Genomic DNA, 64,896 nt, shown 5'->3' on the forward strand with positions numbered 1-64,896 from the left:
CTGCTTCCACGAGGAGGCTTAGTGGGTGGCAATCCTCCCTCTACAGGTAGACAAAGGGACTCAGAAATAGGGAGCAGGGCAAGGGCTGATTCAGGCTTGAGAACAGAGAGAAGGCAGACCTGGGCGTTTCAGAATCAATCGCTCAGTGAAGATGGAAGGAGACAAAGGAGAGACAGAGGCCTGAGAGGGGGCAGGGCAGACTAAGATGACAGCCTGGCAGTGTTAAGTCAGGGACTTGGACGAGTCTATATAAGCTACTAATCATTTAACCATGCTTTATAGAGCAGTGGGCACAACAGCACATGCGGTTAGATACAACTGTTCTGAGGATGCTGAAAGAAAATAGGACTTGACGTAGTAAGAAGGAAAGAGAAGATGAAATGGGTAAACCACGATCTTATAGCCAGGGATCTGGTGGAGTGATGGTGAAGAGATTAGGAACTCACAGGTTAAAAACACAATGTGCCTCAACAGAAGTCAATCTGTGGTCCAGGTCTCTCTTTTATATCAACTTCCAAGTACTACAGCCAGAGTCCCAGGAGGGTTCCAGCCTCTCTGACACCCTGAAGCCAAGCCTTTCCTCTGGCCCTGAGCTCCTCAGGCTAGCTCTGGGTCCAGTCTGCACACCTGGGCCCACACCCTCTTCTTGTTGGGAGGTGGGGGAGGCCCTCAGCCCTCAGGTCCAGTGGGGGGAGCAGCAGGAGCAGGGGGGCCGGGATCCTCCAACTGCACGTCATGTAGGTGCACCGTGGGCGTGGTGGGGTCCTTGCCCACGCCTTGGTTTGGGTCAGCCTGGTCAGGGTGGTGCCTGCGCACGTGCTTGACCACCTGAAATTTCTGCTTGGCCTTGTAGCTGCAGAGGCGGCAGAAGAAAGGGTGGCGGTCGGTGTGGGTGAGGGCGTGATGGCGCAGGCCGGCGGCCCAGCGGAAAGCACGGTGGCACACGTTGCACACGTAGGGCTTGGCCTCGCTGTGCTTGCGGAGGTGGGTGCGCAGCAGGAAGCGTGTCTTGAAGGCCTTGCCGCACTGCTCACACATGAAGGCTCGTGCTTCCCGGTGCCGCGTCTCCTGGTGCACGCGCAGTGCGTCGGCCCTGTTCGTGCAGTACTCACACTCGGGACACTGGTATGGCTTCAGTCCTGTAGGACAGGGCAAGGACAGGGAACACATCACCACTGAAGGAGGTGGAACAAGGATCAGTGGACCAGAGGAGTCACTGTGATCCTGGGACATAAGGAACACAAGCAGCAACCTAAGGACCATGTCTTTGGAATGTTCCAATCCTGTCTGACATTGGTGTGTCCTATTCCCAACATAGCCCCTTGTATACAGTGGGTGCTCGATGGATGCCGGTAACTAACTGGACCCCTAAGTAGCCAACTGACAGCAATAAATACTCAAATATGACAGGGTTTCTACATGGGGAACTCCCACCCCTTTTTGGTCATGGAGTACTCATGGAACTGGGAATCCATTGAAATGGATCCCTTGTTCAACACAAGAAGTAAAAGAAAATGCTTAAGGGGGAAGCGGGAGAGGCAAAAGAAGGGGTAGAGGCAGAGGGCCTTGAAATGCATCTGGTTAATTCCTTTACTTGGGGGGGGCCATATACAACAATCACAGGCACACCATCATTAACCCTTCTCTGAGAACCTGTGGTTCATGGACTGTACCCAGGAGAAAAAAAAAAAAGACAAGTTAAAACAGGTGAGGGGGGAATCCCTGGTGGCGCAGTGGTTGAGAATCTGCCTGCTAATGCAGGGGACACGGGTTCGAGCCCTGGTCTGGAAGGATCCCACATGCCGCGGAGCAACTAGGCCCGTGAGTCACAACTACTGAGCCTGCACATCTGGAACCTGTGCTCCACAACAAGAGAGGCCACGACAGTAAGAGGCCCGCACACCGCAATGAAGAGTGGCCCCCGCTTGCCACAACTAGAGAAAGCCCTTGCACAGAAACGAAGACCCAACACAGCAAAAATAAATACATTAATTAATAAACTCCTACCCCCAACAACTTCTTAAAAAAAAAAAAAAAAAGCCCACAGTCATCTTGATAATACTGTATGGGGCCTCTGATTCTTTAAAAAAAACAAAACAAAAAAAAAATAGGTGAGGGACTTCCCTGGTGGCACAGTGGTTAAAAATCCCCCTGCCGGGCTTCCCTGGTGGCGCAGTGGTTGAGAGTCCGCCTGCCGATGCAGGGGACGTGGGTTCGTGCCCCGGTCTGGGAGGATCCCACGTGCCGCGGAGCGGCTGGGCCCGTGAGCCATGGCCGCTGGGCCTGCGCGTCCGGAGCCTGTCCTCCGCGACGGGAGAGGCCGCGACAGTGAGAGGCCCGCGTAACGCATAAAAAAAAAAAAAAAAAAAAAAAAAAAAAATCCCCCTGCCAATGCAGGGGACACAGGTTCAAGCCCTGGTCTGGGAAGATCCCACATGCCGTGGAGCAACTAAGCCCATGCGCCACAACTACTGAGCCTGCGCTCTGGAACCCATAAGCCACAACTTCTGAGCCCACGCCTAGAGCCCGTGCTCCGCAAGACGAGAAGCCACCACAATGAGAAGCCCTTGCACCGCAACGAAGAGTAGCCGCTGCTCGCTGCAACTAGAGAAAGCCCACGTGCAGCAATAAAGACCCAAATCAGCCAAAATAAATAAATAAATAAACAAACAAACAAACAAATAACAGCTGAACCCTCTACTTTCTCCTCCTCACTCATGATAGTTCCATCCTGTCTCTGTAGGGACCAGGCAGACCTGCTCAGTCACTCATGTTTGAGTTGGAGGTCCTCAACCGGAGGTGGGTGACCTTGTGCCATAAAACCCCGCGAAGCTTTCGCAAAGTACACATGTCCAGACTCTCAGGTTCACCTCTGTCCTGATTCTGATAGGCTTTCAGTGGGTTGGGAAGCTATTCTGGCTTTTCAGTCTACCTACTACCCTTGATGTGAATACAGCTGTGCACCCTGAATCTGAGTAAGGACATACACCACCTCAGGGAGGCTGGGTGTGCTAGGGCACAGGGGAACCCCTCAGGCCTGTCAAAACCATGCAGACTCACCTGTGTGCTTGGTCATGTGGTACTTGAGCTGGTTGACCCACTTGCACTTGTAGCCACAGTCAGGGCACAGATACTTCCGCTCCTCCTTGTGAATCCGCATATGGTACTGGAGGAGGGAAGAGCAAAGAGTACACCCAGAAAATGTGTACCCTTTGGTACTCACTGGATGTGGAAATAGAGCAAGCAGGCAGAGAAACTGTTGGCAGATAATCCTGTTCCCTGCACCGATCCTACCCATTCTCCCCCACTGCCAGTCAGGTCTCCAAGGCCAGTCACTCTGACGCAACCCTAACCCATTCGGCCGACCCCAGGTCTGCCCTATCTCACCTCTGCCACTTATCAGCTGTGTCTTTGGGCAACCTTACCCCTAATTCTCAGTTTATTAATCTGGAAAATGGGAAACAGTAAAAGTATATGTCATATTTTTGAAAGGATTAAAATTAGTGTCTGACATACAGTGTAAGTACTCAGTAAATGTCAGCTGTTATCATCTAGGTTATCTACAACCTATTATACGCCTTTATCACATGACAAGCATGTATTGTGGAATTTTATCTCTGTAGCAACCCTATGAAGTATTATCCCCTCTTCACAGATGAGGATCTGAGGTTTGGAGAAGTTAAGGGACTTGACCAAAGTCACAGAGCTAATTTTCAGAAGAGTCAGGATTAAAGAACCCAGGTAGTTTAACTCTGCAGCCTGCATTCCTTCCATTCCCAGACCCCCTAGCCCCTGACCTTACCTTGAGGCGAGAGGGGTCAGCACAGGCATAGGGACAGAGGTGACAGCGGTAGGGCTTTTCCCCAGTGTGGACGCGGCTGTGCCAGGTGATCTTTTGCCGGTTCTTGGTGCTGTAAGCACAGTCAGTGCACTTGTAGAGCCGGGTGCCCCCGTGCCCTTTCACGTGGTGATCTAACACCAGCTGATGGCGGCACGCAAAGTCACAAAAAGGGCAGCGCAGAGGGGGCTGGCCAGCATCCCCAGCTGAGGACGCCGCTGCTGAAGTCTCCTCGTGCTGTTCCAAGTAGTGCTTCACCAGGCCCACCCGTTCCCGGGCAGCAAAGTCACAGAGCTGGCAGCGGTGGCTGAAATGCTGCTGCCTTCGGTGCTCGTCCAATGCCGGCCGGCTGGGGAAGGCCTCCTGACAGGCCCCACATTCGAGCCGTGGGTGCTGTTTCCGGGTGTGCCCTCGCAGGCTGGCAGGGCTGGGGCACAGCAGCCCACAGCGGGAGCAGTGCAGTGGGCCCTCAGTGGCCTCTGCGGGCGAGCCAGGGACAGGGGGCGTAGGCTCGGGATGCCGGCGCAGAGCATGCTGCTTGAGTGCTGTCTCAGAGCTGAACTGGGCCTCACACTGGGGGCAGGCAAAGGCTGGGGTGCCCTGGTGGCAACTGTTAACGTGGCGAGTGATGTCATGGCGAAGGTAGCCACTATAGTCACAGAGTGGACAGAAGTGGGTGGGTGTTTTGTCGTGTACCCTCAACCGGTGCAAGCGCAGTTTTGAGTTGGTACCAAATGTCTGGGGACAGGAGCTGCAGGGGATGCGGCCAACACCTGTGTGTCGGGACTGGTGAGCCTCTAACCGGTACCGTCTGGTGGTGGAAAAGTCACAGAAAGGACACTGATGTGGCTTCACCCCCTCATGCTTCAGCCGCCGGTGCTGCTGTAGGCACCGGCTCTGTTTACAGGTGAAGCTGCAGTCCCCACACTGAAGAGGGGGCCGGGGGCCATGGGCTGCGGCGGGGTGCCTCCGCTTCTGGTGGAGCCTCAGGGCAGCAGCAGCAGGAGCGGTGAATGGGCAGAGGCCACAGCGCAGCTCTCCAGACTGCTCAAGGGGGCAGCCCCGGGCCTGGTGAGTCCTCAGGGCCCGTTCCTGCTGGCAGCTAAAGGGACACGTGGGGCAGGAGAAGCGAGCCCCCTTCTGCTTTGGAACCAGAGCTGCATCCCCATCACCAGGGCTGCGCTCTGCACTCCCACTGCTCAGGGGAGCAGAGTCCCTGCTGCTCAGCAGGGACACAATAGGCTGGGTCTGGGAGGCGCCTCGCTTTCCTCCCCCGCCACGTCCGCCACGTCCGCCCCGGCAGCCTTCAGCCACGTGAGAGGTAATGGAGGAAAGCCGAGAGCAAAGGAACATGCATGAGTTGCAGTGAAACTTGCCCTGCTCAAAGTGGAACTTCTCAGGGGCCTCTGTGGGCGAGGAGTCTTCTGCAGGAGGGACTGTGGAGCCAGAGAGTGTGGCAACAGGCTCCTCTATGTTTTCTGGCTCCCCAGGAAGCTTGGAAGGAGCATCTTTTGGGAGTGTGATCTCTACTTCTAATGGTGCAGGTGGGGGCTTCCCACCTGCTGCATCCTCTGAGGCCGGCGTGCCCGGGGGCTGAGGATGCAGAGGGATGGGTGAATCTGGTCTGGGCAAGCCCTTGTTCTTTCTGAGGAGAACAGGGCACTTCTTCAGCAGATGGGTGCTAAGGCCACGCTGTTGCTTGAAGCTGGCTCCACACTCAGGGCAGAGGAGGGGCTCTCGGTGGCCCTGGCACCCAGTCCTGGAGTGCAGATTCAGGGCCTTCTCCCGGCGGGTGATGAAAGGGCAGTGTGGGCAGCGGAAAGCCCGCCCCTCTCCCTGTATCACTACCATCTGAACCCGCCCCTCCAGCACCAGCGCCTCTGCCTGTTCTTTGTCCTGCCTCCTTAGGGCCTTGAGTAATGACTCTGATTCAGGGAACTGGGGCAGGGGTGCTGTCTCAGTGGGTGGATTTGCCTTGAAGGTTCCCACCCAGCTGTTAGGGGGCTCCTCTGAGGAAGGGGGATTTATAGGGGGCTCAGAGACTGGCTTTTCCAGAATGGACTCTTCAGCACCTTCAAAGGTAGACAGCTCTGTCAAAGTTCCATCTGGCCCTTCCAGTCTCAGAGGCCCTGAGGGATCCAGGGCCCTGAACTCCACAGGAGCTGTTTCGGTGATCTCCTCAAGGGGCGGGTTGCCCACAGGCTCCAGCTCCACTCCCAGCGCCTCTAGGTGTAGCGTGCAGCCTCCCTCATCTACCTCCGCCGGACTGGGGCTGCCAACTAGGTCATGCCCCTGGGGAACCTCACCGCCGTCCTGTTTCCCAGCACTGTCCTCCTCACTGGTCTCTGGCGGGGCCTGATCCAAGCCGGGGTCCACCACCGTCCCTGGGTCATGGTCCGGCCCCTCAGGCTGGGCAGACAGCTGACTTGAGGGCTCTGAGTCTGGTGGGGGTGTTGGGCACTGCCCGGCTCCCTCTGGCTCCTGGATGGCATGGCGAAGCTGCCAGACCTGGTCCCCGGGCACGTAGCCGTGGGCTTTGCGCTTGTGGAAGAAGAGGGCAGTGTTGCTGAAGGTGCGATAGTCGCAGAGGGCACAGTGGAACTCTCGGAGGCGGGTGTGCTTGCAGTTCTCATGGCTCAGCAGGGCCTGCTTGTGGCGGCTCTGGTAGCTGCAATAGCGGCAGGGGTAGAGTGGGGCGGCCGTGCCGGGGTGGTGCTGGGAAGCCATGTGCTTCTGCAGCTCGTACTTCCGCTTGCAAGCGAAGGCGCACACCTCGCACATCAGGGACTTGCCCTGGTGCCGCAGCTTGTGGCTGCTCAGCTGATCAGCCCGGTGGCAGCGATAGGAGCACTGGTTGCACTGGTATCTGGTGAGGAGGGAAAAATCACCATCATAAATTAATCACAGCAACTACCAGAAACTGTATAAATACCTACTGTGGGCCAAGCTCTGCACTCAGCGTTGTGCGTGCATCATCGAATTTAATCGTCTTAGTGAGGAGACTAAGGTACAGAGGTTAGTAACCTGCCTCGAGTTACAAAGGAAGCGAAGGGCAGATGGTCTAGCTTCAGGGCTTGTGTTCTACCTCCTACTCTACATTGCTTCCTAAAGGGAGGGTATCATGAATCAGTCAACCTCTGTGGACTTCTGAGGAGCTGACATGGCTACAGCCCCACGGGGCAGGTTTCTGTGCCTAGATCCCACTCCCCCACGGAGACGTGAAAGCCACGGAGAAACCCCCTAGCCAGCTGTGCCCACAGGTCAGAGGGGAACTTGCCTGGATTTGGACGTGGCCAGGATTGGAGCCACAGGCGTAGCCCATCTAATTCACCAGGACTGGACTCAGAACTCAAATGACACCTTAGTCTCTGGGCCTCTACTCTGGGTCTACACCCCCTTCCCTGAGCCCAGAGAGCTCACACAGTGCACACTAGGCCACAGGCAGAGGTCAGCTAGAGGCAGCGGAGCCGAGATGACAGGAGCAGAGGGCCGTGCGGAGGAGTCTCTCTGGGGCCAGAAGAGAGATGGGGCCAGAAGCTGACTTTGAGAGGCGGCTAGCTTAGCTCCAGGTCATTGGGTTAGGGAGGGAGGCACGCATGTGCTCATACCTGAGGTCGCCCGCGTGTTTCCGCATGTGCACGCTGAGGTAGTGCTTCCACTTGGTGACGTAGCCGCATTCGGTGCACATGTAATCCTTGGTGTTAGAGTGGGTCAGCATGTGCTTGGACAGGTAGCTCACGTCTCGACACGTGAAGTCACACAGCTCACACTTGTGTGGCTTCTCGCCTGTGGGGATGGGGGTGAGCGGGGAGGGAACACAAGTCAGACACGGACCGAGGGAGCGACAGACCGTCCTCCCCAGCAGGCTCGCCCTGATGCCCAGCAGGAGTGGAAGCTGAGGTGCTATTCGCAAAAGTCAATGCTGCCTCACAGCCCTCTGGGACGACCACTCTTCCACCCTGACACCAAGGAAGGTAGGGGGAAAGTGAAGACCTAGCTTTTCAAAAGTAGCTTCAAAGTCCACTCTGGATTTGTAATACAGCTCATTGGCACTAGTGGCCAACTGCTCCACTTAGCCCAATTCGTTCCAGTTTTGTGGAAGAGGAGGAGAAAAAATTAGGCAATACAACACAGTGGTTAACAACTCTGACTCCGGAGTCCAACACAGTACTAAATATATTAATAGCCGACATTTATACTGTGCTCACTACGTGCCAGGCACCTTTCTGAGCACTTTATAAAAATGCCTTCTCTTACTGAATCCTCACAACTGCCCTTTATTACCCCATTTTACTGAGGAAGAAGCTGAGGCACAGAGAAACCATAGAGCTATTAGGCAGTGGTTCAAATCCCAGTTTACCACTGTGTGTCCTCGGGCAGGTCACTTAACCCCTCTAAGTCTCAGTTTCCTGGTCTCCAAAAAGGGGGCAACAAAAATACTGACCTCACATGGCTGATCTGAAGATTAAAGGGCTCAATGACAAGCTGTCCCTGTACGTTGGTCGAGACCTAGCGCTAAGAGGTGAGGCTGGGGCCATGTTCTTTCAGGACCATTCCCTGTTATCCCTGCCCACCCACTCAGCCCCTCTCCTTATGGTGAAAGGCAAGCAACGTGGTGTTCTGGCTCTGCTTCTGATACCAGCTGTGTGATCCTGAAACAGGCCATTTAAATGTTCAGCGTTTCTCATCTTTACCTGCCTTTCTTACAAGATCGTTATTATGGATTAAATGAGATAATATATATGAAAAAACTATAAAGCACTACACAAGCATACCTCAGAGAGATGGTGGGTTCAGTTCCAGACCACCACAATAAAGCAACTATCGCAAGAAAGCGAGTCCCACAAATTTTTTGGTTTCCTAGTACACGTAAAAGTTATATTCACACGTTGCACGGTAGTCTATTAAGTGTGCAATAACATTCTAACAAAACAGTGTACATACCTTAATTAAAAAAATACTTTATTGCTAAAAAATGTTAACTATCACCTGACAATGCAGGGTTGCCACAAACCTTCGACTTAGAATAAAACACAGTATCTGCTAAGAACAATAAAGTGTAATAAAAAAAAGTATGCCTGTATAGATGTGAGGTTTTAGGAAGCCTCAGAAAAATGAGATTTTGTGACTAAAGCCTGTATAGAAATGAACTGTTTAATGGAAACAACAATGGCTTTGCCACAAGCTGCCTAAAAACTGTCCTCCCAAACTAAAGAATCTTTGATGAGATTTTTTAATGTCTTGTCAATCCACCAATGCTTACATAGAGATCACAAATGGGAAGATGCTATAGCAGGAAGCCTGGTTTGGTTTTTACTCAAAGCATCAGTAATGCTGGTAACCAATTAAGAGCCTGAGTTGAAAACCCTGCAACTTTCAGGTCACCAGACGTGATCATGTTTCAGTGTCACGGCTTTCAAGGCTATAATATATATGGATGGCTCAGTTCCCTCACCGGCTATCTCTCACAGCACATCACAAAACTTGAACTGCAAAGGAAGGTATCTGTCCTGGTCTGGGTTTCTTTGCTTTAACAGGCTGGGTGTTGACCCACCCATGCCTGATTAGGGGTGGGCAGAACCTGACAGGGCTTTAAAGGTGAGGCACGGGACTCCCCTGGTGGTCCAGTTAAGACTCTGCACTCCCTGCAGGGGGCCTGGATTCCATCCCTGGTCAGGGAACTAGATCCCGCATCCAGCAACTAAAAGATCTCATATGCCTCAACTAAAAAGATCCCACATGCCGCAAATCCTAGCCCGACCACTTTACTAGCTGAGTGACACTCAAGGCTTATTTGTAAACTGCAAATACTAGATTTATCTGTAGGAACACTAGGTCAGATGAGTCCTACGCAAGGTACGCAAAGCCCTCCGGGTGTCTGGCACACAGTGAACGCTCCCGTTTGCCATCAGCACCACTATTACACGGTTGGAAGGGTGGAAGCCACCTCACCGGTATGCAGCAGCATGTGGCGGATCAGCACCCTCTTGTGGGCGGTAGCAAAGCTGCACTCAGGGCACTGATGGATCTTCTCGTGAGCATGCATCTTGCCCACATGGTCCTGGTAGGCCACCGGGTTGAAGGTGGCAAAGGGGCAGAAGGTGCAGTGCAGCTCTTCACTGCCAGGGTGGCCCTGCTTCTTATGTTTACGGAACAGGTGCTTGTTGGAGCAGGCGAAGTCACAGTGGGGGCAGTGGAAGGCATAGTGGCTTTTGTGGTGGGCCTCCATGGCTTCTGCTGTGGCGAAGAGCATGGGACACGAGTGATGGCGGCACTCCACGGCCCGCACGCCGTGGGTCTCCTTCAGATGCTTTACGAAGGCCTTGCGGTCGGGTGCCGTGTGGCTACAGCCCTCCTGAAAGCAGCGAAGGGGCAGCGGCTCGGCCGCAGCTGCTGCGGTGTGGCTCTTGAGGTGCTCCTTAAGGGCCTGGCTGAGGCGGAACTCCTCCCGGCAGACAGGACAGGCATAGGTATCTGAGTAGAAGTTGGAAATGTCCTCATGCATGCTGGCCATGTGGCGGTTGAGGGCATTCCTCTCCACTGCACTATAGTGGCACAGTGGGCAGCGGTGGGCCTTTTGGCCCAGCTCCCGCAGCAGGTGGGTCTTGAGCTTGCTCTTACTGGTGAAGAACTTTTGGCAGTTGGGGCACTGGAGACTGGGGTCTGGGAAGTGGAGGTGTAGGTGCTCCACCAGATGGGTCCGCTTCTTGAAGCAGCGCTTGCATTCTGGACACATGTGGGTCTTGAAGAGGGACTCGGTGCCAGAAGCCACAGCTCCTGGGAGAGGGAAAGGCAGAGAGGGTTAAGAGTGAGATTCTTCGATAGGTCAGGGGCTGGCCAGTTAATGGGGGAACCACAATTTGCCCAGACAAATTATGCATGCATGCATGGCCTTGTTCCTTTCTTTCTAAGAAACCAAACAATAGCATCTCAAACTTTGTAGCCTCAAAGAAGAGAGAAGTCCTTCAAGTATTTAGAGAAACAAAATCACAAGGACTTCTCTGACCTTGCTGTGACCTTTAAGAAGTGCTTCACCCCGCCACCCACTATTCTTGAGCTTTTATTTAGAAAGGCTCAAAAGAAGAATCTTGATGGAGCATTCTTGTTCTTCCTGTCCTTGACCCGGAGGGGAGGCGGGGTTGGAGGGTTGGCTGGAAGGAAAAGAACCCCAAAGGGAGTGAGCAGAGGGAAGAGAAGGTAAAGTACTCCTACTTCTGAACCCTGGGGGAATAGAGAGTTGATAATACATATAATCAGATCCTTCCTAGTCACCTGACGGGTAAATATGCTCCCTGTGGGATGGGTTTCAAATGCTGTTCTCCTCAGATGGTAAACTGGGAAGCAAGGATTCAGAAAAACAACCTTAGGGGGCTCCATGTCAGACAAGACAGGCCGCCAGTCAAAAACCCCTGGCATCTTCATACTATGAATATCACCCTCCCCCTCCTCACAAAAGAGCTTTCTGCCTGGGGAAAACCAGCCCCGAGAGCAAACTATTTACTCTTACCCTGTGTCACCAGGGTCTGTGCCCATTTATCACTTTCCCACTAGACATGTCAAAGTGGAATGTTAGGAACGGAAGGATCTGAACCAAAACTCAGAAAACCAAACCCCAGAGCCTCAATACCACGCCCCCCACAGTCCGTTCCTCCCCACCACCAAGAGGTTCAAGCCCCATCACATCATTACCCTCCAACTGCTGAGCCCCCTGGCCTTTCTCCAGGGCTTTCTGTGAGTTCTGGCTGCCACTGTCCTCTTCTTCCTCTACGTCCTCCTCTTCAGCTGACTCCTGCCCAGGCAAGGGTGCTCCTACTTCCTCTGAAGGCTCTCCCTCTCCTGGGGACACTCTGAGAGCTGAAGATGCAAAGAGCTTGATGACTAGAGGAGCCAATGCAGGGCTGAGTGCCTGTACTTCTCACCTCCCACCATTTAGCATAAGGGAATCCGGGGTTGTAAGTATATTAATTTACTCCCACACAAGACAGGGATAGGAAGACCAGGAGCTAAGCTGTCAGTGATGCTCCAGTCTGAAGTAAATCAAACCTCAGATAACACCAACCTCGACCCCTTGAAGGCAAGATCTTTGAGGTCACTGCAGTGGGGGGAGGGGGCAGAGAGGTAGAGAATGGGCAGACTAGACTGTACTTCCCTGGCTCAGGTCCCCAGGGTTAATGGCTGGTGGCTCAGTGTGGGCAAACATCCCTGACCTCTAAACTTCTACTGAGAAACCCAACTCAGCAATTCAGGATCACATCCTGTGCTCTCAAATCCATTCCTTCTCTCCCTCAGTTAGAGGCAGCTGCCTCAGTAAGGCAAAGATGTATGACTTTTTCCCAGGAAAGAGGAATCTTCTCTTTGTACCAGAGCACAAATCAGTCTTAGCGAGCCAAATTCTCTCATCAGAACCCTGGCCTCTCCTGGCCTGGTTTCTCTATTTCCTCCTGCTCCTCTGCTCACCCCACACTCTTTCTGAGACCAAGAGGAATAAGAATCATTGAAGCACCACCTCCCTTGAGGGTTTCTTTTTAAAATAACCCCAGCTTCTCCTGCCCAATCCCACTTGCTCTAACAGGGAGTCTACAGGCATTCTACCAATGGCTACAGCCACTGACGGGCAGTTTAGCTTTTGCCCTCAGAAAGTTCTGAAATGGTTCAGAAGAGACATTGGTTAAGTAACTTCAAGGCCACAGTGTAGCTCAAGCCAAACTTCATTCATTGTCATGGACAAAGACTTCCTCTTTGTCCCATATTTTCTGCCTGGTCCGGGGTGTCTAGATGCCTTCCCACGTCAGCCGATAATCCCGTCCTCCTGAGCCACTACTCCAGATTCTCTTCAATTCAGGCTTACATTCATGGCATTAGTAACAACTGCCTCTGCTACAGACCAATTGCAGCTGCAATCCAGGCAGGATACTGCTGGGTCCTTGGCCTCATACCTGGCAGCAGCTCCTGCGATGGAAGACCCTGAACAGCAGACAGTTCTCCCTGTGTCCCGGCCCCGTGACTCCGCTGATGCTGCCGGAAGAGTTTGATGTTGGAGCCCACGAAGCTGCAGTGGTTGCAGTGGAAAGGGTAATGGGCCTGCCGGTGCAGCTCCATGCCCTGCTGGCTCCCGAAGAGCAGGGGGCAGCCCCGGAAAGAACAGGGCACGGGAAGCGCTCTGTGGGTCTGCCTCAGGTGGTGCTGTAGACCCTTGCGATCTTGAGCAGAGAACACACAGCCAGACTCTGGGCAGGAGAAGGCATCTGGAGTGCCCCGGTGAATCTTGAAGTGGCTCTTCAGGGCCTGGGGCTGGGCAAACTCCTGTCTACACACAGGGCATGGCAGGGGGCTGTCTGGTGGGCTCTGGCCCTGCAGAGGGCCAGGGAGAGTGAGGTTGCTGGGGGGCAGCTCTACAGAGCAGGGGGGGCTAGCGAGGCCCTGCACAGGCTGTATAACGGTCTCAGTGCACTGGTGCAGGGACAGCAGAGTGGGCTCTGCGAAGCTCTGCTCACAGCGCTCACAGAAGTACACCTCCACCACCTTTACCAGGACACCTGCAGGCAGAGGACCGACAGAGAAAGGCACAGAATCAGACGGAACAAGACTCAGAGGAGTTAGTTACCAGTAGAAAATGTAGGTGAATCTTTTAACATTCATGGAATGGAGATGGACTTAAGTCTGATTCTACACCTTAAGTCTGATTTTCAAAGCCCCCTAAGGTCAAAGATGGTCTATCTTGCACGTGTGTTTGGATTCCCAGTATCTTGCACAATACTTGGCACAAAGTAGGTACTTCATAAATACTTGTGAAGTGAATGTAACACGTATTAACCAAATCCAGAAAGCATTAAGAAAAGGTGATATGTTTTGCCCAAATAAAAACTTAGAAACTTCCAAAAGAAGAAAACGACAATCTGAGGAAAATATCTGCAATATACATGACAAAGCGTTATTTTATATTCTGTGAAGAGATTTTCAAAGGCACAGTAATTCATAAAATGGAGGACATCCTTTCTGAGATGAGCCAGATCACATTCACAAGAATTGCTGCCATTTCTTTTTTTTTTTTTTAATAATTTTTATTTTTAAAATCTATTTATTTATTTATTTTTGCCTGCATTGGGTCTTCGTTGCTGCGCTCGGGCTTTCTCTAGTTGCAGCAAGCGGGGGCCAGCCTTTGTTGCGGTATGTGGGCTTCTCATTGTGGTGGCTTCTCTTGTTGCGGAACACAGGCTCCAGGCGCGTGGGCCTCAGTAGTTGTGGCTTGCGGGCTCTACAGCGCAGGCTCAGGAATTGTGGCACATGGGTCTAGTTGCTCCACTTGCTGCCATTTCTTAAGCAACTGGCAGGACCTTGACAAAGAAAGGCTTAGGAAACACTTTCGCTTGGTCCTCCAACTGCCCTATGAGAAGAGGGACCTGGGATGCTGCAAGGTTAAGGCCACCATGCCTGTTAATGGTGGAGCCCAGGTTTGCCCTACATTTATTCTGGTGTTTATTTTTCTTTATTATTGTTTTGTTTAAATAAAAATTCAGTGCAACAACAGAACTATATAAAGAATAACCACCTCCCACCCTCACACACATAGTTTGGTCTATATCCTTTCAGACCTTTTGGGGTCATTTTTTGGCAATTTGCTTTTTTTTTAAGTTTATTTACTTATTTATTTTTGGCTTTGAGTCTTTGTTGCTGTGCGTGGGCTTTCTCTAGTTGCGGCGGGCGGGCTTCTTATTGCAGTGGCTTCTCTTGTTGCAGAGCATGGGTTCTAGGTGCACAGGCTTCAGTAGTTGTGGCTCCCGGACTCTAGAGCGCAGGCTCAGTAGTTGTGGCACACGGGCTTAGTTGCTCCGCAGCACATGGGATCTTCCCAGACCAGGGCTCGAACCTGTGTCCCCTGCAATGGCAGGCGGATTCTTAACCACTGTGCTACCAGGGAAGCCCCGGATATTTGCATTTAAAAAAATTATTTTCACTTGCTATATATCAAGGATATTTTTATCTATGAGTAGGACATTTAGATCTACCTAATTTTTTTGGTCCAGTTCATGGTACTTCAGAGCACGGGTAAATCAAAATGAAATTTTGCTCTTACTAATAGATATCTGGGTTGTTTCCAACCATTACAAATAAAGCTGCCCTACACATCCTTATTCCTGCATCCTTGTGCATGTGTGTGACTCTTTCTATAGGACAGATCCCTAGAAGTGGAACTACTAGGTCAGAGTACATGTCTTTTAAAATTTGTTTCATGGATAAATTGACTTTCAAAAACTTATGCTAATTTATACTCTATAAACTATAAGATAGTGTCTGTTTCCCCCATAGCCTCACCAACACTAGTTTTATAAAAATTGCTTAATTTCTGCCAAAGTTGAGAAACAATAATGGCATCTTATAGTTAAACTGGAATTTGTGTGTTAGTGAGATTAAATATACTTACGGTTATTAACTATTTTCATTTCTTCTTTGGTAAATTGCACACAGATTTCTTTTCTCCCTTTCTAAAAAAATACTGTTTCTTTTTCTTATTGTGGAGCTCTTTGAATTTTAAAGATATTAACTCTTTCTTATATATTGCAAATGTTTTTCCAGGTTCCTTTTTAATTTATTTATTATTTCTTTCACCACATCAAAGTTTAGAAATATTATACAATCAAACTAGCTAATCTTTCCCAGTATTCTTTGTACACTACCAAGGAAAAATGGTACAACTGTAGCTGGAAGACGACAGTTACAAAACAGGGAAGTTACCTAATAATAAGAAGTTGAGATGTAGGAAGATTAAAGGGAGGACTCTTTCTTCTAACGTAAATATAAATTATTCAACTCCCACTCTTAACGGCATGCCTTGGGTGATTTAAGTATGTTATCCGCAAGAAACTAGAGCAGGGAAATACTGATAGGAAGCCCTGCCAAGCCCTGGGTGGTGGAGAGAGGCTGGGCCTTTTGCCTAATCCCTGGCTACAGTTCCTGGGTGGGAGGGTCAACATGGAGAAAAGAATCCTTGAGGACTATAGGAGTAAGGACTGGGCAGAGGTGTCAGAAAGGTCTTCCCTTCTGGATTACCGCCTAGCAGACGTGAAGCCCTCGCAGGGATAGACTGCCAAGAGCTTGGTACAAGTTGTGCACCACCTCGCCAGACTTCAATCAACATTCACCAACTGCAAATCAAATTACAACATCTCTAAGTATAAAAATAGGATGCTACCTTGTGTCTTCATCATATTTATATACAACGATCAAACACAGCACAGACAAAAACTGAGGGTTGCTTGTCTCACTGGCCTGCTAGCAACTGTGTTGGTACCTGGGGCCTCTCCAGGAGCACCTGGGGACAGGTTTCCAGCTACTGCTTCCACAATGATCTCCATGTTCTCTGTGTCCTCTTCAGTTGCTGTGGTTTCTACCAGCAGGCAGCCTGGGTCAGCAGGCAAAGGTGGAGGGTTCCCAGAAGGACAGGGGCTCTGGACAGGCTCTAGGAGTCCACGGTTAGAGAGAGGTCGGGGGATCAGCAATAGCTCAGGGCACAGTCCATCCATCTCCCCAGTGCTGTTGGCTGGTTGTGAGTCCAACACAGGGTCTGTCATCACCACCAACTTGTGTGCTATGTCCTCTTACGTGCTGATAATCCAACCAGAAGAAAAACCAAACAACATATAATTAGATCTCTCACTTTCTTCCCACTTGGTGTGGGTGCACAGCCCAGTGCCTGCCCAATTAGGCATTTACGTGCATGGCAGCATGCCATATGTAATTAACCTAGAAATTTTCTTTTTATGACAATGTTTAGAACAAAAAGCATAAACATGTTAATAGGGATCAAAGTAGGAAAGAGACAAGAAGTTGTAGCCAATATATTAAAGACTGTTTCTTGGAGCTAAGTGATGTTGGACAAATTACTAAGCAATCTGGGTCTCAGTTCTCTTACCTGCAATAAAATTGGGTGGGACCAAGGGATCTCAGAGGTCCCCTCCCCTCTTAACATTTTATGAGCTCACTATTCCTTAGCTCAAAGCCCTTCCTTCATGATCCGGCCCCTGCTGACCTCTCCAGATTCACCTTCCACCTCTCTCCGCAAAAGAGCTCTGATGATTCGACTTGTCATTGATTTGCCATTCCCCAGACTCACCACATTCTCTTCTGCTTCCATAACCTTACACATCCCTCTCTCGGCCTGATGGGCCTTCTCCCCTTTGCCATCTCTCTTGTCTGGCTAACCAACTCCTAACTATCCTTTAAGAATCTACACAAATGTCACTTCCACTAGGATGGCTTCCGGACACCTTTCATCTAAGTTTCTCTCTCTGAGGTCCTAATGGCACATTGTACATAGCTCTGTCAGAAACTGTGTCACACTGCACTGTCATTTACCTATCAGTCTCCCTCCCTAGACTTGGAGCTTTCTGAGTGGAGTTTATTGATGTTATCACTTCACTGAACCACAACAGTCTATACAAGTCAGACAAATAAGGGAATTCTAGTGAAGAACTCCAGACACAGAAATGCATCAAAGCAAATTTAGGCTTCTACTAAGATATCAAATCAGTGATGCCTTACAAGTTAACACACCTGGAGAAATTTCTAACAAATTGACTATGGCCTCACATTGAACACTGGAACACAACTGAGAGATGAATATCAAGTAAATTGCATATCTTGTTATACACGGCTAAAATTAGTCTAAGCTAAATAACTAGGAATTAATAAGAATGACAGTAATCATTTCATGAAATTGAGTCATGGAGGTCGAGTAATGGCCTAGGGCCATTTCCTAGGGCTAGGAAATCAGGTTGCAGCTGAGAATTCGGCAACTCAAAGCCTCAGATCACGGAAATTCGGAAGGTGGCAGGGCAGGGCATTTCCGCCCTCAGAGGATTCTCTGGAAACCACAGCCTCCACTTATCATCGCTGCTCTCGGGAGTCTTCCAGCTCGGGCAGTATACTTGCCTTAGGGGGGAGCCAAGGAGGACGCGGTGTCGTCTAGATTGAGCCGCTGGAAGGCGGAGTGAGGTGGGACATAGGTGGGCACAAGAGAAGAAATGAACTTATCCTCGGGGCACGGATACTGAGAAAGAGAAAGGACAAATTAAGGCAGAGAGAAGGCCTGGGAAAAGGATGAGATCCAGCCTGGGGACCAAGGCACCCGGTTTCCACTTTCCTGTGGGCTCTGACTCACCGCGTGGCCTTGGACAGATACAGTCCCCTCGCTTCTCGGGGCCTCAGCTTTTCTATCTGTAAAGTGGAGGCGATGACAGACAGCGTCCACATCGTTGGGCGGGAGAGGGAATCACAAGTGCCAGCAAATGAGAAAGCCGTTTTGTAACCTGCAAGGCTTAGGATGGAGCATCGTCATGCTTATGGTCCTAAGGAGAGGCAGCGGGTAACCGGGCGCGGTCTAGGGCAGTGACGCGACCGAGGCACCGGGGCGGCTGATGTGATGCGCCGGGGCCTCGCTCGTCGCCGTGCTCCCTCCAGCACTTATCCCGAGCGCTCCCACCGCCCAGACCCACCCCTCACCCTGGTGCTCAAGAAACTTTTGCCTCCGGCCTGCTCCACCCGCACTCCCTACTAATTCCCGCCCCGCTGCCGCTCGCTTACCTCCCGGCCCTGCGCGGGCGGGAGCCTCACCTCTATGGCCGACCAGCGGCTAGAGTCGCCTCCCGTGACTCCTTTTGTGCGACCGCCTCCGGCCCAGCCGCCTCTAGCACCAGGGCATTTGGAGGCCGCTCTCTCTTCCTCTGTGAGGCTGGCGGAGTACTCTATGGTTCTGTCGATCGTTCCTCACCCCCACACCCCCTCCTGGCCTTGAGGCCCAAAGAGTACCATCGAGAGTTGTGGAGCAGAGTGGCATAGCCTTCTTGGAGGGTGTGGCGGGAAGTAGATGAAACAACTCGGGGGCCGGGCGAAGCGGCGCTTCACTGAAGAGCGAAGGGGTGAAACCATCGAGAGGGAGGGCCAGAGAGTCATGGCGGTAAGGGGCGGGGGAGTGACCGATTATTCCAAACCCTGCTGCTGGAGGCGCGCGCTGGGGTGTAGAGGGCGTTCGGGAGGGGGCTTCTGGGCGACCGACAAGGACCGGGAGGGGGAAGGGCTTTGTCTGTAACCTTCCACGCATACGAATTTTGGAATTCTGGATCCTCTTCTGAGCTTCAGCGGAGGTCACTGCTGTCAGTTCACCAAACTGCGTGCCAGGCGTAGAGCAAAGTGGCAGGGGGGCGGGTGAGGTGTGCTAGAAAACATTTGACCTCCTACCCTTCGGGATCTTACAGTCTAGAATCAGGCCCTGTCACATTTTATTGGGAGTGGAATTCGAGGAAATCTCTTTGGAGAAAGTAGCAGATGGGCGGGGCTTCAACTGGAGAGAATGGAGGAAATAAATTAAAATGGGCATTCCGAGCCAAGAGAACTGCTTGAGCAAGGAAGAAGGAGGTTTGTATATTTGTTCAACAGAGAGTATTAGGAGCTAAGCCATTAAAGGTAGGTGGGCCCCGTATTGTGGAGGCAGAGAAGTTTCTACCTAATTCAGGGACCTGTTGAGAGCCAGTCATTGGAGGTGTTGGAGTAGGGAAAGTAGTGGGATTCAAGCAGATCCTTATGAAGAAAGATCTGGACCCCTGTGTAGCAGTTTGGTGAAGCAGGACGTGGAGACCCATTAAGATGCCACTTCAAGAACTAAAATTAATTTTTTTTTTCTTTGCGGGCCACTATTGTGGCCTCTCTCGCCGCGGAGCACAGGCTCCGGACGCGCAGGCTCAGCGGCCATGGTTCACGGGCCCAGCCGCTCCGCGGCATGTGGGATCTTCCCGGACCGGGGCACGAACCCGTGTCCCCTGCATCGGCAGGCGGACTCTCAACCGCTGCTCCACCAGGGAAGCCCCTAAAATTAATTTTGAAGAGACAATTTAGGTGGGAGGTAATAAAAAGCTAAACAGGACATTAGCATGTAAAGGAGAGGAGAGGATATTTGAAGTACATGACTCATAATAGCAAGGCATGAGGTTACTGACAGGTTGACAGAAGACAGTAGCTTCTTCATCCCCTCCTAACTCTGGCCAGTGGGCCCCTTTCTAACTCAGCTGGTTCCAGGGACCACGAAAATTCTGTCCATCCATTATCCTGATGTGAAGCCGGTTATATGGTTCTCTCAGGTTTAAGGAATCTCCAGACATAGTCGTCTGGCAAGAAACAGGTATGAACAGGATAATGAAAGGCAAAATGGGGCAACTGGCGCAGAGTCCCATCCCTTGCATTCCAACACCAACCCCACCCCACAGAGGGAGGATATTGAAGCACACAGTAATGCTGACCTGTCCTTCCTGCTCCCAGATTCTGCAGGGGGGGAGGGGTGGGTTGAGGAGGAATTTCAGAGTCCATTTTCTAAACTAATCTTGTGCTTTGTCCCATCTCCACTGCTCCCCACCCCCAGGTCTTGAAAATGCCTTGGGGCCAGTAAGATTCAGTGTTTTCCTTTCAAGATGCCCCTCTCAGACTTTGTTCTGGCCCTGAAGGACAATCCCTACTTTGGGGCTGGATTTGGGCTGGTGGGTGTGGGCACAGCCCTGGCCCTGGCCCGGAAGGGTGCCCAACTGGGTCTGGTGGCATTCCGGCGCCATTACATGATCACACTGGAAGTCCCTGCTCGAGACAGGAGCTATGCCTGGTTGCTTAGCTGGCTCACTCGCCACAGTACCCGAACTCAGCACCTCAGTGTCGAGACTTCGTACCTTCAGCACGAGAGTGGCCGCATCTCCACTAAATTTGAATTTGTCCCCAGCCCTGGAAACCACTTTATCTGGTAAGGTTGGGAACCAGAGAGGGCTCTGAGAGTAGAAAAGGAGAATGAGGGGAGGTGGGTTTGACCCATTCGTTCACCTCATTTTGACCATTCTTATTCAGGTATCAAGGGAAATGGATCCGGGTGCAACGGAGCCGAGAGATGCAGATGATAGACCTGCAGACGGGGACCCCCTGGGAATCTGTCACCTTCACGGCTCTGGGCACTGACCGAAAGGTCTTCTTCAACATCCTGGAGGAAGGTGTGGGATGGCACAGACAGGCTTTATGGGGGCAGGGGGTGGTAGTTGCAGGGATGGGGTCTTCGACATCAAAGGAAGAGAAGCTTGGAGAGGAGGAACAGGAGTCTCTGAGACCATGGGAGCACTGGTGGCAAGGGAAACTGTTTTGGTATATTCTTTTTTTTTTTTTTTTTTTTTTTTGCTGTACGCGGGCCTCTCACTGTTGTGGCCTCTCCCGTTGCAGAGCACAGGCTCTGGACGCACAGGCCCAGCGGCCATGGCTCACGGGCCCAGCCGCTCTGCGGCATATGGGATCTTCCCGGACCAGGGCACGAACCCGTGTCCCCTGCATCAGCAGGCGGACTCTCAACCACTGCGCCACCAGGGAAGCCCGAGGGAAACTGTTTTGGCAGAGCTCTGCCTAGTAGCATGGCAAAGAGAAATTATTGGCTTTGTCTCATCTCCCCCCTCCCAGCTCGAGAGCTAGCCTTGCAGCAGGAGGAAGGGAAGACAGTGATGTACACAGCCGTGGGCTCTGAATGGCGCCCCTTTGGCTATCCACGCCGCCGCCGGCCACTGAATTCTGTGGTTCTAGAACAGGGTCTGGCTGACCGAATTGTCAGAGACATCCGGGAATTCATCGATAACCCCAAGTGGTACACTGACAGAGGTGAGAAGCAGCTGGGGTCTTCGCTAGGTTGTTTTTGATGTGGTATAAGAACAGGAGGGAACAGGCTGGTCTTTGTGGCCAGATATAAAGCTGTGGGCTAGCGCTTTATATTTGTGGGCAAATATAAAGCTCTAGCCTAATTCCCATAGACAAAGCGGAGAGAAAAGTTGTCTACGGGAATGATTTCTTCCAATGCCAAAGTCATCAGGCCTCCAAGGAGCAGAGTTGGGCATGAATGTGGACATCTGGGGCAGAGTACATGATTCATTTTAGGTCTTGACAATCATCCCGGCTGTATTCTTAGGCATTCCCTACAGACGTGGCTACCTGCTTTATGGGCCCCCTGGTTGTGGAAAGAGCAGTTTTATGTGAGTAGAGTCAAACTTCCCTTAACCCTCAAACTGGAGAGAAACTGGACTGGTGGGGCTGGAAAGGGGAATGAATGTGGGGAACAGGAACCGGGATAAACATGAGACATGTGGAACACTAGCGGGGTATGGTGAAAGGTTTAGGCCTCCGAGACAAAACTAGTACAGTGAGGAACAAGCAGCTGGGCCCAAGGACCAGTTCCCAGGTTGCCCATTACCTGTCATCCCTCCTCCATAGCACAGCCCTGGCTGGGGAACTGCAGCACAGCATCTGCCTGCTGAGCCTCACAGACTCCAGCCTCTCTGATGACCGGCTCAACCACCTGCTGAGCGTGGCACCGCAGCAGAGCCTGGTGCTCCTGGAGGATGTGGATGCTGCCTTTCTCAGTCGAGACCTGGCTGTGGAGAGTAAGTGAGGGAAGTTGACGGAAGGGGGAGTGTTTCTAAATGAGGAACAGTGGAAGAAAGGAGAAATCCAGGGAGCTGATGGGTTAGCAATGAGAGGCCACAAGACGCATTGATAAGTAGGGGGACATGGTAAGTAAGGAGTAGAAGGGGATGCTAATTTTAAGTAGGGCTATGATCACTCATGCTTTATCTCTGCCTTCTTCCAGACCCAGTGAAGTACCAAGGTCTAGGTCGTCTCACTTTCAGCGGCCTGCTCAACGCCTTGGATGGCGTGGCTTCCACGGAGGCACGCATCGTGTTCATGACCACCAACTATGTTGACAGGTGAGGAGTGAGGTACTCAAGACTGTGAGGCAAGATTCCACCCCCTCACTATCTTAGGAGGATCAGGAGGTTCAGCGGGACCTTTTTTTTTTTGCGGTATGCGGGCCTCTCACTGCTGTGGCCCCTCCCGCTGCGGAGTACAGGCTCCGGACGCGCAGGCTCAGCGGCCATGGCTCACGGGCTCAGCCGCTCCGCAGCATGTGGGATCTTCCCGGACCGGGGCACGAACCCGCGTCCCCCGCATCGGCAGGCGGACTCCCAACCACTGCGCCACCAGGGAAGCCCTAGCAGGACCATTTTTGGGGGTGCTGGTGGCACTGCTGCTCATGACTCTGCTTTTGCTGCCTTCTTCTCTTAGGCTCGACCCTGCCCTGATACGCCCTGGGCGAGTAGACATGAAGGAGTACGTGGGCCACTGCTCACGCTGGCAGCTGACCCAGATGTTCCAGAGGTTCTATCCAGGGCAAGCAGCTTCCCTGGCCGAGACCTTTGCAGACCATGTCCTTCAAGCTACAACTCAGATCAGCCCTGCCGAGGTGCAGGGCTACTTCATGCTTTATAAAAGTGACCCTGCAGGGGCAATTCACAATGCGGAGTCTCTGAGGAGGTGACAACTGGGCTGTGCCCAGCCCTCTCCTCCTCTAGGAGATCAATAAACACCTGTCACGCTACTGCGTTCTCTGACCTCCCTCCTACCTTCTGGTGTTGGCACTTGAGGAAAAAGCAGGGGCTATAAACACAGATGCCTTCAGGGGCCATCAGGTGTCCACATATGCAAATGCTGGGGGCACAGCCTGCCTTAGACAAAGGGGGCAGAAGAGAGACTGTAGTAAACAGGAAAGTACCATCCTCCACCTCAAGATATTCAAGTATAGACAGATAGATAGATGTGGGTGTATGCACAGTGGGTTGTGGGTCCTGCATATTCTTTTTTTTTTTTTTTTTTTTGCGGTACACGGGCCTCTCACTGCTGTGGCCTCTCCCGTTGGGGAGCACAGGCTCCAGACGCGCAGGCTCAGCGGCCATGGGTCACGGGCCCAGCCGCTCCGCGGCATGTGGGATCCTCCCAGACTGGGGCACGAACCTGTGTCCCCTGCATCAGCAGGCGGACTCTCAACCACTGTGCCACCAGGGAAGCCCATGCATATTCTTCTTAAATGTTGGCCTCCACTAGTTTTCCTTGGAATCCACTATACTAGCTGAGATGTCAGACTCCTCTTTATCCAGACCCCGATTTCTTGGGAGAACAGACTTCAGAGCAATGTTGTGGCTACTGTGCCATGCTCGTCTTGCTGGGAATTTAGAAAGAGATCCATACTTCACAGGCTAGGCACTACTAAGTAAGGAAAGCCAAACAAGGCCAATCTCTTTATTGTCCCCCCCCACCCCCCACAGTACTGCTAGGAACCATCCTCCGGTTCGAGGCTCACGGTCTCCCTTCGAGGACCAGGCCGGTAGGCTCCCCGACCCCGAGGCAGGTGGTGGTAGGAAGAAGCCGGTGTCCGACCCTTGGAGCGCTCCCAGCGGGCACAGTCGCGAGTCCTGCGGGGCGGGGGACCCTGCCAGTTGCCATGCCCCTTTTCTTGGGGAGGACCTTCAACCCCTTGGTTACGGGACTCTGGCTTTAGGTCCATAGGCTCCTTGAGGGGCCCCTCAGGAGGTGGCAGTTCCTGGGTGTCACTGGTACCTTTGAGGGCATTGCACTCCCCTCCTTTTAGGTGCCTCCGTTCGGCTTGTCTCCAGGGACCTCGACTGGCCCGGGGAGGATCTAGCATAGCTTTCTGGGTCTCGCCCAGCTTTTGCTGATTTGGCCCAGCCCCTGGAATCTCACATGTGTACTGGGAGGCCACAGGCAGAGGAGCTGACAGGGTGGTCTGAGCAGTTGATGAGGTGGACTGTTCTGTGGCAAGGGTACTGGGTGGGTGGGATCCTCCAGAGGCATCTACAGCTGACTCGGGTTCCAAAGGGGCAGGAGGCTAGAAGGAAGTGAGCAGATGCAGTGAAGGGGATGCAGTTCCTCAAAGCAGGGAACCGCAGGCCCCTCACCTAGAATCTGAGCCGACCGCCATCAGCCCTCCCCGGGTAGAACAAAGCTCACCCGAGGGCCACGGCAGAGGGGTGTTGGTAGGAAGGTTGGTGTCATCAGGGGAGGAGTGGGAAACCCTTCCCTCACCTGCTGGAGGCTGATGAAGTACCGGTTACGCTCAGCCTCAAGGTCAATGATGCCCCCCCTCTCCTGCTGTCTCTGGTAGAGCCTCTTGCGCTCTTCTTGCTGGCGCAAGCTCTCTGCATCGGGCTGGTACAGCTCCTGGAGGGAAAGGAGCAGAGTGGCACAGAGAGAAGAATCAACAGGAGAAGGCAGACTCGAAACCCCGGCTCTTCTAGGACTGCCTCAGGAGATCTGCTCAAGGTTCTTGGTTTTATCCCTCAGATTGGGCTCCCGAACAGAGTTTTGGACTTCTGCTGGGGGCCATGGCTTCACAGAGAGGGCCCAGGCAGCTTGAGGCCAATTCCAGAGACCCCATTCAAAGCAGACAATATTTCATTATTCTTGGCTCAGATCAGCAGGGAGTTGTCTTACCACGGGCTGCTGGGGTTCAGGGGCTGCTTTCAGCGAGGCAAGATCGTACACGAGTGGCTCTCTGCACACCGGGCACTGCACACCAACGGCCTTCTGAAAAGAGAGGTGAAATCGCACCCCTGCTTCCCAGCCTAGGGTGCTTGCCAGCTGCCCAGCCTCATCTGTAGAGGGCTGGGACGGAGGGGCATAGGAATACCTGTTCAGCAGTGAGGGGGAGCAAAGCAGGGGCTGCCTAACTAGAGGTCTGGGAACCCTCTGAAACCGTGTGCAATATGCTTACGTGTATGTATAAGGATGCCCCTTTTTCCTGGACAAAGGTGAGCTTTCGTTAATCTCAGAGGTACCTATGACCCTGAAAAGGCTAAGGCGGCCCTGGAGCGGAGGGATAGAAGAGGGCATGAGGTCAAGCGAGCAGGGCCAGCAGGTCAACCTGTTTGGTTGTGGCGTGCTGCCATTCCCGTTCCTGCTCCCGCCCCTGGGCCTGCAGCTCCTGCTCCATGTGCTGGATGTACCGAGCCAGGCAGTGGCAGTGGAAGTAGTGGTAACAGGTGGTTTTGGTAAAGGCCTCCTTCTCCTGGAGGGTAAGGCACTGTGTCAGAGCTCGCCCCAAGCCCTCCACTGTCTGTCACAGCCGACCCCCAGGTCCCAAGAGAGTAACCCACCTGGAAACCATAGAGGCAGATGACGCACTGGCCATGGGGGATGTTGTTATCTGTGAGAATTTCCTTCCCTTTCTGAGAGGAGAGAAGATACTGTTCAAATAGGGAGGCAGGAGCCAGAACTGTGAGTGAAGCTTGTTGACTACTCCCAGGAGTGACTGGCGGGCCGTCTCCCACCGAGCCAGTTTGCCTTGTGTCCATGCATTTCTGTCTTGGTGATGCTCCCTCTGCTTGGAATCAATCCTCCTCCCTGCCCACACCCCTCCCCCCAAATCTACCCAGCTTCAAAATCCAATTTAATTGTTTTTCCACTCATTAAGTCACTTTTAACACATCTTGGGGATGAAAATAAAACACCTTTGAGAGAAAAAAAATGTTCAATTAAAACTCACATCTTCTGGGAGGCCTTTCCTGGTTATTCCCCTTTGAATATCACTCCCTCAATGAGCCTGTTCTGGAGTCAGCTTTCAGAAAGAAAGTGAAGGCATGGACACCCCAAACGGACAGAGAATTCAAAAGGCATCAGGTTGAGCTATGAAATGCGCATCTGCACTGTTGTTTAAAGCTAATACTCTGGAATTCCACGAAGTTCAAAGCTGCACCGTGGAGGCCTGACTTAGGAGTGCTACAGTGGTCTATGCCCGGTCTGACTCCAGGCCACCCACCTTCATTCTTTTCTGAACATTTTTCTTAAAAACTCAAAGTAGAGGAGAACAAGACTGTATTTGTGTTTTTGATCTCAAACAACAAAAGTTAGCTGTGTATATTAACTTGTAGCTCTAGGCATAGTTTCATGTGGGTCGTTTCCTTTACTAGGGTAGAAACTCTTTGAGGAAAAGAACCATGACTTTTTCTAGTCAGCTCCAATGACACACTAGCCTTCAAATGTTCATTTATGGCTAGACCCTCCAGGCAAGATCTCTTGCCATTTTCAGTTGCCAATGCCAAGAGAACTTGCATTGGCAATTGAAATGCACTGATAATGAAGCAAGAAAAATTCAAGTTAAAGAGGAAAAAAATTTTTCTGTCACGATGCTGGAATAGGCAACTTGGAGAAGCTATGGAACTGTCTTTGGGGAGATTTTTTGAAACAGAAGAGAGTCTCACCTTTCTGGAGCAGTTTAGGCTTACCTAAACAAGAACTAAATGAATGTCTCTAGACATATTTAAGATTCGAGGCCCATGGCCTCCCTTGAAAGAAACTGCTCTAGCTGGAAGGTAAGGACATTTCCCCAGACTAGCACACCTCTCACCTCGATGAGTTCATAGAGCATGGCAGTACCCAGCCCAGCCTCAGCCATGTGGCTCAGCGCCTGTGAGATCCTGTGGGGAGAGGGCAAAGCAAACATTAGGCCTGCCCCCTTCCCTCACCGGACTGAGCTGTATCCCAAATTTTCCCTGCTCTGACCAGCCCGACTTACTTGTGGATCTGTTCATCTGAGAGTCCTCGGGGGTTACGGATAGAGATCTGTGGCACCTCGTGGGGATACTAGAGAGAGAAAATACCACGCTACTGCTAATGCACTCCACCCCAAGGCCTCTCCCCTTCCTCCCTTTGCTGCCGTAAAGTAGAGGCCTCACCTGTGCTGGGACCCGAAGCACCAGAGTGAAGCAGACATACTGTGAATCCTGGTCTTCTGCAGTGGCGGGGTGCAGGGTGATGCAGATCTCCCATGATGATGATCTGCAGGTGGATGAAGTGGAGACCTGGGATGTGACTGGGCAGGGACTTGAGAGCTGGGGAGGATGGGGGTGAGAGAGTAAAGCGGGCAGAGGAAGTGAGCATCAGGCTCTTTCTTTGGGGTGATTAAAGGAATAGACTATCTACATGACAGAAATATTCTCTCAAATCAAGGCCCACAGATACTGCATGGAATCCTCTTACTACCAAGGGGACTCCTGCCCACCTCTAGTTGAATACGTACCTGCCATTTCCTTTGACCACCTGTAGTTCATCCAGATAGATAGACTCTAACACTTCAACTTCAGAGGGAAGGACCCTAGAGAGACAGCGGAGATTGACTTACCATTACAACTCTCCCTATTAAAGCCTACTAAGGCCCATGAAGGCTGGCTTTGTAGAAAAATGGCAATCTGCATGCGTGCATTCTCTTGCTAACCTCCATAAAAATGGGGGAAACGTTTCCTTAATTTGTGAAGTGGCCAGGTAGAAAGCACAGGAATCAGTTTTACAGATCATTTCTGCCAATAGATGAGGAAACAGATTCCCAAGAAGGTGAAAAGACTAGCCCAAATCTCAAGGCTTGAGGCAGGACTGAGACGCAAGCTAGGTTTCCTGACTCCCTGTTTAAGTTTCATTGTACTGTTAGTTGTTCCTTAGTGGCCATCTCTCTGACCCAGAAATATGACATCTATTGATTAGCATTAAGGTTACCAATACCACTCCTGGCTTTCCCTACACCGTTCATGGATCCCAGTGTCTACACACACTGCCAATACCAGTCACTGTAAACCTCCTCAAAGGAGATACCAACCTGAACAGAACAGATCTACATGCTGTAAAGGCTGTGCTGTAGTGGAAGAGCCATCAGCCTTGGAATGAGTAACAGGTACCAATCACTTACCAGCTATGTGATCTGAGTAGTTACTTATATCTGTAAGCCTGAATTACCCTGTCCACCACATATAGATATTACCACCCACTCTCCACAGTTATCATGAGGATGACAGGTGATTTGTTTATGTCAAGTGCCTAATAGTATCTTGGCCATAGTAGCTAGTCTGTGTTCTTTTTTTTTCCTATTTGTATTAACCTTCTCCCTTAAAAGGAAAGAGAGAAGGTTGTAGTTAATATTCAATGTATTTATGATCCCTGCTGTCTGACTGATCTAGATCAACTTGTGCAGGTCAGGATCCAGTGGCCCCTCCACCCACCCGCTCCCCAGTCCAGAACTCTCTTAGGAAGAGATGTCAGTGTCTCTGCCATCCCTCAGAGGACACACATGTTTAGTCACAGAAAGAGCAGTTGTAATGCCACTGAAGATGAGTTATTGGCTTGAGGCCACAGCTTTACCCAGATAATACATGGAAAGATACATATTTGGTTTGCTTTCTTATAGTTATATTGCCCCTTCTTCACCAAGAGCAGGGCTGCCCTAGTGTGACATACATGTGTGTGTGTGTGTGCGTGTGTGTGTATACATGTGTATGTGTATATATAGAGAGTGATTCTCAAAAATTTTTAAAGTCTTTTTAAGTCTTAGGCAGACACCTGAAAATATAAAATAGATAATGTAGGTAACAGTTGGGTACTTCTGGTTGACATGCGCGTTGGAGTCTTAGAGCACTGCAGGCTGGCTGTACAATCATTACGGCCCTCACCAAGGCACAACGTGTCCCCTCAGAATCTTAAATTCCCCTGAATAGGTTGAAAACAGCAAGCCTGCATGGTCTCAAAAAAGGCCAGCACTGGCTGGGCTCCCTGAACCAATGAAACACTGAGGTGGAGCCTCCATCAAGAAGCCCTTCAATACTTCACCCACCCTACCTGTGACTTGGGCCCTGGATGTGAGATATGGAATGGGATGGTGGTAAGATGGTGACAATAAAAAGGGGAGGGCTTCCCTGGTGGCGCAGTGGTTGAGAGTCCGCCTGCCGATGCAGGGGACGCGGGTTCGTGCCCCGGTCCGGGAAGATCCCACATGTCACGAAGCGGCTGGGCCCGTGAGCCATGGCCGCTGAGCCTGCGCGTCCGGAGCCTGCGCGTCCGGAGCCTGTGCTCCGCAACGGGAGAGGCCCGAGAACCGCAAAGAAAAAAAAGGGGGAGGTGGAACTGTACAATGTCCTAGAACTAAGAACCTAAGGTTTGGAGTCTGACAACCTGGATTCCTAGTCATAACTATGTACCTTTTGGCAGCTCATTTTACCTCTTCAGGCCTCATTTAGTCTCCTCAGGTGTCTACACCTCAGAGTTATTAATGAAAAGGAGGCTTAGGTATGTTATAAATCCATCTTGATCCTCTCAGATCCTTCTCTGAGGTGGATGCCACACCCACTTTTTTTTTTTTACAGCTAAGGACACTGATTCATAGAAGCTAGGTGCCTGGTCAGCATTACACAGCTAACAAAATATGATGTGAACCCACATTTATCTATTTCCAAATCCCAGAGTCCTTCCATGTTCTGGTCCCTTGTGACGAATGCTTGAGAGAAGGACTAGGAGCGCTTTCCGTGAGGTGTAAAGCTTTATTCAGACAACAGCCTCATTAGTGCTGTCGGGAAGGGAGAAGGTTGAGAAAAGCCTCGGAGGAAATAGTCTGATCCGAGGGGAAAGGGGGACGGGAATTGGAGGACATTGGTTCTGGGAAGTAAGAGGGACGGGGAGGGGGGCGAAGATCTGATAAACAGGAATCCCCCGGGACCCTGAGCAAATCCACTTCAGAAGGCGAGAATGGGACGGGGTGAAGCCGGAGGATCGAACCTGATAAGGCGCGGCCCGAACCAGCCAGGTCGGCGCTGATGCGGTCTTCTCCGGGTCAGACCAGTGCCCCTCCACCCACCCGCTCCCCAGTCCAGAACTCTCTTAGGAAGAGATGTAAGCGTCTCTGCCATCCCTCATCCCTCGCCCCGCCCCACGCGCCCGCCGTACGGACCGTCTGCGGCTGCCGCTAGTCCCCCGGACCGGATCCAGGCGGTCCTCCAAAGCCCATGACCCCAAAGTTACCAGTCCTCCTCCCCTGCAGCTGCCGACGCAGACGCCGCCATGTCTTCTGCGGCCCGCAACCGGAACCGGAAACAGCCTCCGGGCAGTCGGAGGCGGAAAGTAAAGCAGGGGAGGGAGAGTAGCTCGCGGCCGTTTCTAGGCAACTTCAGACTCCCGGTCCTTAGATGGTCCTGAGGGCCAAGGGATGGCTGGGAAATGCCCTAGGAAGTGCCTATGGGCGGCCCACCGTCTCTCCCACACCTCTGAACGCCTGTTCCTCCGAACCTCTGACCAGTTCTAGCGAGTAAAATTGGTAACAATGTGAGTCTAAAGAGACCGGCAGTGTGTGGGGGGGTGGGACGATAAGTCCCACGATAAGAACGATAAGTCAGGCAAAATACGAAGGCACCCAGAAGGGGCGGGGCTGAAGGCCAGGGCCGGCGTACCTCGGCCTAAAGAGCTTGAAGCTCCTAGGCTTGGGGTAAGAGAGGCGCTCCTGTCCGCTAGGCCGGCGGGCTCAGGGTGTGGGCGGGGGTGCTGAGAAGGTTGTCAGTGGCAGGAACTTTGGGGTGGCTGGAAGGGGCGGGGTCGGTGGGCGAGGCTGGATGGAGGGGGGTGGGGTTGGGTGGGTGAGGCTGGGTGGAGAGGGTGGGGTGAGGGGGAGAGGCTGGGTGAAGGGGGCAGTGGTCGGGTGGGCAAGGCTGGGTGGAGGGGGAAGGGGGACACGGGGTCAGGTGGGAACAAGGTTGGGTTGGGAGACAGGAAGAGAAAAGGAGGGAGGACTACGGAAGGCACTCTGCTCCAAGATCTCATCTTTTCATTCTCTACCCTACGTTATTTATGAGGCCTGGATTGTTATGAAAAAAAAGGAAAAGGCAAGGCGGCTAACGTTAACCTTTCTTCCATGCCCGAACCAGGCCTCCCAGATGTGTGGAACTGTCCCTGGAGCTGTAGCCCTTCACCACCATCTCTATCTCCTTCCTTCTGAGGGATCCTGAAATCTCTGTCATGGAAAAGTACCACGTGTTGGAGATGATTGGAGAAGGCTCTTTCGGGAGGGTGTACAAGGGTCGAAGAAAATACAGTGCTCAGGTGGTGAACAAAGAGGGATATCTCTTGGGTGGTATCCCACACCCTCAACTCCAGTGGAGAATGGGGCCAGAATACTGACCTGTATTCGTAGGACACTGATTCCTTCATATTTATGGAATATGAGCTCTGAAATTGGATTACTTGGGTTCAAATCGCAGCTCCACCACTTTCTAGCCTTAGAACTATAGACAAGTTACTCAACCTCTCTATGTCTCAGTTTTCTCATCTATAGAATGAAAATAGAACAGCGTCTTATTGGGGTATGAGGATTAAGTGTGATGTCACACTGAATCACTTAGAGCAGTGCTTGGCACCTAGTAAATAGCAATTATAATTAATATTATTATCTATCATACCATGAAGGAAGGGCTAAACCACCTGAACTCTATCCTTCCCTCTTCATTTTTTCTTCCTTCCCTTTCCCCTAAATCCCTTAAATCTTGAGTTCTTTATCCAGTTCTTTTCCCAGAATCCACCAAAGGGATCTATCTGGCAGAGGCTCTTTCCTCCTAGGGTGAGAGCAGGGGAAACCTGGGTAAGGCCAGGGTACCATGGGGAAAGTCGAGTGGGAGACTAGCAAGTATAGTGAGAATTGCTCAAACAATCTGAAGTCTGAGTTCTGGAGCTTTGAGGCTAATGTTTCAATAGTGTGGTTAGGCCTTGACTCTTGACCTTACCGCTGACAGGTGGTGGCCCTGAAGTTTATTCCAAAATTGGGACGCTCAGAGAAAGAGCTGAGGAATCTGCAACGAGAGATTGAAATCATGCGGGGTCTGCAGCATCCCAATATTGTGCATATGCTTGACAGCTTTGAGACTGACAAAGAGGTGCGCTTTGGTTTGGGGTCACCTCTCGCCAAGAAGAAGGGTCCCAGGAATTTCCCATCTTCAAAATGCATACATGTGGAGCCATTAGTAGCATTGCCTTCTCCCTGCAGGTGGTGGTGGTGACAGACTATGCTGAGGGAGAGCTTTTTCAGATCCTAGAAGATGACGGAAAACTTCCCGAAGAGCAGGTATTCCTGGCTCAAACTTCTTCTACCCATGACCTCTTCTCAGTTTAAGGACTGGTAGCGAGAGCTGAGGGCATTGAGAGTCTCCAGTTTGAAAACTCCCAAGTAAAATATAAGAGTCTAGGTATATGTAGAGGCAGTGTGGTGTGACAGTAAAGTATGTGAACGCTGGAACCCAAATCTCTGAGTACAAAGGTTGGGTCTTCCACTTTGTAGCCGGATCTTCTTGGGCAAGTTACTTTAACTTCTCTTTGTTTGCTTTCCTCATTTTTTTTTTTTTTTTATTTCCATTACTCTAGGAGGTGGATCAGAAAAGATCTTGAGGGCTTCCCTGGTGGTGCAGTGGTTGAGAGTCCGCCTGCCGATGCAGGGGACACGGGTTTGTGCCCCAGTCTGGGAGGGTTCCCCCATGCCGCGGAGCGGCTGGGCCCGTGAGCCATGGCTGCTGAGCCTGCGCTTCCGGAGCCTGTGCTCCGCAACGGGAGAGGCCACAACAGTGAGAGGCCCATGTACCGCAAAAAAGAGTGTGCTTCCTATGTTTTCCTCTAAGAGTTTTATAGTGTCCAGTCTTACATTTAGTTCTTTTTTTTTTCTTTTTTTCTGTGGTACATGGGCCTCTTACTGTTGTGGCCTCTCCCGTTGCAGAGCAACGGGGTCTTCTGTGTCTCCATACAAATTTTAAGCTTTTTGTTCTAGTTCTGTAAAAAAATGCCATTGGTAACTTGATAGGGATTGCATTGAATCTGTAGATTGCTTTGGGTAGTATAGTCATTTTCACAATATCGATTCTTCCAATCCAAGAACATGGTATATCTCTCCATCTGTTGGTATCATCTTTAATTTCTTTCAACAGTGTCTTATAGTTTTCTGCATACAGGTCTTTGGTCTCCCTAGGTAGGTTTATTCCTAGGTATTTTATTCTTTTTGTTGCAGTGGTAAATGGGAGTGTTTCCTTAATTTCTCTTTCAGATTTTTCATCATTAGTGTATAGGAATGAAAGAGATTTCTGTGCATTAATTTTGTATCCTGCAACTTTACCAAATTCATTGATTAGCTCTAGTAGTTTTCTGGTGACATCTTTAGGATTCTCTATGTATAGTATCATGTCATCTGCAAAGAGTGACAGTTTTACTTCTTCTTTTCCAATTTGTATTCCTTTTATTTCTTTTTCTTCTCTGATTGCCGTGGCTAGGACTTCCAAAACTATGTTGAATAATAGTGGTGAGAGTGGACATCCTTGTCTTGTTCCTGATCTTAGAGGAAATGCTTTCAGTTTTCCACCATTGAGAATGATGTTTGCTGTGGGTTTGTCGTATATGGCCTTTATTATATTGAGGTAGGTTCCCTCTATGCCCACTTTCTGGAGAGTTTTTATCATAAATGGGTGTTAAATTTTGTCATAAGCTTTTCTGCATCTATTGAGATGATCATATGGTTTTTCTTTTTCAGTTTGTTAATATGGTGTATCACATTGATTGATTTGCGTATATTGAAGAATCCTTGCATCCCTGGGATAAATCCCATTTGATCATGGTATATGATCCTTTTAATGAGCTGTTGGATTCTGTTTGCTAGTATTTTGTTGAGGATTTTTGCATCTGTATTCATCAGTGATATTGGTCTGCAATTTTCTTTTTGGAGTATCTTTGTCTGGTTTTGGTATCAGGGTGATGGTGGGCTCATAGAATGAGTTTGGGAGTATTCCTTCCTCTGCAATTTTTTAGAAGAGTTTGAGAAGGATGGGTGTTAGCTCTTCTCTAAATGTTTGATAGAATTCACCTGTGAAGCCATCTAGTCCTGGACTTTTATTTGTTGGAAGATTTTTAATCACAGTTTCAATTTCATTACTTGTGATTGGTCTGTTCATATTTTTTTATTTCTTCCTGGTTCAGTCTTGGAAGGTTATACCTTTCTAAGAATGTGTCCGTTTCTTCCAGGTTGTCCATTTTATTGGCATAGAGTTGCTTGTAGTAGTCTCTTAGGATGCTTTGTATTTCTGTGGTGTCTGTTGTAACTTCTTTTTCATTTCTAATTTTATTGATTTGAGTCCTCTCCCTCTTTTTCTTGATGAGTCTGGCTAATGGTTTATCAATTTTGCTTATCTTCTCAAGAACCAGCTTTTAGTTTTATTGATCTGTGCTGTTGTTTTCTTTGTTTCTATTTCATTTATTTCTGCTCTGATCTTTATAATTTCTTTCCTTCTGCTAACTTTGCATTTTGTTTGCTCTTCTTTCTCTAGTTCCTTTAGGTGTAAGGTTAGATTGTTTATTTGAGATTTTTCTTGTTTTTGGAGGTAGGCTTGTATTGCTATAAACATCCCTCTTAGAACTGCTTTTGCTGCATCCCATAGGTTTTGGATCGTCATGTTTTCATTATCATTTGTCTCTAGGTATTTTTTGATTTCCTCTTTGATTTTTTCAGTGATCTCTTGGTTATTTAGTAGCGTATTGTTTAGCCTCCATGCGTTTGTGTTTTTTATGGTTTTTTCCCTGTAATTGATTTCTAATCTCATAGCGTTGTGGTCTTGATATTATTTCAGTTTTCTTAAATTTACTGAGGCTTGATTTGTGACCCAAGATGTGATTTATCCTGGAGAATGTTCCGTGCACACTTGAGAAGAAAGTGTAATCTGCTATTTTTGGATGGAATGTCCTTTAAATATCAATTAAATTTATCTGATCTATTGTGTTATTTAAAACTTGTGTTTCCTTATTAATTTTCTGTTTGGATGATCTGTCCATTGGTTTAAGTGAGGTGTTAAAGTCCCCCACTATTATTGTGTTACTGTCGATTTCCTCTTGTATAGCTGTTAGCAGTTGCCTTATGTATTGAGGTGCTCCTATGTTGGGTGCATATATATTTATAATTGTTATATCTTCTTGGATTGATCCCTTGATCATTACATAGTGTCCTTCCTTGTCTCTTGTAACATTCTTTATTTTAAAGTCTATTTTATCTGGTATGAGTATTGCTACTCCATCTTTCTTTTGATTTCCATTTGCATGGAATATCTTTTTCCATCCCCTCACTTTCAGTCTGTATGTGTCCCTAGGTCTGAAGTGGGTCTCATGTAGACAGCATATATATGCGTCTTGTTTTTGTATCCATTCAGCAAGCCTGTGTCTTTTGGTTGTAGCGTTTATTCCTTTCACGTTTAAAGTAATTATCGATATGTATGTTCCTATGACCATTTTCTTAATTGTTTTGGGTTTGTTTTTGTAGGTCCTTTTCTTCTCTTGTGTTTCCCACTTAGAGAAGTTCCTTTAGCATTTGTTGTAGAGCTGGTTTGGTGGTGCTGAATTCTCTTAGCTTTTGCTTGTCTGTAAAGCTTTTGATTTCTCCATCAAATCTGAATGAGATCCTTGCCGGGTAGAGTAATGTTGGTTGTTGTTCTTCCCTTTCAACACTTTAAGTATACCATGCCACTCCCTTCTGGCTTGTAGAGTTTCTGCTGAGAAATCAACTGTTAACCTTATGGGAGTTCCCTTGTATGTTATTTGTCGTTTTTCCCTTAGTGCCTTCAATAATTTTTCTTTGTCTTTAATATTTACCTATTTGATTACTATGTGTCTCGGCATGTTTCTCCTTGGGTTTATCATGTATGGGACTCTCTGCACTTCCTGGACTTGGGTGGCTATTTCCTTTCCTTTCCCACATTAGGGAAGTTTTCAACTATTATCTCTTCATATATTTTCTTGGGTCCTTTCTCTCTCTCTTCTCCTTCTTGGACCCCTATAATGTGAATGTTGTTGCATTTAATGTTGTCCCAGAGGTCTCTGAGGCTGTCTTAATTTCTTTTCATTCTTTTTTCTTTATTCTGTTCTGCAGCAGTGAATTCCAGCATTCTGTCTTTCAGGTCACTTATCCGTTCTTCTGCCTCAGTTATTCTGCTATTGATTCCTTCTAGTGTATTTTTCATTTGATTTATTGTGTTGTTCATCTCTTTTGTTTGTTCTTTAATTCTTCTAGATCTTTGTTAAACATTCCTTGCATCTTCTTAAATTCTTTTTTTTTTTTTTTTTTTTTTTTTTTTTGTGGTACGCGGGCCTCTCACTGTTGTGGCCTCTCCCGCTGCGGAGCGCAGGCTCCGGACGCGCAGGCTCAGTGGCCATGGCTCACGGGCGCAGCCGCTCCGTGGCATGTGGGATTCTCCCGGACCGGGGCACGAACCCGTGTCCCCTGCATCAGCAGGCAGACTCTCAACCACTGCACCACCAGGGAAGCCCTCCTTGCATCTTCTTGATCTTTGCCTCCATTACTTTTCCAAGTTCCTGGATCATCTTCACTATCATTATTCTGAAATCTTTTTCTGAAAAGTTTCCTATCTCCACTTCATTTAGTTGTTTTTCTGGCGTTTTATCTTGTTCCTTCATCTGGTGCATAGCCCTCTGCCTTTTCATCTTGTCTATCTTTCTGTGAATGTGGTTTTTGTTCCACAGGCTGCAGGATTGTAGTTCTTCTTGCTTCTGCTGTCTGCCCTCACTTTCCTCATTTTAAAATGGAAATAATAATAATGTCTACCTCATAAGGCTATTGTGAAGATTAATGAGTTAATTGCTGTAAAGTGTTTGAAAGTGTGCCTGGCACAAGTGTTCAATATATCCAGCTATTTTTAATGCTGTTGTTATTGTTAGGCACCTCTAGGTAAGAAGGCCCAGTGTGGTGGTACCAGAGAGGCAGGAAGGGATAAGCGTTGTGGTTAAGGCAGGATTCACCACCAAGGCACAGTGGTTAGCCGTAGGGTTTGGTTGAAGACATTCTCCAGCCATATTCATTCTAGGGATTTCTCTGTACTCTAGCAAGTAGGCCCCCTTCAGGACTTCCTGTCCCAGCATTCTGTTTCCTTCCAAGCATTCATCATTATTTGTGAGCCATCATCTTATTTGTTTTGTCAGTCTTGTTTGTTTGTCTGGCTACTTCTCTTGAGAGAAGGGACTTTGTCTTATTTAATAACAGCTAATATATATTGAATGCTAAGTGCCAGGTACCATTCTGAGCAATACGTTACTTTACATGCTTTAACTCATTTAAATCCTCACGATGATCCTATGAAATAAGTAGTATCATTATTGTCACCGTATGGGTAGATGATGAATCTGAGAGCCATAAGATAATTTGCATGTGGTCATGCAGTTAGTGAGACTCAATAAATTTTCCTTGAACGAATGAATGAACAAATGAAATAATGAATGAATAGGGGAGCAAGAACTAAGGAAGGTATCTTGTGAAGCTCTGGAAGAAAGGGAGGGAAGAGAAGATCACATCAGTAGTAGTATTAGGGTGGAGTCTTTGGGCTCATCAGCAGACTCCTTCCGCTGACTTCTCCTTTCTTCCTCTCACCTGTTTGACCCCTAGGTTCAGGCCATCGCTGCCCAGTTGGTGTCAGCCCTGTACTATCTGCATTCCCACCGCATCCTCCACCGAGACATGAAGCCTCAGAACATCCTCCTTGCCAAGGGTGGTGGCATAAAGCTCTGTGACTTTGGGTGAGGTGCCTGACCTTCTGTCTCTGTTTCCAGTTCTGCAAGGAGCCTTAGATCATATGCTTGACTTCCTTGGGCCTCATTTTAGAACCTGAGCTGGAGACTGGGATTCCTGCTGGGTCTTGGAAGATGGTCTGTTTGTTCAGGTTGGGGATATCTCACACAGTGACAGGTAGCAGTGACCAGCTTTAGAGTTTATTATTTCTCTATTTCTCTATCTGTCTATCTATCTCACACAGTGACCAGCTCTAGTGTTTATTATTTATTCATTTATCTATCTAATTTTTGGCCCTGCCCCACTGCATGCTGGATCTGAGTTCCCCGACCAGGGATCGAACCTGCGCCCCCTGCAGTGTAAGCACAGAATCTTAACCACTGGACCGCCAGGGAAGTCTCTCTTGTTTTTATTGAATATCTTCTTTTTCCATTTTGATTCCATCATCTACTGCAGATTTGCCCGGGCTATGAGCACCAACACGATGGTGCTGACATCCATTAAAGGCACACCACTCTACATGTCTCCAGAGCTGGTGGAGGAACGACCATACGACCACACCGCGGACCTCTGGTCTGTGGGCTGCATACTGTATGAGCTGGCAGTGGGCACTCCTCCTTTCTATACCACGAGCATCTTTCAGCTGGTCAGCCGCATTCTCAAGGACCCTGTGCGCTGGCCCCCCACCATTAGTCCTTGCTTCAAGGTGATGAATACTGAAAGACTGCTTTTGCATCAGAAACCTGTCTCCCTCTGCCCTGTTCCCTTTTCCACAATTTTTTTCCAGAGCTGGGGCTGCACTTTGCAGTTACTTAATTGATGCAGGAGCTGGGGCAAGCTGCCTTGCTTTTGTACTGCAGAGCCTTATTCTGGGAGGGTGATCTAAGGTGTGCCCAACTTGGGAGTAGCAGCCCCTCCTTGGGTCAGGCTGTCCTTTATCAAAATGGAGAGGTAATTTCAAGACACCAGAAACAGATATTGGTCCCTTTACACACTCTCTATTCTACTAATTTCCTATCAGATGCAATGGCCGAATGATTTCCAGATTTGCCAACACAGCTGTCCTCTTCCTGAAAGAATCTTTAGATATCCAAATGGCCATAGCTGATGGGGCTAGCTCACTGATTAGGGGCAGAGGATAGAGATGGTGCCTGTCTTTTGCAGTTAAATCTCAGCAGGCCCGGGTGGGGGTCGGGGGAGGGAGGAAAAGGAATTGACCTTTTTTATTTTTCATCTAGGGCAAGATTTGAGCCTTCAATAAAATTTAAATGCAGCCTTCTCCCAGGGTAAAACCTCATGATAACTTTCCTTTGTTTTATCTAAGATGAAAAGAGACAAGTTTCTCCCCAACCTATTTAGCTGGGGGTGGCCCAAATAATTATCAAAAAGAACCTAAACAAAGGAAGCATAATTGGGCGATATACATAAGATATACATTCTCCCTTAGGGCAGACCTGCATGTATCTCCAGCAAGAGCCAAGGTGTAATGATCACCTTGTTTTAGAACAAGGGTTATAATCTACTAGTACCTTCTATTCCTATTTCAGGCCCAATTGAGGATTTCCCCAAGGATACCTTATAACAGATGTACCCTTTTCAGACAGCCTCCCTGCCCCTCCACCATCTGAAGACTTGCTGAAAGATTTGTTTTTGAGTGCTCCCAAACACATCTTTACACAATGACTTATGCGTGTGAGTGTGCTTTTAACTGTAAGTGCCTTTGTTCCTACCCAGCACAAACCAACCACAGTCAAAGGGAGGGCAAAGTGAGCAGTTTGGGAGCCCCTTGAATGTTCGCTTTCTGAAGATGATTGTGAAGGTGACATCCCTCTCTTTCTCTTCGTTTTTTTTCACTTCTTCACAAAGCTGTTGACATTGAGATTTCTGGTTTTACTTTTGGTATTCCAAAATGTCCGTGGACAGGAATTGGGGCTCCCCAGAAGGTGAGGCAGTGAGGTTTGTTCCTGATTTCAGCCAGGGAAATGAGACCTAAGGATAGGATTAGAGAGGGCGTGATTAAGACCAGCCAGCCTGTTGTAAGAATGCACTCAGGAGTCTTGGTTGACCGATTCTGATGAGTTTGAGAGAGCCTGTGGAGAAGTGAAGGCTGATGGGGTATCCTTTCTCTCCACAGAACTTCCTTCAGGGACTGCTCACCAAGGACCCCCGGCAGCGTCTGTCCTGGCCAGACCTGTTACATCACCCCTTTATTGCTGGTCGTGTCACCAGTGAGTCCTTAGGGTTCCCAGGGCTCTTGCACTTCCCTAGTACTCTACCCAATGCAACCCCTGACCCCAACGTCTGGATCCAACATATATTCTTTTCCCCACCAGCTTGAATTTTCTCCCTAGCCCTTTGCATGACCCTTGCCACTTCCCTTGTAACCCTAGTCCCTCTTTGCCATTTTGTCAAAAGGGTCTCCTTCCACAGAAGCCTGGAGATGCTGAAGTTGTCTCCGGCCAAATGGAAACAGTGGCGCAGCTCCAGTGTGATCACCTGTCCCCCTCTTCTCTCCTTGCAGTATTAACTGAGTCAGCAGGCCCAGATTTGGGTACCCCATTCACCAGTCGCTTACCCCCAGAACTTCAGGTCCTAAAGGACCAACAGGCGCATCGTCTGGCCCCCAAGGGCAACCGATCTCGCATCTTGCGGCAAGCCTATAAGCACATGGCTGAGGAGGCCAAGCAGAAGGTGTGTGGGGCAGAAGGGCATGTATGACATAGCCAGGCTAGTGACTGGGGGAGTTGGAGAAGGAGGGTGACTTTCTAGGGTTGGGAAAGGGCCACGAATAGGATTCATAGTGCCTTATGACAACTAAGTAGTTCTGACTCAGTGTCTCATTTCCCGCAGAAACACCAGAACACAGGACCTGCCCTCGAGCAAGAGGACAGGACCAGCAAGGTGGCTTCTGGCACAGCCTCTCTGCCCAGACTAAAGGCCACTCCTCAGGAACCAAGCCTCTTGACTGGGGTCTTAGGCTCAGAAATGAAGAGCAGCTGGGCTGAGTGGAGGGCTGGAGAAGCTCCCCCTGCACCTTGGTGAGGAGGGTAGAACCAGGGATTTATAGGATGAGGTCGCTTGCAGATCTTTGGCTCCAGTCAAAGCAAATACAGCATGGTCCCTGTCACTCACTACTACCTAAATGTAGACAGGGCCCTGGGAGTCTTGAGTCCTGCGTGCCTGAACCCTAATTCCAGGTATTGATACTTTCCTGATTCATCAGGAAACGTGGAAACTTTCCTGTCTCTATGTCTCAGTTGTATTGATTCATTAACTGAAAAGGAAAGAATCATCTCCACGCAAAATTGAAGATTATTTGAGTTGAGACCTACGGGTGAAAACCGCCAAGGTAGCTTTGAGAAGAAGATCCAAAGTGGGAGGGCAGTCAAGGATATGTGTGTAGTGGACCTATCCTGTCCTGGCCAGATCCTAGAAGGAGGTCTCCTCTAGCCAATCCTATATGGCTTATTTTTCATTCCTATCCTGGATGTAGAGGGAGGGACAAGTTCATGAACTCTAAGCCTCACAGGTCTGGAACTCATCTTACTCCCTGCTTCCTCTAGCAGGGAAAACTGGATCACCCAGGATTGTGAGCAAGCATTCCCAGAGCTGAGGCCAGAGGTGGTGGGCCAGCAGAGCCTTGATGCAGTGGACCTAGAAAATGAGGTGAGACCTAGGAGCTCCTCCTGGCCTTATCCCTGCCATGGGATGTTGGGTCTTGGTAGATGTTTTCTAGAACAGTGATTCCCAACCCTCCAAGGAATAGCTCCCTTTGTGTTAAAAATTGCTTTCATATTATTTATAGATTTTAATTGCATAGTATCTGAACATTTAATTATCAAAAATTGGAGTACATAAGTAAAAAGGAAAGTCCCTCTTGAGCCTTATTTCAGTCCCAGAGGTGTCTGTCTCCTTCCTTTTTGTGCTTTTACATATGTTTATATATATGTCCACATAGAATATATAGTTTGGCTGTTTTTACATTACTGAGTTCATACCATATGTATCGTTTTGCCTCATGCATCTCTTACATGATCTGTTCTAGAGATCTTTCTACATCTACTTCAATCTTTTGTTTTTTTAAGGTTTTAACTTTTTATTTTGAAAACATTTCAAACTTAAAGAATAATTGTGAAAATAGAACCAAGAATTCTTAGATACCCTTTCACCTAGATTCACCAATTGTTAAAATTCTGCCACATTTGCTTTATGGTTCTCTTTCTCTATATATGGACACATCATCTTTCTGAATCATTTTAGGGTAAGTGCAGACATGCGCCTTTACTGCCAAATATACTTTAGTGCGCGTTTGCTAGGATCAGGGTGATGCGCTTGCACCACCTCAGTGCAACGGTAGAAGTCAGGAATTTGACACTTAATCTACAGTTACTTAATCTACAGTCCATATTTAGATTTTGCCAATTGCTCTGGTAATGTTCTTTATAGCAAAAACATGTTTTTCCCCCGTCCACAATCCAATCCAGTGTTAAGCATTGCATTTAGTTGTTATGCTTCATTAGTCTTCTTTAATCTGAAACCGTTCCTACTCTTTCTTTGTCTTTCATGCTTGATAGATTTTTGGTGCACAGGTCAGTTATTTTGTAGAATGTTCCTCAAATTGATACTTTTGCATAATTAGATTTGAGTCATGCATTTTTGGTGGGCACACTACATAAGTGATGCATTGTCAGTACTACAGTCTTTTTAACAACTTCTTAGTATGTCCTAATATGTATGTGCCATGGTTGATTATTCCCTTACTGACTGGCTCTATGATGTTTCCAATTTTTTGTATTATAAACCATGCAGTGGGTATCTTTCTAGGTGTCTCTTTATGCACACCTGCCAGTGTTCTCCAAGAGACTTTTCAAGACCCCTCATTTACTGCCAACTCTACCTTTTTAAACGGGTGGCTGAAAAAAATATATCTGTGCCAAAGGAGTCACTGGCCTTTTGCAGTTACTTCATGATTCCCCAGGTTGGGAGCTACTACCCTTGAACCTGACACACTCCTCCTGACCTCCTTCACTCCCTGATGCCTCAGGAGCCAGACAACGATGATGCTGAGTGGCGGCACCTGCTAGAGACCACTGAGCCTGTGCCCGTCCAACTGAAGGCCCCTCTCACCCTGCTGTGCAATCCCGACTTCTGCCAGCGCATCCAGAGTCAGCTGCATGAGGCTGGAGGGCAGGTAACCAGCAGAAGCATACCATGGATGAAACTGGAGACTGTTTTCACAGATGAGGCATTAAAAAACGTTGATTGACATAAGGAGAAAGAAAGTTTGTCCCTTTCCTATTCTCTTTCACTCCGTCTGTTTAATTCAAGGAGATTTGCCAGCCTCCTTTAGTAATACAGAAAGAGCAGACCTTGGGTTTTTCTTTCTGAAGGGAAAAGTATTCCTCTAGAGCAGGGATCAGCAAACTTTCTGGTGGAACTTTTTTAGGCACTGTTGTCCAAGAGGAAAAAATGAAGGATATCATGTAACTACTTCTATAATGAGAGAAAACACATTTCCACAAAATTTTTGACAAAATAAAAAATATGTAACAATTTAAGTGTGTAATATTTTCTAATGCAGGTATACTAATGAGAAGAATGAGATTCTTTTTTAGGGGATAACATCTTGCTTAATTGGTGTTCATAATTAGTATTCTCTCCTACAAAGCCTTTCCTTGTGTCTCTGAAATGGTCATCTTCTTTCCTGGGAACTCACCGAAGTATGTTGCGTGCATCTCTCTCTCTTTTCTTTAAAGTTTTTTAAATTTTATTTTATTTATTTATTTAGGCTGCGTCAGGTCTTAGTTGTGTCATGTGGGCTCTTTCGTTGCGGCCAGCGAGCTTCTCTCTAGTTGTGGCGTGTGGGCTCCAGGGCGCGTGAGCTCTGTAGTTTGCAGCACGTGGGCTCTCTCGTTGAGGCGCACGAACTCAGAAGTTGTGGCACGTGGGCTTAGTTGCCCCGCGGCATGTGGAATCTTTGTTCCCCGACCAGAGATCGCACCCGCATCCCCTGCATTGGAAGGCAGATTCTTTACCACTGGAAAGAAGTCCCTTTTCTTTAAAGTTTTAAAAAATAATTTTTAGTAAATTTACCAAGTTGTGAAATCATCACCATAATTCAGTTTTAGAATATTTTCATCACCCCAATAAGATGATTCTTAACTATTTACAGTTAATTATCATTCCCACTCCTAGTAACAGGAGACTACTTTCTGTCTATTATATTTGTGTTTTCTGAACATTTCATATAAATATGATCATACAATGTATAGTCTTTGTGTCTGACTCCTTTCTCTTAGCATAATTTTTTTTTTTTTTTTTTTTTTTTTTTTTTGCGGTACGCGGGCCTCTCACTGTTGTGGCCTCTCCCATTGCGGGACGCACAGGCTCAGCGGCCATGGCCATGCGCCCAGTCGCTCCACGGCATGTGGGATCTTCCCAGACTGGGGCATGAGCCCGTGTCCCCTGCATCGGCAGGCGGACTCTCAACCACTGCGCCACCAGGGAAGTCCTTAGCATAATGTTTTTGAGGTTCATTCATGTTGTAGCGTGTATCAATACTTAATTCCTTTTCATTGCTGATTAATATTCTGCTGTACGGATATATCACATTTTGTTTATCCATTCCACTAATTGATTGAGATTTGGATTGTTTCCAGTTTTTGGCTTTTATGAATAATGCTGCTTTGAACATCCATGAGGAAGCCTTTGTGTGGACATATGTTTTCATTTCTCTTGGGTGTATGCATAGGAGTGGAATTGCTGGGGCATATAGTAAATTTATGTTTAAGATTTTAAGAAACTGCTGGACTATTTATTTTCCAAAGTGGCTGCACCATTTTACATTCTCACCAGCAATGTATGAGGGTCCTCATTTCTCCACCGCCTTGCCAACATGTATTACTGTCTGTCTGTCTGACTGTAGTCATTTTAGAGAGTGTGAAATAGTATCTCATTGCCATTTTAATTCACATTTTGCTAATGACTAATGTGAGCATCTTCTCATGTGCTTATCAGACATTTGTATTAATATTTCTTCTTTGGTGAAATATCTAATCATTTTTTTGGCTCATTTTTAAGTTGGGTTGTTTTCTACTTGAGTTGTAAGAGTTCTCTGTATCTTCTGGATACAAGACCTTTATCAGATGTATGATTTGCAAATATTTTCTCTCAGTCTCTAATATGTTTTTTTATTCTCATAAGAATGTCTTTTGAAGCACAAAGGTTTTAAATTTTGAAGTCCAGTTACCATTTTTTTCCTTTGTGGATTATGCTTCTGGTGTTGTATCTGAGAAATCTTTTTTAAACCCAAAGTCTTGAAGATTTTCTCCTATGTTTTTTCTAAAAGCTTTCTAGGGCTTCCCTGGTGGCGCAGTGGTTGAGAGTCTGCCTGCCGATGCAGGGGATACGGGTTTGTGCCCCGGTCTGGGAAGATCCCACATGCCACGGAGCGGCTGGGCCTGTGAGCCATGGCCGCTGAGCCTGCGCGTCCGGAGCCTGTGCTCCGCAACGGGAGAGGCCACAACAGTGAGAGGCCCGCGTAAAAAAAAGCTTTCTAGACTTTTAGCTCTGACATTTAGGTCTCTGACCCATTATGAGTTGATTGTATATATTGTGAGGTAGGGATATAAGTTCATCTTTTCGCATGTGGTTATGTAATCATCCCAGCACCATTTGTTGAAAAGACTCTCCTTTCGCTCTTGAATTACCTTGGCACCCTGCACCTCTCTTTTGGCCCTTATCTGTCCTCCTTGTGTTGGATAATTTTTCAGTGGGGAAAGAGGTTAACAACTCTGCCTCCAGGGTAAAACTTTCTGAGTTAGAATTCCAGCCAAACTACTGTGTGTGATTATTGACTACTTACTTAACCTATCTAGAAGCTTCAGTCTCCTTGTCTATAAAATGGGTAATTGTATTTACTTTACAATCACTAGGGTTATTGTAAAGGTTAAGTGAGTCAATAAGTGAACAGATTCAGAACAGTGAGTAGCATATTGTAAAGCACTTGATGTAAACGTTAGTCTTCTTTTGAAGAATAACCTTTTAAAGAATAACCATTTAAAAATATAATACTGTCCTGTATAAAAATAAGTGGTGGGTAGGATCTGGCCTGCAGGTCATATTTTGTCAACCCCTGATCTAGAGTTGAATAATATTGTTTTGTCTATCTGGAGTTGAGCAACATTGTTCTGTGCCCATTGTTTCTAATTTTCAGAAATGTGTGTGTGTGGTTTCATTTTGTTTTAAGGTGAAGGGCTGGAGAAGGGAGGGAGCAGATAGGAATGTCACTGGGTCTGTGACTGACTGAGGGGAGGTGTTCCCCCCTCCTCCCGGTTTGGTCACCTCTAAGTCAGGTGACCTGGCCATCTATATTCCCCTTTCCTGGTACACTTTCCCTGTTTCTCTGTTCTCCTTTTCTGGGTTTTAGATTCCCAAAGAAAGGAATGAGAACATTTGGTCTGCTTTGTCAACATCTTGGGGACACTTGGTATCTGTGACTCTCCTTCCTTTACCTCTCATAATATCAATTACTGTCTCTTTCCCTTGTGTCACCCAGATCCTGAAAGGCGTGGTGGAGGGCGCTTCCCATATCCTTCCTGTGCTCCGGGTCCTGAGCAGTCTTCTGTCCAGCTGCGGTGGTGACTCTGTTTCCTTGTACTCCTTCTGCCGTGGGGCAGGGCTCCCCCGGCTGCTGCTCAGCCTCCTCCGACACAGCCAGGAGAGCAGCAGTATCCAGCAGGTAAGCGCTGCGCCAGGAGCCTCTCAAGACTTAGCAGAATTTCTTCTCTTTGGATTTCTTTTCTTTGAATTGCCATCTCTATTTGGCCCAACTGCCTTTTCTTTTCTTCTCCTCCTCTCTAGTTAGTAGATCATGAATTGCAAATTCTCATGCCTTCCGAGGCCAGGCAGATAATGTCATCAGTGAAGTAGACTGTGTGTGACTATATGAATCAGTGGGAATGTGAGAAACTGAGATCTCGTGCTCAGTCGGAACAGGGCATCCTCTCCTCAGCGCCACCTCACTGTTGTTAGGGGGGAATATGGGCTCAGTGGTGCCAGATCCTGCAGTTTTCCAAGAAAAGCTAGAAATCCAGATTTTTATGTGCAATTTCCCAATATTTAAAGCACTGTGTTTTTGTTTGTTTGTTTGTTTGTTTTTGCGGTACGCGGGCCTCTCACTGTTGTGGCCTCTCCCGTTGTGGAGCACAGGCTCGGGACGCGCAGGCTCAGCAGCCATGGCTCACGGGCCCAGCCGCTCCGTGGCATGTGGGATCTTCCTGGACAGGGGCACGAACCCGTGTCCCCTGCATCGGCAGGCAGACTCTCAACCACTGCGCCACCAGGGAAGCCCAGAGCACTGTGTTTTGAAAGGTAAAATCCTAGGCTTTACAGGCCTGATTTTATAGAGCAGAGTACTGAAATTCAGAGATTAACTAACTCACACACGGGCACTGCCTTGTCAGTGGTCATGGAGATGATAAGCGGGAGAGCTAGGAGTGAGTCTCAGTGTCCACGTCCCTGTGCTGTGTCCCGACGCAGCTGAGCTGGAAGGCCGGAATGCAGAAATGTTTAACGCGGCCAAGGCTCGGTGGCCGGAAGCTGCACTCTGCTGATGAGTGTTAGTCTTGAGAGTTTTTAAGGAATTTAGAAAAGAATTTGAGCTATTTTGAAAAATAGAACCTCCTAAACTCCAAAATGCTGTTCAGGCCCAAACAAGACACATTTTCTGGCTGTTTACAGCCCGTCGGCCGCCACTTTGTTACCTCTGGATCTCCTCTCTCTGTCCAAACACTCTCTTCCCTCTGTCCCTTTCTGTTTGCTCAGGCTGACTGGATATCTGACACACTTTTCCCTTAGTCTTTGTTTCCATCCCCTACATTGCCCTAACTCTCTGTCCTCTTCCCTGGCAGCAACGTTGGTATGGGACCTTCTTACGGGACCTGATGGCTGTGATTCAGGCCTACTTTGCCTGCACCTTCAATCTGGAGAGGAGCCAGACAGGTGACAGGTGGGATGAGAGGCATTTTGCTCTGTTGCCCAGTTTGGCTTCAGTTTCTACCCCCATTTCTTCCCATCCCCTTTAGGAAGAGGCTAAGTAAGGAGAAGCCATGATTTGTGCCAGGTTTAGGGGTCAGCTGAGTGACCTCTTAGAGTCCACCTAGTCCTCTTAAGGACCCCGAGACACCTCCAGGTTTGCGCACGGAATTTCAGGTTCTCAGCGTTAGCAGTCGCACTAAATAGAAGGCTCAGGGTGTGAATAAGCTAGAGAAAATGACAAAGAGGCCTGGAGGTGTGTGCGTGCAACTGTGTGTGTGTGAGGGGAGAGGAGAGAGAGCACTCTGGTGTGTTCCTTTGCAGAGATTCTCCTACCTGCCCTGAACGGACCCATTCACAACATGTGGGCTTTTAGTAGAGAGATGAGAAGAAACCACGGACTCATTTTTTCCTAGCCTACAGGTATTTCAGGAAGCTGCCGACCTCTTTCTGGAGCTCTCGGGGAAACTACTGGCCCAACCAGATGACTCCGAGCAGACTTTGCGGAGGGACAGCCTTATGGTAATCTGCTCCCCCTTCCAGATTTCTGCCTGTGGTTTTCCCTGTGTTTCTCCCATCCTCTTTCTTACAGCTCTGTAGGGTTAGATCGAGGTAATACAACAAATGTTTGTTGAATGCCAGCTGTGTGTCATATGCCATCTGAGTAAGAGAAAGTCCCCATCTTCAAGGGATCAGGGCTAGTCTAATAGGAGAGATGTGATCAAGGACAACAGTGTGAAAAGTGCATTAGAACTTCATGTAAAATGTAGAAGCACCACTGAAGAAGACCAACGCTACTTGGAGGGTCATAGAAGAAATCTTTTTTTTTTTTTGGACCCGCCACGCAGTATGTGGGATCTTAGTTCCCTGACCAGGGATTGAACCCGCGCCCCCTGCAGTGGAAGCACGGAGTCTTAACCACTGGACCACCAGGGAAGTCCCTAAGAGTCATAGAAGAAACCTTGAAGGAGGAAATCATCTCTGCTAGGATTTGAAGAATGAATAGAAGTTTGCCAGGTGGATGAGGCAGGAAAGTAGGGAGGACATTCCGGGTAGAAAGAGCAACCTATATTAAAGCCCAGAGGCAGTAAGCAGTGTGGCCTATTTTAGGGAACCACAAATAGAAGTATTTCTTCTTGAGTAGACTTACAGATCAGCTAGTATTCCCAACCTTGTTTGTCCTACAGACTAGTAACCTATGTGGGTTCTCTCTCCTGGACTCTGGAGGTGAGGGATGGGAAGGGAGGCTTGAAAGAGAAAATAGTTGAGTTCTGACCGATCTCAGAGGAGACAGAGAGGAACATGTTCAAGGAGGGAAACAATTGCCTGGTCATTGTTCAGACTGGAAACTGGGAGCACAGATTTGGGCTACATTCCTACTTCCAGCTAGCAGCTAGCAGTCCATTCAGTCTCTTCTTTTTTTTTTAAAAAAAAAAAAAGAAATTTATTTATTTTTGGCTGCATTGTGTCTTCATTGCTGCGCACGGGCTTTCTCTAGTTGCGGCGAGCGGGGGCTACTCTTTGCTGTGGTACGCAGGCTTCTCATTGCAGTGGCTTCTCTTGTTGTGGAGCACGGGCTCTAGAGCACAGGCTCAGTAGTTGTGGTGCTTGGGCTTAGTTGCTCCCCAGCACGTGGGATCTTCCCGGACCAGGACTCGAACCCGTGTCCCCTGCATTGGCAGGCAGATTCTTAACCACTGCGCCACCAGGGAAGCCCAGTCTCTTCTCTTCTGACAGCCCATTTTAACATCCCTCACCCTTTACAGTAAGGAAGCTTTTAACATCTAACGTACATTTTGGCCAGTAGTGACTCACATTATTGGTCAGCACTTCTCATATGTCACTGTGCACTGAGTAGCATGGGGAGTTTGGAATAAATTCCCCACCTCTCGAAATTCTGAATCAATAAGACTGGGTTTGGAAGGACCCATGAATCCCCAGGAATTCTTATACTCAGGGTCCACAGATAATACTTTGAGAAACATCATCTAGGGAGCAGCTGATCAGAATAAAAGGATTGACACCTAAAATTGCTGTCCTTGAAATGTGAAGGCAGATATATTGCACTTTCTGTGTGAGGAATCCTTAAGAGTCCATCAGCTGGTCCCCCTGGGTTTCTCTCCTCCTTTCTCAGGTTCTCCGGGCACTCCTGCTCCTTATGCTAAGTCCAATCAGTTTTCTGATGTGCCTGCTGTTAACCCTGCCTTGTCTCCCTTAGTGCTTTACTGTTCTGTGTGAAGCCATGGATAGAAACAGCTGGACCATCTCCAGAGCTTTCTACTCCAGCCTGATGACCACACAGCGGGCTGTGTTGGATGGGCTCCTTCATGGCTTGACAGTTCCACAGCTCCCTTTCCACAGCCCCCCAGGTAACTGGAATGGGAAGGTAAGGTTCTCTCGACCTACTTGTTGAGTAGGTCCAGCTCTTTCTCCTGCCTACTTGTTGAGTAGGTCCAGCTCTTTCTCCTGCCATTACCTAGAATAGGCCTGGCATTTAGTGAGTGTTAAATAACTACGAACTGAGAGAAAGAATGGGGAATCTTAAACAACCAACGTCTTCCTGCGTTCTTTGCCTTTCTCGCAGGAGCCCCCGAGGTGAGCCAGCCGCTTCGGGAGCAGAGTGAGGATCTGCCTGGAGCCCTCTCCTCGGCACTGGCAGCCTTATGCACTGCTCCTGTGGGGCTACCTGGCTGCTGGGAAGCCAAGGAGCAGGTCTGAGCTACAATTTTTTTGTTCCTGTCCTCCCTGTTGCCAGAGTAGGGGAGGGTGGCCCAGCTTTTCAGAAAGGCAGAAAAACAAGCTTTTATGCCTTCCCTTACTCAGTACTTCCAGAAACAGATGCTCCCACTAGGTTTGAGCCACTCGTAAAACATGATGTAGCCAAAATCCCAGAGCCCTTGGCCAGCTGATTAGAGAGCTCAGTGACAAACTGCCCGTGTGGTGGGGTAGCTGATCTGAAGCCACCAGTGATGCTTCCTCAAGGGTTCAAGATTCAAATTTCCTGCTCCCTTTTGGCTAGCAACACTTTCCTCTGTACCTGCCTGCAGTGGGACTTACCTAGGCCTTGCCTTTTGGTTCTCCACTGGCCATGAAGACTGGGAATGGAATGGGGGCTGAGGTTCCTGGTGAATCTGGGGAAGAGTGGCTAGCAGGGGGTTGAGAGTCCTGATTAGTTGGAGATATGAGAGGAATGGGATTGGAATAATGGGAATGGGATTGAGTCTTCAGGTATGTCTCTACAGATCTCTCGGCATTTGGCAAACCAGCTCACTGAAGACAGCAACCAGCTGAGGTCATGCCTCATCTCTGGCCTACAGCATCCCATCCTGTGCCTACACCTTCTCAAGGTACTGCCTGCCCATTAACTCTTGGCCTTTCAGACTTCTTTTTCACCCCAAGGACTAAGAGAGAGAAAGAGACACTGAGAGAAATGAGAGACTCCCCCCTTGGAGGACCCCTTTCTGCTTTTAAAATTGTTCAGCTGAGATGACCCTACTGTCAGCCAGTCCTCAGCAGAACCGAGAAGTGTCCATATCTCACAGTCTTTCAGCAAGAGGCACAAGTGGCCTGAATTTCTCTAATATCCCTAGTTGTGGATACTAGATCTGTCGAGAGGCTAGCCTGCTTTCAGCTGAGCCTTTCAATCTAGGAGCCCAGGGGCTGCTCTGCCTCCCTGACAGACTCCTTCCGACTCCCTTTAGGTTCTCTACTCCTGCTGCCACGTCAGTGAGCCCCTGTGCCGTCTTCTAGGGCAAGAACCCCTGGCCTTGGAGTCACTGTGGAAGTTGCTCCAGGGCAAGGTAGGCCAGCAGCACGAGTGGGCATCTCTTGGGGGCCCCACCATCTCAATCAGAGGAGCCTCTGGTATCTCGGGTTTCCTTTGTAGGTAAAGGTAGTGGATTGGGAAGAGTCTGCTGAAGTGACACTGTACCTCCTCTCCCTTCTCGTCCTTCACCTCCAAGATCTGCCTTCTGGGTGAGTCATAAAGCAGGGTCTCTCCACTGAAATCTTCCACCCACATAGCTCACCCAGACATGGATTGTGGGGAGTGACACCCTACAGCCTGTCCTTAGGAGGGATTGGGACAGAGGGTGTGAGGGTTTCTGTACAAAAGAGACCTAGATTCCCACTGACTTTGTGCCTTGGAGGTGGACATGCAGCCTAGGTGGAGAGTGCCATCCAAGGGAGAGGGCAGGCCACGCAGCAGCCTTGATGTATCTCTTTATTCCAGAATGGAGAAGCTAGGCAGTGAGGTTGCTACTGTCTTTACCCATTCACACGTCGTCTCTCTTGTGGTGAGTTTTCAACCTTCATCTTCCTCCACTTTTCACCCTATCATCCCACCCTTCTGCAAGCAGGAGAGTCATTTCCTAATTTGCAGCTGTTTGTGAGGCATTCTTCTGGACCAGGACAGAGAAATAAATCCTCTCTGCCTGTCCCGAGTACCATTCAGATGCGGACATTCCTCCACCTTGTCTAACTCTCCACAGAGCTCGGCAGCCTGTCTGTTGGGACAGCTTGGTCAGCAAGGGGTGACTTTTGACCTCCAGCCTGTGGAGTGGATTGCAGCTGCCACACATGCCCTGTCTGCCCCTGCGGAGGTGAGCTCTACCAGGGAATGCAGACACGCATTTTCTCGGAGTCAAATAAGATCTGTGTTCAGGGAGAAAGACTGAAATGCCAGCAAGCCTAGAGTAAACTAAGGAGTGCGAGAGAATCAGGGCGTCTTTCCTGTCCTATCCTTCTGCCCTCAGATCCCTCTGAGTCCAGACTGTCAGGGCTTTAGGTTTGTTGTTAACTTGCAGGACCTCTGAAGGGGGAGGGGGAGGCAGCGTGTGTGTGTGTGTGTCTGTGTGTCTGTGTGTGTGTGTGTGTGTGTGTGTGTGTGTGTGTGTGTGTCTCTCTCTCTCTCTCTCTCTCACACTTGCCTCCTGAAGGATCTCCCCTCCAGCCTCTCTCCTCTCCAGTCCATTTTCTTCACTGCCACCAAAGTGAGCTTTCTTAAAGGAAAACCTGCCCATTTGTTCAACCGGTAATTATTTCACACATAAATATAATAGTGAGTACCAGGCACTATTCTCAGCTTCGAGAATACAGCAGTGAAAGGAGAGACACAAAAATCTCACCCATGTGGAGCTTGTGTAAGTCCTCAGTGGCTTCCCACGGTTTCTGGGTTAATGTCCAAATTGGTTAGCAGGCTACTCAAAGCTCATCTGTTCCCTCTGGGCTCTCTAATCCTGCTCCACCAAAGAATTAACATTTCCAAAGTTCACTGTGGTCTCTCACGACCTGCCTTTATGGAAGCTTTGACCTCTCCCTTCCTCATCTCCCTTTTATTTATTTTTTTTAAATTTTATTTATTTATTTAACATCTTTATTGGAGTATAATTGCTTTACAATGGTGTGTTAGTTTCTGCTTTATATCAAAGTGAATCAGTTGTACACATATACATATGTCCCCATATTTCTTCCTTCTTGCATCTCCCTCCCTCCCCCTCATCTCCCTTTTAAACTTTTAATCCCATCAGTTTCCTACCTCCAGGAGGCAGAGTTAGCACTCTCAGCTGTGTCCCATTCCCTCTCCACAGCCCTCACTCACAGCCTCTCGTGTAGCAAAAGCATCTTCCTAAACCCTAATGGTTTGTCTGCCTGCTCACCCTACTGACTGTGTGTCTTTAGGACAGAGTTAGTCATTGAACGAATAGGCAGGAGCCAAGACTCCTAAGTCCAAAAGAACTCTCCCCACTACACCAGGCTGAAGAAGAACTCCTTCTGCCTGACTTGGAGTTGGGAGCACAGGCCTGTGTGGTCACCTCACCCCTCTCAGATCTGCTCTCTTCCCACCTCTTTCCGACAGGTCCGGCTGACTCCACCGGGTGGCTGTGGATTCTATGATGGCCTCCTCATGCTTCTGCTGCAGCTGCTCACCCAGGTACAGCTGCATCCTAGGACGGATGGGAAGTAAGGAGAGCTGCTTTGGGGAGCCACTGGCCAATAGGAAGGAAGAAGCAACACAGTCACCTCTCCTCTCACACCGCCTGTGATGGCCTTAAATTGGACCCATCTGCTGTCAGTACGGACCCTTTAAGGGGAACCATTCAGCTACATCCCTTGGGATTCAGTGGGAAGACAGTTGTAATTCCCTGGTTTCCAGTAGACATACACATGGGTTGAGAGGTCAGGGGTTAAGATGTGATAAGCGAGGGAACTGGGACAACAGGGAAATCCTAGGTGGGAAAACAGAAGGAATTATTTCTGGGACTCCTCTTCCTCGTAGGTCAGGGACAAGAGTGAAAAAAGGCGTTTTGACTCCTGTCTTGGACCTCCTCGTTTACCCTCATTCAATTTTGTCTCTAGCAGGGGAAGGGTAATCCAATAAGGGTCATGGCTAGCTCAGAAATGTGGACCGTTCTGTGGCACCGCTTCTCCATGGTGCTGAGGCTCCCTGAGGAGGCATCTGTACAGGAAGAGGAGCTGTCACTGTCCAGTCCACAAAGCCCAGAGCCAGACTGGACGCTGATCTCACCCCAAGGTATCTTTCCAACAGCACGGCCCCTTTTGTCGGGCCAGTGTGTTGATTCCTCTTCAAGAGGAAACAGCCTAGAACTGGGTTAGCCCATGGAGGTGGCTACTGCTGCTGCCGCCTGGGGAGAGGGTGGCAGAGTCTGTGCTGGAGCTGCTCAAGGACAGGGAAGGGACTGAACTGGGGGTAGCCCTGAGAGCCTTGGGGACGCAGGGGCATCCTGACCTCTTGCCTGCTCCACTGGGTCTCCATTCTTGGTGTTTCCAGGCATGGCAGCCCTGCTGAGCCTGGCCATGGCCACCTTTACCCAGGAACCCCAGTTATGCCTGAGCCACCTGTCTCAGCGTGGAAGTATCCTCATGTCCACCCTGAAGCATCTGCTTTCGCCCAGCTTCCTGCATCACCTGACCCAGACGTGAGTTGGAGCTAGAGGAGGGAGACCAGAAAATTCAATGTTGGCTATTGGGGGTAGGAGGAGGGGAAGGCAGGAGAGAAAGAGCTGACAGCTTGAGCTATGAGGCAAGAAATGGGATTACTGAGGTTGGGGAAGGAGAGCTGGACTAGGGAATTTGAGAAGAGTCGGGGGAAGAAAGCTAAAGGTTGGGTGCACCAGACTGAGTATATCCTTCCACTCTCCCCTCCTTAGGCCTCAGGGGCCTGAGTTTCTCCCCGTTGTGGTGCTCTCTGTCTGCCAGCTCCTCTGCTTCCCCTTCGCCCTGGATGTGGATGCTGACCTCCTTGAAGGTGTCTTGGCTGACCTCACAGACTCAGAAGTCACAGCCCACCTGCTGCAGGTACTGGGGAAGCTACCCAGGCAGGAAGGTGGGAGAGGAAGGTGGCCCAACCCTGTGTACTCAAATTCACTTCCCGACAGCTCCGGGGCTCTCGCAGGCCCCTGCAGGAGTGCAGCACCTGGCTTGGTCTAAGAGTTGAGTGGAGAAAGCATTCGGGCCTGAACAGGGGCATGTGGTTGGAGCTGGGCTGGTGCCTCTTCTCTTCATCAGTCCGATATCTGGATTCACTTGGAACCCAGTGGGGTGGATATCTTAGTCTAGGCCCTGGAGACTCAGCTCCTCAGCTGGGAATCACTTCCTTGGAAATTGTTGGCATTAAGCAGTGAGCGGGTCTCTGAAGCAGAGAGACTAAGTCCTTGCAGAGCAAGGCATGGACTTGGGAAGGACCTGTTCCCCTGGGCTCCACGTTGTGTCTCACGTGCGGTGCTGTGGCTCAGGTCTTCCGGCTTTCTGTGGTATTCTCACCAGAGTTTGGCTTTTCTCTCTCCCAGATTGTGGGCTCCGTCTCAGTATCTTGCTGCAGTGTATTCTCCCTCTCCCTGAGCTCTTTTGCCTGCACCCCTCCCCTTCTCCAGGTCTGCTGCCACCATCTTCCACTGACACAAGCCGAGCTGCCCATCAGTCTGCTCACACGCCTGGCTCTCTCTGAGCCCCCCTCTCTCAACCAGTTTGTGAGCACAGTAGCCGCCTGCCCTACAACCACCATCTCATTCCTCTCAGCTGCCCTCCTGGGTGACCAGCCGCTGCTGACCTCTGACCTTCTCTCCCTCCTGGCCCACACTGCTCGGGTACTGTCTCCCAGCCATTTGTCCTTTATCCAGGAACTCCTGGCTGGCCCCGATGAATCCTATCGGCCCCTGCGCAGCCTCCTGGGCCACCCAGAGAATTCTGTGCGGGCCCGTACTTACGGGCTTCTGGGACACTTGCTCCAGCACAGCAGAGCCCTGCGCGGGGCCCTGCAGAGCCAGCTAGGACTGCTCAACCTTTTGCTGCTGGGGCTTGGAGACAAAGACCCTGCTGTGCGGCGTGGTGCCAGCTTTGCTGTGGGCAATGCAGCCTACCAAGCTGGTCCCCTGGGGCCTGCCCTGGCAGCTGCGGTGCCCAGTATGACCCAGCTGCTTGGAGATCCTCAGGCTGGTATCCGGCGCAATGCCGCATCAGCTCTGGGCAACTTGGGGCCTGAGGGTTTGGGGGACGAGCTGTTACGGTGCCAAGTACCCCAGCGGCTCCTAGAGGTGGCGTGTGGAGACCCCCAGCCAAATGTGAAGGAGGCCGCCCTCGTTGCCCTCCGGAGCCTCCAACAGGAGCCCTGCATCCATCAGGTACACCTGAGGGGACTTTGGAATCACCATGATGGGGCTGGTTTTCACAACATTTTTCTGAGATAGTCTTTAAGGAATTGGGACATCTAGAAACCCAAGCTGTATCCTTCTCTGGGAGCAGGAAACCCAGAGGCCGTGACTTGGTCATGAGTTTTTCATCTAACATTTCACACCTGGAGAAGGGAGGGGACCTGGAAGAAGGCTCCATTGGGCTAGGAGATGCCTGGGATCTCAAGGACCAGTGTTTCTTTCTTCTGGAGGCTGTGCAGGAGGGAGGTGAGGGAAGACTAGACGTTGAGGTATAGAGTGCTTTCATTCTGAGGGCCACGAAGGTGCTATCTTTTTTAGCACTTACCATGTGAAAAGTACCATGCTTAGTATTTTACCTTTATTATCTGGTTTAAGCTTTACTTCTCATTTTGCAGGCAATGAAACTGAGGCACAAAGAATTTAATAACTTGTCCAAGTTACAAAGCTAATATGCAGGATTGGACTTTTGAACTCAAGAGTCTAAGTCCAGAGCCCATGCTCCTTTTTTTTTTCCTTTGGCCATGCCACACGGCATGTGGGATCTTAGTTTCCTGACCAGGGATTGAACCTGTGGCCCCTGCAGTGAAAGCATGGAGTCTTAACCATTGGACCACCAGGGAAGTTCCTAGAGCCCATGTTTTTAACCTGCTTTACTCTGTTTTTTCTTCTTTCTGTTCAATTTTCAGTATATAAACAGACCAATGGAAAAATCATACGTCTACCTGTGATAAAGCTAAACCTCCAAATTATAATAGTTCAATGTGGCAGCATCAGGTGGTTCATGCAGAAGAGAGGTTCTGACAGGATGGTTATGATATAAGAGTTTTTTGGCAGTCCGTGTGGGGAAATAATAAAAGGGATTCTTGGTGGTAAGGAGGTCCAGACCCACTGGTCTAGATCCACAGCTGGGAGTCTCACCTTTTGGCTTAGTTTTACTGCTGCATTTATTACCTCTTCCTGGGGACAAGTGCATAGGTCCTTTGGTGCCTTGGTTTCATGGTCTGTAACCAAAGAGAATGGAAATAGACCTCTGGTCCTGGTGATTCCTGTCCCCAAGGTCTGTCTTCTCCCACACAACCTATTTTGAGTCCCCAAGAGCTCATTTTCTTTTTCTTCCTTTTCTAGAGTGGGAATTGCTGGGCCAAATCACAGTCCTCTGCATGTCATGTTCTGTCATCTCTCTCTATCCCACAGGTGCTGGTGTCCCTGGGTGCCCGTGAGAAATTAGCCTTGCTCTCTCTGGGGAATCAGTTACTGCCACGTAGCAGTCGCAGGCTGGCCTCTGCCAAACACTGCAGGAAACTCATTCACCTCTTGAGGCCAACCCACAATACATGACCCCAGATTCCTGGGGTCCAGCCTCCAATGTTCATTGCCCTACTGTTGCCAACCCTTCCTTTTTCTGCTCTACAAGCCACCAACTCAACCAAGAGCTAAAGAGACTGAAAGAGATAAGCTGCCAATCAACTGATTTGGGAACGAGAACCTAGAAGAGACTTATGTATAAAACTCCTTCTTTCCCCCAGATTCAGGATGATTTCAGCCAGTAAACTTCATTGTTGTGGTGCCAGAGGAGATTCCTTTCTTCTCTACATCAGGGGGTCTTTTCTCCAATAATGTGCCTTTAAACCCAAGGGACATGCCTCCTGGACCTTAGGGAGACACCTTCTACCTGAGAGGTCTCTTCCTTTCTGGAGCTCCTGAAATCTTCCCAGCAGGTTCTTGTTTTAGATGCAATGGTCCCAGACAGTGATGAAGACAGAGCCTGCCTCTAGGGGATAGCCTGCTGTGGGGCTAAATGCCATCAGTCCCTGTTATGGAGGGCTCCCCAGCCTGTAGCCCCCATTCCCATCCATTGGTGGGGGTGGGAGTGTACCTTTTCTTTCTTCCTTCCTCCCTCCCTCTTTCCTTCCTTCCTTCCTCCCATCCTTCCCTCCCCTTTCCTCCCTTCCTTCCTTCCTTCCTTCCCTCCCTCCCTCTCTCCTTCCTTTTTTCTTTTTTTTTTTTTTAACCCTACTTGGAGCTGCCAGGGTAAAAAGTTGAGAGGTTCAGCTCTTTTAGCTGATGTGTGATGCTGGAAGCACTGGTTTTCTGTTCACAGAAGATCCTGGTTTGGAAGCTTATTTATATCTTTTCCTGCCTTCCAGCTTCCTCCATCTCAGATGAGCTGCATGTGATCACCTACTTCCAAGCCAGGGCCAGTGGAGCTGAAATAGGAAAGGATAGGTTTAAACAGAGGGGTAAATTGGATTGCTTTCTGATCTCAGGCTTAATGACTAGTTTTAATATTTGGTGGAGTTTCAATGTATAGGGAAGCCCAGCTGCTTTAGAAGGATGGAGATTGTACAGTTTACCAGAAAGGGATGTTTGGCAGGCCCGTTGGTTAGAATCATAATCCATACTGGAAAGCTTAAACCTTCACTCACTGGATAGCTTGCAACCAGCTTCCCAGAGCCCTAATTTCTCCATCTGTAACATAGGGAGACTACTTTTTGTCCTTCCTTAAATTCCACTTGTTTTAGAAATGAAAGATGAGTAAGGTGCCTTTATTTTTATAAAGAATTCATTTAGACCTCATTTTCATTGCCCACTGTCTGTGTTTATATTTTGGCAAAAATAACATTTTTTTCTAGAGACCACCATAATTTCTTCCTATCCAGATTATTTCAGTTCAGTTCAATATATATTTATTTATTTGTTTGTTTTTTAAAGTTGTTTATTGAAGTATAGTTGAATTACAATGTGTTAATTACTGCTGTACAGCAGTGACTCAGTTATACATACATATATACATTCTTTTTCATATTCTTTTCTATCATGGTTTGTCACAGGATATTGAATATAGTTCCCTGTGCTGTACAGTAGGACCTTGTTGTTTATCCATTCTATATATATCAGTTTGCATCTACTAATCCCAAATTCCCAATCCAACCCTCTCCCAGGCCCCTCCCCCTTGGCAACCACCAGTCTATTTTCTATAACGTATATTTATTGAGTCCTTTCTATACGCCAGATACTATTCTAGGCACTGGAGGTAAAGCAATGCCTTTTGGTCATAGAGTTTCCATTCTGGTTGGGGAGACAGTGGGCTTATTAAAATGAGTGAATTGCGGACTCCCCTGGTGGCGCAGTGGTTAAGAATCCACCTGCCAATGCAGGGGACATGGATTCGAGCCCTGGTCGGGGAAGATCCCGCATGCTTTGGAGCAACTAAGCCCGTGCGCCACAACTACTGAAGCCTGCACGCCTAGATCCCGTGCTCCACAACAAGAGAAGCCACCGCAATGAGAAGCCCGTGCACCGCAACGAAGAAGTAGCCCCTGCTCGCTGCAACTAGAGAAAGCCTGCGCGCAGCAACGAAGACCCAACCCAGCCAAAAATAAATAAATAAAATATTAAATTACTTAAAGAAAACTTAAAAAAAATAAATTTTTTAGTATGTAGGAATGTGATAAAAGCTCCAGAGAAATACAAAGCAGGAAGGGGGGGATGAGGAGTGCTGAGCTGGATAGCCAGGGTAGACCTCACTTAGAAGATGACATTTGAACAAAGCAGTGCAGCTCTCTGAGGGAAGACTATGCAGGGAGAATGGTCTTCAAAGGCCATTGGAGTATGGCCATATGGAAGTATGCCTGGAGTGCTTGAGGAGCTATGAGGAGGCCAGTTTGGATGGAAAAAGTGAAGAAGGGGGAGAACAGTAGGAAATGAGGACAGGAAGGTAATAGGGACCAGATGTAGGCCTTAAAGACCTTACATTTTACATAGAGTAGGGATCTATTGGCAGTTGGATCAGAGGAGTTCTGAGATCTACCTTATGTTCTAAAAGATTGCTCTTCATTCTTGTATTATGATGGACAGTGAGGAATGGGGGAGGAGGGGAAGTAGTGTGGGCAATTAGGAGGCTATTGTAATAATCCACATGAGAGATAATGGTGTCCTGGACTGGAGTGGTGAAAAGTAGTCAGATTTTGAATGTATTTTGAAGATGGAACAAATAAGTTTTCTTGACTGATTGGATGTGAGAGTGTAACAAAGGAAAGCAGTCAAGGATGACTCCATGGTTTTTGGCCCGAGCAATTGGAAGGATGGAATTGCCATTAACTGAAGTGAGGAAGGCTGTTAGTGGAGTGGTAGTGGGTGGGAAAACTCTAGTTCAGTTTTGAACATTAAGTCTATTAGCTGGAAATTTTCAAACATACAAAAAAGTAGAGAGATGAGTTCAGTGAACCCCATCACCACTTCGATAGCTACCATATACTCTTTTTTTTTTTTGCGGTACGCGGGCCTCTCACTGTTGTAGCCTCTCCCGTTGCGGAGCACAGGCTCTGGACGCGCAGGCTCAGCAGCCATGGCTCACGGGCCTAGCTGCTCCGCGGCATGTGGGATCCTCCCGGACCGGGGCACGAGCCCGTGTCCCCTGCAACGGCAGGCGGACTCTCAACCACTGCGCCACCAGGGAAGCCCTATTCTTTTTTTACTTAAGTATTTTGAAACAAATCCTGGGCAACATATGTTATCCATGAGTACATCGGAATGTATCTCTGACAAATCAGAAATTTTGTTTTTGTTTTTCACAAAACCACAGTACTTCACTAAGACCTGTCTGATTAACACAAATATGTATACAGTATTGTGTTTTTAAATCCGGATTTTATTTTTCCTAGAAGGTAAACTAGGGGGAATTACCTTGTAAAGGAATTATTTGCTTTTTCCAAATAATTTGTTAAACACTAGCTTGAAATATTTTGCTTATCTGGTATGTAAACAATTTAATGTAGAGAAATTAAATTTACATCCAAACTTTTTAGGCTATTGCATCAAGCAATAATTTTTTTTTTTTTTGCGGTACGCGGCCTCTCACTGTTGTGGCCTCTCCTGTTGCGGAGCACAGGCTGCAGACGCACAGGCTCAGTGGCCATGGCTCACGGGCCCAGCCGCTCCGCGGCATGTGGGATCTTCCCGGACCGGGGCACGAACCCGTGTCCCTTGCATCGGCAGGTGGACTCTCAACCACTGCGCCACCAGGGAAGCCCTAAAACCTGTATTTTATTCATATTTCCTTAATTCTTACCTAATTTCCTTTTTCTGTTCCAAGCTCTCATTACACGTCATTTAGCTGTCCTTGGGCTCCTCTGGCTCTAACAGTTTCTTAGAAGTTTCTTGTTTTTGATGACCTTGACAATTTTTTTTAACATCTTTATTGGAGTATAATTGCTTTACAGTGTTGTGTTAGTTTCTGCTGTATAACAAAGTGAATCAGCTATATGCATACATATATCCCCTCCCTCTTGCATCTCCCTCCTACCCTCCCTATCCCACCACTCTAGGTAGTCACAAAGCGCCGAGCTGATCTCCCTGTGCTATGCGGCTGCTTCCCGCTAGCTATCTATTTTACATTTGGTAGTGTATATATGTCCATGCCACTCTCTCACTTTGTCCCAGCTTACCCTTCCCCCTCCCCGTGTCCTCAAGTCCATTCTCTACGTCTGCGTCTTTATTCCTGTCCTGCCCCTAGGTTCATCAGAACCTTTTTTTTTTTTTAGATTCCATATATATGTGTTAGCATACGGTATTTGTTTTTCTCTTTCTGGCTTACTTCACTCTGTATGACAGACTCTAGGTCCATCCACCTCACTACAGATAACTCAATTTCATTTCTTTTATGGCTGAGTAATATCCCATTGTATATATGTGCCACATCTTCATCCATTCATCTGTTGATGGACACTTAGGTTGCTTCCATGTCCTGGCTATTGTAAATAGTGCTGCAATGAACATTGTGACCTTGACAATTTTGAGAGGTACTGGTCAGGTATTTTGTAGGATGCTCCTCTACTGGAATTTGCCTGGTGTTTCTCATGCCTATACTGGAATTATGGGTTTGGGGGAGGAAGATCACAAAAGTAAAATGCCATTTTCATCATATATCAAGGGCATATACTATCTACATGACTTAGGACTTGGTGTTGACCTTGATCACCTGGCAGAAGTGATGTTTGTCAGATTTTTCTACTGTTACTACTATTGCCCTACTCCGCCTCCCTTTCCATACTGTACTCATTGGAAAGAAGTCGCTCTGCACAGCCCAAACTTGAGGAATGGGGGTTATACTCCCCATCCTTTAGGGCTGAGTATCTACATAATTTGGGGGGAATTTTTCTGCATAGAAGATTTGTCTTTTTATCACATTTGTGAATATATTCAACCATTTATTTATATCAGGGACTCATGGATATTTTATACTTTGGGTCATAAACCACTGTTTATTTGATTTTATTGCTCAAATTGTTCGAGCTTTGGTCCTTGGGAGTTCTTTCAGTTAGCTCCTGTGACATACACCCACCAATCTGTTTTTTGTTTGTTTTAGGAACACTTTCTTTCTGGCACTACCAGATGCTTCGGGCTCATTTTGTATATTTCCTGTTCCGGTCTGAGAATCAGCCATTTCTCTAGGGAGCCCTGGTTCCTTGTAATGTAGTGGTATTAGAAACTAAGACCTGGATGCTACCTGTGCTCGTTGCTACTAGGGTGTTTGCTGTAGTATTTTAAAGCAAAAGCAACCCCCTAGCACCATGTTGTTTAATACCTTATAGTGTCTGTAAAAAATAAGGATATCTTCTTAAAAGATGTCAAAATGTCCTGTGGCTGCCAGAAAAAATCACCACAAATTTAGTGACTTAAAACAACAGAAATTCTCTCACAGTTCTGGAAGCCAGAATTCTGAAATCAGGCTGTCTGAAGAACCCCATTCCCTCAGAATGTTCTAAGGAAGAATCCATTCTTGCCTCTTCTACCTTCTGGTAGCCCCAGGCATTCCTCTTCACTCTGATCTGTACCTCCTTGGTCACACTGCCTCTTCCTTTTTTCTGTGTATTCTCTGTGTCTGTCCCAGCTCCCTCTGCCTCACTAGGGACACTTGTTACTGGGTTTAGGGCCCACCCAGATAATCCAGGAAAATTCCTTAATCCTCTCAAAATCCTCACTCACATATTTTGTCATATAAAGTAATATTTACAGGTTCCTGGAATTAACACAAGGATATATTGGGGGGGTCACCATTCAGTAAACTACAATAACTAAAAATATTAATAATGATTTCTTAACGTTATCTATGTTCTTAATATTCCCCCATCCATGTTCAGATTTCTCTATTGTCTCAAAAGTATCTTTTTTGTTTTGTTTTGTTTTTTGCAGTAGGCAGGCCTCTCACTATTGTGGCCTTTCCCGTTGCGGAGCACAGGCTCCGGACGTGCAGGCTCAGCGGCCATGGCTCACGGGCCCAGCCGCTCCGCGGCATGTGGGATCTTCCCGGACCGGCGCGGGGGGGGGGGGGGGCGGCGGCACAAACTCGCGTCCCCTGCATTGGCAGGCGGACTCTCAACCACTGCGCCACCAGGGAAGCCCAAAAGTATCTTTTTTGCAGTTGGCTGATTTGCATCAGGATCTAAACAAGGTCCACTCATTGATGTAATTATGTCTCTTAAGTCTCTTATGATATAGAACACCTCACTCTTTTTTTATACTCTGAAATTGTCGGAGAAATTAGGTCATTCCCCGATACGTTGGCCTACATTCTGGATTGGTCAAATGGCTTTCTTGTGACGACGTTTCTCTTTATTTCCTGAAAACTGGAAGTTGGAGCCAAGAGTTTGATTAAGATTCAGATTCAACTGATTTTTAGACAAAAATACACTACTTCCTAAGTATTACTGTGTAGTTCAAATTGCATATCATGAGATAATTTATAGCTGCCCCACATTTCATGATCTAAGAGTGATTAAAATATACAAGTGATAGCAAATGTCCTTTCAGTGTAAAAATCCCCCATCAACCCTCTAATGATTTTAGCATTTATCAATGACTGTTGCCTAAATCAAATATTTATTAAGCATCTTTGTTCTGGTCCCGATTATTTTCCTTAGGTTAGTTTCGTCTTTTATTGTCCCCTTTATTTCTGTAGCAGACTATTTAGAAAAGTTTTCACCCTCCATCTCTCTTGAGATCTCCAAATCCATTAGGTCTAGGGACATCTGAGACTGAGGGGGTACAATCTGTCTTGCCTGGCGAGATAATTAACTGAGTCAGTGTTTCCTAAAGTTCAC

At 48.6% G+C, this 64,896-nt stretch overlaps 4 protein-coding genes across 8 annotated transcripts; 2 read left to right on the plus strand and 2 right to left on the minus strand.

Annotated features, from left to right (window-relative positions):
- Nucleotides 1-669: 669 nt before the first annotated feature.
- Nucleotides 670-16,407, minus strand: ZNF142 (zinc finger protein 142). 2 transcript variants are annotated; one of them, XM_065881072.1, is made up of 8 exons: nucleotides 16,128-16,407; nucleotides 12,775-13,374; nucleotides 11,528-11,692; nucleotides 9,791-10,615; nucleotides 7,447-7,624; nucleotides 3,803-6,704; nucleotides 3,061-3,166; nucleotides 670-1,139 (listed from the first exon to the last, which is right to left on the minus strand). In XM_065881072.1, the coding sequence occupies exons 1-8, from the start codon at nucleotides 16,405-16,407 to the stop codon at nucleotides 670-672; spliced, it is 5,526 nt and encodes a 1,841-aa protein (XP_065737144.1). The 2 variants fall into 2 exon arrangements, with proteins under 2 accessions (XP_065737144.1, XP_065737145.1); XM_065881073.1 differs by lacking the exon at nucleotides 12,775-13,374.
- Nucleotides 16,408-18,532: 2,125 nt separating this feature from the next.
- Nucleotides 18,533-23,274, plus strand: BCS1L (BCS1 homolog, ubiquinol-cytochrome c reductase complex chaperone). Of its 3 annotated transcripts, XM_065880472.1 has the most exons (9): nucleotides 18,742-18,791; nucleotides 19,969-20,009; nucleotides 20,247-20,615; nucleotides 20,717-20,856; nucleotides 21,311-21,505; nucleotides 21,810-21,873; nucleotides 22,112-22,281; nucleotides 22,488-22,605; nucleotides 22,964-23,274. In XM_065880472.1, exons 3-9 carry the CDS (start codon nucleotides 20,296-20,298, stop codon nucleotides 23,214-23,216), a joined length of 1,260 nt encoding a protein of 419 aa, XP_065736544.1. In that variant the 5' UTR covers nucleotides 18,742-18,791; nucleotides 19,969-20,009; nucleotides 20,247-20,295; the 3' UTR covers nucleotides 23,217-23,274. The 3 variants fall into 3 exon arrangements, with proteins under 3 accessions (XP_065736545.1, XP_065736544.1, XP_065736546.1); XM_065880473.1 differs by lacking the exon at nucleotides 19,969-20,009 and having other exon boundaries at nucleotides 18,533-18,791; XM_065880474.1 differs by lacking the exon at nucleotides 19,969-20,009 and having other exon boundaries at nucleotides 18,768-18,838.
- Nucleotides 23,275-23,946: 672 nt separating this feature from the next.
- On the minus strand, nucleotides 23,947-31,024 carry RNF25 (ring finger protein 25). Of its 2 annotated transcripts, none has more exons than XM_065880759.1 (10): nucleotides 30,530-31,024; nucleotides 27,771-27,845; nucleotides 27,427-27,529; nucleotides 27,267-27,334; nucleotides 27,099-27,168; nucleotides 25,849-25,920; nucleotides 25,617-25,760; nucleotides 25,187-25,276; nucleotides 24,779-24,913; nucleotides 23,947-24,581 (listed from the first exon to the last, which is right to left on the minus strand). In XM_065880759.1, exons 1-10 carry the CDS (start codon nucleotides 30,568-30,570, stop codon nucleotides 24,006-24,008), a joined length of 1,374 nt encoding a protein of 457 aa, XP_065736831.1. In that variant the 5' UTR covers nucleotides 30,571-31,024; the 3' UTR covers nucleotides 23,947-24,005. The 2 variants fall into 2 exon arrangements, with proteins under 2 accessions (XP_065736831.1, XP_065736830.1); XM_065880758.1 differs by having other exon boundaries at nucleotides 25,187-25,279; nucleotides 30,530-30,601.
- A 492-nt stretch (nucleotides 31,025-31,516) lies between these two features.
- Nucleotides 31,517-58,132, plus strand: STK36 (serine/threonine kinase 36). The gene is made up of 26 exons (XM_065880520.1): nucleotides 31,517-31,600; nucleotides 32,287-32,427; nucleotides 32,538-32,615; nucleotides 37,968-38,098; nucleotides 38,547-38,796; nucleotides 40,225-40,318; nucleotides 40,612-40,781; nucleotides 40,941-41,128; nucleotides 41,657-41,756; nucleotides 43,135-43,281; nucleotides 46,648-46,830; nucleotides 48,002-48,099; nucleotides 48,542-48,647; nucleotides 50,344-50,494; nucleotides 50,710-50,837; nucleotides 51,368-51,472; nucleotides 51,827-51,925; nucleotides 52,012-52,100; nucleotides 52,357-52,420; nucleotides 52,616-52,726; nucleotides 53,983-54,057; nucleotides 54,483-54,657; nucleotides 54,916-55,063; nucleotides 55,295-55,442; nucleotides 56,018-56,764; nucleotides 57,989-58,132. The coding sequence occupies exons 1-26, from the start codon at nucleotides 31,517-31,519 to the stop codon at nucleotides 58,130-58,132; spliced, it is 3,954 nt and encodes a 1,317-aa protein (XP_065736592.1).
- Nucleotides 58,133-64,896: the final 6,764 nt, after the last annotated feature.

This window comes from Phocoena phocoena, chromosome 7 (assembly GCF_963924675.1).
Source record: "Phocoena phocoena chromosome 7, mPhoPho1.1, whole genome shotgun sequence".
Taxonomy (NCBI): Eukaryota; Metazoa; Chordata; class Mammalia; order Artiodactyla; family Phocoenidae; genus Phocoena; species Phocoena phocoena.

Coding starts and splice junctions, on each gene's coding strand:
- ZNF142 (XM_065881072.1), bottom strand. CDS start 16,407: ATGACAGACCCTGTGTTGGACTCACAACCAGCCAACAGCACTGGGGAG. Junction 3,167..3,802: donor CTGACCCCTCTCGCCTCAAG/GTAAGGTCAGGG, acceptor TCCCTCCTCCAG/TACCATATGCGGATTCACAA. Junction 1,140..3,060: donor CCACATGACCAAGCACACAG/GTGAGTCTGCAT, acceptor CCTGTCCTACAG/GACTGAAGCCATACCAGTGT.
- BCS1L (XM_065880473.1), top strand. CDS start 20,296: ATGCCCCTCTCAGACTTTGTTCTGGCCCTGAAGGACAATCCCTACTTT. Junction 20,616..20,716: donor CCTGGAAACCACTTTATCTG/GTAAGGTTGGGA, acceptor ATTCTTATTCAG/GTATCAAGGGAAATGGATCC. Junction 20,857..21,310: donor CTTCAACATCCTGGAGGAAG/GTGTGGGATGGC, acceptor CCCCCCTCCCAG/CTCGAGAGCTAGCCTTGCAG.
- RNF25 (XM_065880758.1), bottom strand. CDS start 30,570: ATGGCGGCGTCTGCGTCGGCAGCTGCAGGGGAGGAGGACTG. Junction 25,921..27,098: donor TGCTCTATGAACTCATCGAG/GTGAGAGGTGTG, acceptor CTCTCCTCTCAG/AAAGGGAAGGAAATTCTCAC. Junction 24,914..25,186: donor CTGAACCCCAGCAGCCCGTG/GTAAGACAACTC, acceptor CTTTCCCTCCAG/GAGCTGTACCAGCCCGATGC.
- STK36 (XM_065880520.1), top strand. CDS start 31,517: ATGGAAAAGTACCACGTGTTGGAGATGATTGGAGAAGGCTCTTTCGGG. Junction 32,616..37,967: donor GAAAACTTCCCGAAGAGCAG/GTATTCCTGGCT, acceptor TTTGACCCCTAG/GTTCAGGCCATCGCTGCCCA. Junction 52,101..52,356: donor CTCCAAGATCTGCCTTCTGG/GTGAGTCATAAA, acceptor TCTTTATTCCAG/AATGGAGAAGCTAGGCAGTG.